Genomic DNA, 55,276 nt, shown 5'->3' with positions numbered 1-55,276 from the left:
AAACAAAAAAGGTACCACAAGGTTCCTTTGGTTTGATGGTCACTTTACAAGTACAAGTTCTTGTAGGTTTGAGGGCAAGGGCCAAGGTTCAAGTCTATGAGAGGAAATTTCACACACATAAAAACTTGGATTATTCCATAGTAAGATTTCTATCTCAAATTTAAAAAAAAAAAAATTAAAAAAAGGGTAAAGTTGCACCATGTAAAAAATAAATAAAAAGTAGTTCCAAAATTTATGACAATATAATAAAATCATAAATAAGCAATAGGTACAAAGTTGAAAATCAAGATACCAATACCAAGTGTTTTGTAACTTAACTGACACTTCTTGTTTATGTTGTTTCTAATGAGGATATCGAGGGTCTAAATTCTTGCCCCAACTTTTGAATTATCAAAAACACAAACAAATGGGGATGCCATCCTAAGTCTAATGCATGTATGTAAATTTAATATATTCAAAACAATAGATTAAATCAAATTCTTCCAACTACATCCATTAAGGAATTTACAATCAAATTATAAATGAAATTACCACTTTTGAAGTTAAATCACCAACTCCTTAATTTAATGAAGTTTCTGTTCTAACATAAGATTGAGCAAATTCAACATGTCAATGGTACATAAATAAATAAAAAATGCTGATGAGATGGCTGGAGAAAACATGCTGATACAGCAAAGTAAGTTTGGTAGCATGTTTCATAATATAAGAATGGCTCCCCATAAGTAAACAATCCTGAAAGCATTGATGTGTACTGTTAGTTTTTAGACCCCTTAAACAATTGATTTAACCTAGGTAATTAGCCAAGTTGTTATTTAATCCAATTAAACAAGTCTAGGTTATCACAATATCAAAGATCAAATCATGCAAAGCAGCGGAAAGATAAATAACACAACGATATGATAACTCAGGAAAACCAAACCGGTAAAAAACCTGGGGAGAATTTAACCTAGCTATCTTCAAGGTAAAAAGCAAATCCACTAGAAAGAATCGAAGTTCATACAATAAGACTTACAAGCCCCCACGCTCGACTTCTTATTGCTACCAACTAGTAGAACTTACTGACATGACCACGTGCAAGCTCCGAATCCACGGACTCCTTCTTTCTTTGGCCTTTGCAAAACACAAACACCCCCGTTTGTGACTTTAAGATCCCACTCAAAGGTTTAGCAACACAAACTCTCCTATTTGTGACTCCAAGACCACCCTTAAAGGTTTAGATCATCAGTACTTTTGATGACTAGAGAAGGTAGCAACTTTTACAATACCGGATCTTGAGATTCTTCAAGGAATAATATCGGTAGAAGACATAAGAGAGCTTTTTAGGAACAAAACCCTAAATACAAAAGAGGCACACTCTTTTCTCTCTGAAAAGCCACATAAAAACGTGCTTAAGGTTTCCTTTATATACTGGGAGAAGTAGATTAGAAACCCTAATCCTTAATGGGCATGAACTGCTGTTTGGGTTTAATTAAAATTCTGCAAATACGACTTTTGATCGATCGAGCCTGTCTTTCGATCGATCGAACCAGACAGATTGTGAAATCTTCTTCTGCAACTTGTATGTTCTTGAATCTTGACTTGAATCACCTTGAGCATTGTCTAATAATACCTATAGACTCTAAAATCTATATCTAGACAAGTTTGTGTTCACGATTTGCCAACTGTTCTAAACATTTAGAACCTAACATGTACTATTACCAAATCCCAATGGTACTGAAAGCCAATTGAAAACTATCTTGTAAATGGTACCAAATCCTGATCAATCATCGAAATAAAGTAGCCCCCACCACCTCAATTTTGCACATACCTAACTACCTTCCAAATGTCCATTTCTGTTACCAAATCCTGATCATTCCATTTATGTTACCTTTCAAATGGAAATTACCAAAACTCCTCTTAAAAACAATCAAACTATACTTGTTTGTTTGTTTAGATCCCTTAAAAATAGATTAGTTTAACCTAATGAATTAGCCAAGTATTTACTTAGTTTAATTATGAGGTCTAGGTTAAACACATGCAAACATATTACTTGGTGTGGAAAAATTAAAGAAAACAATAATATAATGACCTAGGAAAACCAATGAAACCAACTGTTTCAAGATAAAAACCTGTGGAGGATTTAACCTAACTATCATCAAAGTAAACAAATCCACTATGATGGAATGAAAGATTACAATAGATTTAAATCTTAAATCTAAAGCTACCTCAAGTAGAACTTACTAACACAACCACGTGCAGCTCCAACTCCACAGACTCTTCTATCTTGGATTTGTTAAACACAAACAGGGAGTTTGTGACTTTGAGATTCCACTCAAAGGTTTAGCAACACAAACTCTCCAGTTTGTGACTCCAAGACCACTCTTGAAGGTTTAAATCATCAACTATGTATGATCTTGTTGCTGCAACTTCATATCTAACAATTCTAATGATATAAGAATGATTTTCGGTAGTGACTTTGAAAGGAGAAGGCACAATACATTTTAGATCTCACAAGAGCACTTCCAAAGTCTTCACAAAACGTGCCTTAAGGTTTCCTTTAAATACTATGTGAAATAAATTTGAAACCCTAATCACTTAATTGGCTTGATGGACTGTTGGGCTTTAATTAAATTCTGCAGAACTCGTCGTTCGATTGGTTGAACTTGTTATCTCGATCAGTCAAACCTAGCATGTTTCGAATTCTTGAACCTGTAGCTTCCTTTTTCTTGTAGTCTGACTTGCAATACCTCGAGCATTGTCTAATCGAACTTATAGACTTAGGAATCTATATCTAGATAAGTTTGTGTTCACGATTTGTCAATTGTTCTAAACTTTTAGAACACTTGTAATTTGAAAAAATAAGAAAAAGTAAAGTTTTAAAAAGTTGTACATAAGCTAAAATGCAAAAAGCTAGCTTATATGTTTCCAAACACACACTAAAGCTAAAATTAGAAAACAAATCTTATTGAACCAACGACGAAAATCATTGAATAATATATCATCAGAATTCACAAAAAGAAAGAACTCGTATTGCATTGAAAGAATTATAGTTTTAAGGAAAAAGTTAACGAATGCCCTAAGAATATTAGTTAAGGAAATATTTTTAGAAATTTTTTATGGAAAAAGAAAAAAAATTAATTATTTTGATGGATTTCTATATTTTTTATGAAAGTAATGTCAAAAATTTCCTAAAATGGTTTATTAGTAATTGCCTTAAAGGCATCCATTAACATGATCCTTGTCTTAAAGCAAACATATAGATTATTATACAATCACGAATCACTATTAAACCAAAATTCTTCTCAAAAAAGAAAAAAACCATTAAACCAAAAATCAATATTTTATTTTCTTTCTAGTCATAACTCATAACCTCTTAAGTCTTAAGTCTTAACCTTGAAAATTATATCAACCTTAATTACTCAATTAAGTATTCAGTTACACAAGTTTTTCAACCACATGACCCAAAAGAAGCCCGGGTGGTTGTGGCGCGAAAAATGAATGAAATTTTATCTAACCAACTAAAAGGTTCATTTTTAGATCCTAATTTGAAGAGCAACAATTCATTTGGAGCCACAAACCAATTCGGTGGAAGGAAATTATTGGAATCTCAGGAAAAATTATATCACAAATCACTATCATATAATGAAAGTGAAGCCATTAATTTGTTGGAATTTAGGAACCTCAATGTGGAGGTCGTAAATGAACCAAATCATTTATAAAAAGCTTAAACTTGAGCCTTAGTTTTAGAATTGTTTAATAAATGAGCCAAGCCTAAACAAAAATAAATAAATGTTCATAAACAGGCTCGTGAACATTAGCACTAGATACAAAACAAGCTGAGACTAGGCTCATTTATGAGCTTGATAATAAGCTTAACAATAAAATAGGCTTGATAATAAGCTTGACATGGGCTTGTTAATGTATTTGATCAGTTGGATTTTAAGCTTAAAAGCTTGATATTGAACTTGAGTTCGACTTGACTAGCTAATGAAAAAGTCAAGCCAAACTCATACTTTTAGACTCTTTGACGAGCTCGACCTCGAACATCATTTATAGCTGAGCTTGAACATTTTATTTTACATTCATTGTTGAGCTGAACCTAAACACTCACTACTCAACAAAGCTCAATTCATTTACAGCCTATAAAGCAATAGGCTCGTGTGATCATGCAATAGGCATGAATTGCTAAGCAACAAGCTAAAGCTTCCAAGTTCATAAATTTCCCCATTCTCCTAAAGATACGACCTTAGTTGCACACGAACACTTATGTGCTCTCCGATGACTTGCATTTAAAGGTACCAAGTACTAACCACCCATTTGAGATAAATTCATGGCTTAAGAAGATGGAAAAGATTTTCACAACTATGGGAATTAGGAAGCATGAACACTTCATTTGGGGTGTTGTACCCATATCAGACACTTGACACTCCTCGAACACTTGTGCATGTGTGTCCTAACCATGTCCTTTTTTAAAATAAATAAAATGTAGGACACAACTAGGACAAGAGAACAAGAAAAATCTAATGCCCTTTCACCAAACAAACAGAGTATTCATGCTCTAAATAGTTTTAGTGCATTTGAAAATTTAATAAATATTTTTATTCTAATTTCCAAACATCCTTTAATAGTAAAGGATTTGCTTTATTATCCATTATTATTCTTAGTATGATATATATTTAACATTATATGGAAATAAATTATTAATAATTGTTAGGCTCTAAAAGTTTAGAACAATTGGCAAACCGTGAACTCAAACTTGTCTAGGTATAAATCTTAGGGTCTATAGAGTTTATTAGACAATGTTGAAGGTGTTACAAGTCAGAATACAAGAAAATACAAGCTGTAAAAAGAAGAGTTCAAATTCAGTGAAATCTGACAGATCGAAAATTAGATCTAACCGATTGAAAATCACAGACATGAAATTTCTGCAAAATTCTATTTCAGTCCAAACTCTACTTAAACATTTTGGGTTTCAAGTGAAACATTTCTAGTATATAAAGGAAAACCCTAACTACGTTTTAGAGCTTTTGAGAAAATTTAGAGGTGCTTTTATGAGATCTAAAAAGTATTGTGCCTTCCTCTTTCAAAGTCACTACTGAAAATCATTCTCATATCATTAGATCTGATAGATCCGAAGTTGCTGCATACAAGATCAACAATTGCTGATGATCTAAACCTTCAAGGTTGGTCTTGGAGTCACAAACTGGAGAGTTTGTGTTAATAAACCTTTGAGTGGGATTTCAAAGTCACAAACATGGGAGTTTGTGTTCTACAAATCCAAGAAGAGAAGGAGTCCGTGGTCATGTTAGTAAGTTACTACTTGAGGTAGCAATAGATTTAGGGTTAAATCTGATTGTAAAAACTTCAATTCTCTTATAGTGGATTTACTTTACCTTAAGGATAGTTAGGTCAAATCCTCCATAAGTTTTTACCTTGAAACGGTTTGTTTTATCGGTTTTTTTGGGTCATCATATCATGGTGTTGTTTATTTTTCGCTGCTTTGCATGATATGATTTATTTGTGTTTAACCTAAATTTGAATAATTAATCTAAGTAATCACTTGATTAATATATTAGGTTAAACAATCTGGTTTAAGGGGTCTAAATGAACAAACAATAATATATAGAAATATGAATAAAAATATATTTAATAATTATTTAATAGGCATATCATGCTGTATATCATGTCCAATTCTTTCAAAAATTCCCGCATTGCCATTTTGTACATGTACCCGTACTTGTATCCATATCTATATCTGTGCTTTTTAGCATGGGAGACACTAGTGAGTAGCATGTGAATTTTTTGCCATTTGGTGGGATGAGGGATAGAGATTGGTTGAATGAGACTGAGAAATAAGTCACATGGGAGGCATTCTTAGAGGCATTGTATGAGCTCTACTTAATTTATTGTTTTTTTTTTTTTTTTTTTTTTTGGATAGGAAGTAAATCAACTTTATTCATTAACTGAAAGAAAAGCTACATCATGAGATAATGCATGCTCTAAGAAACATGGTTCTTCTTCAATCCAGGTAACAAAATTGTCTACTTTGTTGTTAGCACCAAAGATTAGTTAGAATCAGAATTTTTAAGACTTATACAAGGGAATACTGTATGTCTTTCATTTTACTAAAGATTATGTAGGAGACGGTATCTTATGTGCATGTCGGATACAAGAATTTTGCATTATGTAGAGGCATCACAAACATCTAGCTGTCACATGAAAACCTTTCATTTTGATAGAGTTGAAGGGACATATTATGGCTAAAATCTCTTCCTTCAGCTGCACAGCATAAAGATAGTCCCATCCTGCAGTGGCAGTTCTGTCTAAATATTAAGAGAGATCCCAATCCCCAACTGCAATTTTTTCTTCTTTTACATAAATAATTAGGGTATTCTCAACACAGACAACACCCATCATCATAGACTACTACCATGACAACAACACAGACACACCCATCGACATGTAACTAGTAAAACTGGGAAATCCAGTGTGGCATTAATTTGATTAATCAAAAATAAATTTTTATTAGATTCGTTGTTACTGATGCAGTGCAACAAGCACATGTTATTTGATACCCCTCTAGTGTTATGCTCCTCATTGCAGAATGCCAGTTAGTGATGATTGTATTTCTTCCAATGTTCGCCCTTTAGTCTCCGGTACTAGTTTTGCAATGAAAAGAACACCCAAACCGCAAATGCTTGAATATATGAAAAATGTTCCTGAAATGGTATTCATGCACAACTAAATTACCACTGGGAATAAAAACTTTCAATGACACAGGAAGAAACAAGTGCGAGGCATCACCTGCTGAGCTCCACTCGAATAAGAAATTAAAGGTGTAGGAAACAAAAAAGGAGGCAAACCAATTGACCAAATTGCAAAGAGTTCCTGCTGAGCCCTTCACATTTATAGGGAATATCTGGAGAAAGAGGAACATTATTCAGTATGAGCTATACTCATTGTTAATTTAAATTTCCATTGAAGTGATGAAGATATCAACTTATCAAGCTAATAAATGTTAACCAACCTCTGAGACTATAATCCATGGTATGCTTACCATGCCAAATGAGTAAGATCCCATATATACCTGATTGCAGAATCAAACAGTTCATTTTTAAATACGAGTCAAATACAAGAATATGAAATTATCATTTTTAAATATGATTGCATTTCACCAAAGAAGTGATGATGGTTATGTGTAACAGTGCAAGGATGAAAGAGCTTTCCCTGTCTAAAGAGTAAAGACTAGAAAACACTAAAAGAAATTGAAAATGAAATAACAAAGAAAAAAGAATGCAATTAAACTTGTATAAATCCTTCCAAACTTGACATTAGAAGATGTATGTGGTTACTGATCTACTGTGTTGGCATCTGTACTACTATTGGGATATTTCCAGTGTTTGAGAATACAGTAGAAGTACTCTTAGGTGCACTAAGGTAATTGGGATCATATATATACCTATGATCTTTGTAACTCCTTCCGGAGTTTATAAAAACTCAATGATTGTAGTCCTAGTGTGGGAAAACCATGTAAACCTGGTGTTCTTGTGTATGTGCTTTGATCCTTTCTTCTGTTTTTATTGTTGTGGGGACATCAATTCAGAGCAAGGTTCTTGCCACTGATCAAATGAAGAGATTTAGGCAGTTTTGTTTCAATGTCTTGCCACATTGCTCAGTTTAACTATTTTATTAGCTTATGGATTAAACGAAAAGGAGAGAACAAAATGCTACATAACAAAATATACATATACAAAACAGATTGTGAAACCAAAAGTTACCAATGATAGTTAATAGTAAGAAGAAAGTATAAAAATGTTTGACAATTAAAATATCATTACCAATACTCCTACAAGGGCCAAAATGTGACTGATTCCTTTCCACCAGTTATGGTCCTGTTTATAGCATATTGAAAATTACGGAGGGTGATTGATCAACACAGAAATGTCAAATGTTCAAAATAATGTTAAGGAACCTGCAACAAGTATGCTAATCCTGTAAGGAAGCAACCTAAGCAATTCCCCATTGCAGAAACCTGCAAACATTGCAGATTATCCTATTAAATCTTTGATCAATTAAGCTCTAAACTTAGGAAACTTATTTTGTAGCCTAACCATCAAAATCATTCGTCTTCCAAGTTTATCTATCAGTGAGGCGCCCAGAAAAATTGAAGGAATCTGCAGAGGAAATATCCACTCTTCTGAGAAATTCACTGAAAAAAATTGCACAATATTTAAAAAAAAAAATATATATATATATATATATATTCAAGACCTACCAGGGTAACAGCCAGCACTATATACCCAACAGTACTAGAGATACCTGTCACCCCAAAAAAAAAATATATATATATATATATATACACACACACACATGTAAACATAAGTTTTGTGCTTTGTTTATTTTTGTATGAAGTTCTGTTAATAATCTCCATGATTTACCAGCAGAATTAAAAATTTCACTCATATAAAACAGAAACCCATAGAGCCCTCCAAGTACTTGCACTAACATCAGCCCGACTCCAACCTGTACATTAGTTTAGTCATATCCATGGATTAGACAAATTATATATCACAAAAGGGAGTAACACAGGATATGATTGATTTTTTCAACACACAATGAGTAGAGGAACAAATTTTCGTTGAAACAAGTTCTGAATTTTGTCATCTGAGTTTTGTTGAAGGTTATCAGTATAATCCTGTACATTGCATGATAGACAACTGGCTCAGTTCACTGTGTTGATGTCAATAATATGGTAATAATGAGTCCAAAAGAACTTTCAATGATATGTTACTTTGATATCAGAGGCCTCTTGAGAGGTATCAGCATCGACTCCCCTGAGGCGTTGGAGAGCAGCCTCAAATTCTCTTTGTTTGCCAATCTTTACCTGCAGATATATTTGCAGTGAACATTTGAGAATGTTGATGCATTCTTGTACTACCTTAAATGTGAACTACTGCAATTTGATTTAATTTTAACATGGTTTCAGCTTTGCTCATCCCTAAATAAAAACAATGAGAATTCTGTCCTCAACTAACAAATTTTAATTAAATTTCAATTGAACTCACCAACCATCTAGGGGACTCTGGAATGAGAAATAGACCAAGGAACATTAATATACATGGAATAGAGCCTGAGGATGAAAATATGTAGAAACCATTACATAAGAAAGAACCATTAGTTTGTAAATATAATGTGCAAACAAATCTACCTATTATGGCCAAGGTGCGCCAGCTGATAATTGAACCAATGAGATATGTGAGAGAAGAGCCATAACCTGTCATCGACTGTACAATGAAAAATATGATCCACCAAAAGAAAAAGTAAATTCCAATTGCAAAATGTTAATATCCCAAAAAGGACAAATTAAATAGGTTAAATTAGAAAATTTACATTAGAATTTGAAATATATTTCCTTATTTTTGGTGGGGTTTTTAGAAAATTCAGATTAATGACCTTCCAGCAACTTATTGGTTTATTAAATTGACTAACCTGAATTCAAAAAAAGCACCAGATAGAAGATTTATTAAGGATTCCAAAGAGAAGAAAATTGAGGGCTTAAATTCTTAATGCTTGGTCAATCTATTTATTCTTAAGACAAGAAGTCTAAAAATCTCTCCTTTATATTAATTTTAGTATTTCAAGACGAAAAGTTTCAAAAAAAAAAAAAAAAAAAGTACTTCAATACAAAACATACCTTATCCTTAGGCTTCATATAATTTGATTTAGGCGAAGTTTCCATTAATGTTCTAACTTCAAATTGTTATTTTTTTTTATTTTTTTTTTAACAAGATAAAAATTCTACTCTAGCCTAATCTAAGTTTATATATGTGTGAAGCTCCCTCTTAGAGACTTGAACCCTAACTCTTGCCTCCCACACCCCATAAGTACTTATACTTGTGAAGTGACCATCACACCAAGGGTGTGCAGTAGTTTAACTTCAAGTTGTTAATTGGCCATATGTGAGACTCGTTGTAATGTAAATTTCATGATATTGCTAGTCCCTAAATGGGTTTGGCTCTTTGTTGGAACACATGGATCATGAATGAATCTATACATACCTTGCTTTTGGTATTGAATCGATTAAAAAACCAAGGTTTTTAGTGACAGTTCTATTGAAGATAGATGAATTTTATTAGAAATCAAAGAGAAATCAAGGCTGATCATGGAGTGGTTGGATTTATGGGAATTAAACTAGGTCAGTTGGGGCCTTAATTAGTTAGGAACTTTATGATATCATTGAGCTTGTGGTTAAGGGCTAGATGTTGAAGCATAATGAATGGACCTTATTTGAAATTTATTAATGCCAAACACGGTATAAAGTTGGCATTTCGATGATGTGGATTGTTTTGAATTTGTTGAAGAAATGAGACATGGGCATGAACCATAGACTCTTAGCTGTGATTTTCTTGATGCTGGACAGATCTAGGCTTACCGAAGTTAGGAGAATTCCTAAACCTCATTAGTGAAAAATAAATCTAGAATTGAGGTTCACTTAGTGACCTTTATTTATAATGAGGAAAGTGATGTGGACCCATTAGATACCTCCCCGGATGACGCACCCACACTTCACGACTAGAACATCCGACTGACTCCTACAAGCTCTTGAAGATTTGAACTCTGCATCTATGGCTTCAGCTCTTGATCTCACTAGCGAGAAACAATAGGGAAAATGTCTCTTTTGAACTCACAAGTACACAAGATGAAGTCTAAAATTTTCTCTCTATATTGCTTACGTTATCAGTGTTTCCAACCTTAGGAAAGTTGTACTTAATAGGCCTTTTATATAGACTCTCTCATTAGGGTAGAAATTACCCACAATACCGCATTTAGTAATACACAACATAATTTTGAGTTCCCTATTTTCGCTCGATCAAGCCACGATCGAGGGATAGTCAAAATTTGATGAAGAGTAGTTGTATCTTTCTAAACTAATTCTCTTGAGCTGCTTATTGCAAAAATGGTCTTGAACATGATGTAACTTGTATGAACTTACTATAGACACATTTGACAATTACATTGTTATAGAATTTGCCAACTTTAAACCTAACACATACATAATCTAAATTCCACATTCTATTCAAAATCACATTAAAAAATATTGTTTCATCATCCAATCAAAGAATAAAACCTTCTTCATGAGTATATACACCCTATATTATGGTGCTATGGATTCCCGTATTATGTTAGGATGTTATTATACCTATTGAATTACTATTGGAAAATCTTTAAGTGTGCAATTGTTGTCACATACCTAACTTATTTAGTTGGATTCAAGGCATGATACAAAAGTATAGAATGATTGAATATACCTGAGTTATTGACATAAACCCTCCCCTTAGATTCTTTGGTGTTATTTCGGCAAGGTACACAGGTCCCTGTTTGCAGTGGGATGATAATTCATTATCGGTCGTATTCATGAGTGTATGAATTTGAAAAATCAATATTACTGCATTTATACCACATAACATGTAATTCCAAATCCAACTCCCAATAACAGTCTTCCGAAGTCAAGCAACCAAGCACCCTTTCAGCAGGCACAAAACATTTAGCATTATGATACAAATGCAAAAGAGTTATGTGAGATTAAAATTAGCAGATGTATCCGTATTGAAATTAGGTGCAATACCCTAGGTTAAGATTGAGAGTAAAAAAGTAATGAAGTAAAAAAAATTGTGAGAGGAATGATGAGTAATTGCACCCAATGCAATACCTTAAGTATTGCACAGAATCCTAATATCCACACTTATTAAGAGGGAGAAAAAGATAGAATCGTTGGAATGTAATAAAAAGGGAAAGATATGAAACCTTGGCGAAGATTATTGATAGCCATCCCATGATGTAGAATATATCCAAAATCCAAAATGTCTGCTTCACAATATTAATAAAAGTAGAAAGGAATTATAGAATCGCTTGGGATTTTTGAGTTGAAAAACTTAACACCATTAACATTTTGTAGAAATATGGCCTTGAAAAACATACATATCTTCGACCAATGACATCCGTCATCTTTCCACTTATTAGTGCCCCTATTATTGCTCCAATGGTCATCATTGATCCAAACAGTGAATACTGCACATTTAAGAGAAAGATGTAGAAGTCAAATATATCAGTAGAAGTATAAAGAAACATTAGCAATTTTCTTAATTATTTATGGAAAAGCTAAGGGATGTCTTAGAGGAGAAATTATTAGGTCCACTAGGAAGATTGTTAACAAGGTTCTTCTTGACCTCCCAATTAATAAAATGCTGTTATTTATGCAAATGTGACATCATCTGATAATTTTTATTTATTATTCCTTGTACTGATTAAGAAGCTCACACATACATTTACATAGATGATATCATCTCATTGGTCAGGGAAGATCACATCAGCAGTTCTCCCAATATAAATAAACATTTCTCATCTTAGAGGTATTAATTTATAAAATATTTTTAGAAACTTTTTATAAGAAAAGAAAAAAAAAAACTGATTTTTTTAACAGTTTTGTATATTTTTAGAAACATTTTGTATATTTTTCATAAAAGTGATGTCAAAACTTTCTTTAAATGATCCATTAACTAATGCTCTGAGCGCACTTGTTAACCAAACCCAATGAACTAGTCCAATATATATATATACACACTCTCACACACACATACACACACACACATATATATATATATATATATATATAACACTTTTGATTATTATGATGTTGGACTAGCGGAAGCTTTGAATCCATTCCTTCTGCAGTAAAGAAGTTTTCTCCTTTCTTGTCAAAACTGAACTGACATATACACCTATCTTTGACAGAGCAGCCAAGCAAAGAGAACTTAAATTTAGTTTCATTCTACATTCTGTGATTGGTGCTAGCTAAGTAGCAATGGCATGCACAATATTACTAGGATCTTTAAGACCATTGTTATGATTTAGATCGAGTATGAGACTACTGATTAATTACCCTAGTCATTTTATATAAGCATTAGTCAAACCATCCTTATTGCCATCTTATCCCCTCACTATTTCCAAATTTCTTTGCCCACATACATAGTAATATCCAAGAGAGAATATATATGACATGGAATAAGTACATATAATTATAAAAAATAAAAAAATAAAAAAATAGGTACATATATTATATCCTACGTATTTCATTTGGTTCAAAATTTTAAAAACTGTTTCAAAAACTTTGTAATATATATTTTTAGTATTTTTATTTGATATGATTTATAGGTATACAAATTTGTATGTACATGCAATATACAGTATCGTATGTGTGTTTTTACTAAGTATGCCCCATCCCATGTTTGCAATATTTGTATACCTAGCGGTTAGCAGTTGTGTAAAATGATGAACGATATTCGTAACTTGCATGTGAACCTAGCTAGCACTTGGCGATTGTAAATGAGATCTATTACTATATATGTACTATTTGCAGCCAATGTTTGTGAAGATAAATTTTAGAAACAATGTAATAATTTTAATTTCATTTAACTTTAGAGGTATGTGTATGTTTGTGTGCGCGGACGTCACATGAGTACTTCACCTCTGCCACAGTAAGGCCCAGATCAGCTATGATTCCATTCTCAGCAAGTGATGAATATACCGCCTGCAAAGAAGCCACAAACATTAATTTCTCAGACAAAAGAAAACTTCAATTTCAACCCGTATCAGTTCATCATGTAACCGATAGCCCCAAGCTCAAATAGTATCTCTAGCTGAATCCTAAAGCACTGATGTGAATTTATATAACTGGGTTAGAATTAATGTTTGATAGTAGGTAACAGTTTTTTACTTTTTGGCATTCTTTTTCTTCAATTAAAACTTTTTAAAATATATTTTTCTTTCCTTATTTTTTTATTATAACTTTTAGTTTTTTACTTTAAAAAAAAAAATTTGGAGCTCAACATTATATATAGATATATATATATATATATATATATAGACACACATACAGTCAATGCAAAGAAAAAATTCAATTAAATTCTAAATTGGAGTCTAATTTTGCACAGCATGTCTTATTTAATTCTAAAATTTTTGTGTTAAGTAAATTATTAAGTACAAAACTCAAAAAGCAATCTAAATTCAATTAAATTTTAATTAAAGTTTAATTTTGCCAAGTTACGTATACCTTGCAATATTCTTTTTTTTTTTTTTTTCATTTTTAATTAATTTTTTAAAGTTTATTTTCAATACCAATGCCCTCTTTCCATATTCTGCTTGCTGTTACAGTTCCCTAGGCACTTTGAACCAAGAGAACAATGAATCTATGTAAAAATAAATAAAAACAACGAATCAAAGTAATGGTTCTCTCGAAAACAACTCCAAATCTTATTATATTCTTCTAATTCTTTTCTTTGTAACTAAGGCGCTTTATTAACATTCTATCTCATTCTCGCAGCTGGTTTGATCACTTTGATTTCACTGTTTTTGTATTCTCTGAAGTTTAATTTGTATGTGTCTATCTCTGCTAATCACCTATTTTTCAAAGAAAAAAAAAAAAAAAGCTTGTGCTTTTTATTAAATGCACAAAAATTGTTTGACAAAAGACCTTAGTATTGGTAAATAATAACCAATAAATTAGATAAGTTTTCAATCTGACTTATTACCAGTATATATAATAAGTTTTGAAACAATTTCCTTTGTCTCTATGGTTATAGGCTTAGCCCAAATTCTATTTTATAAACAAAATTATGTTCTCATATCCTTTTTGTAACTTGTGAACAAAAGAAATAACACCCTTGTGAACAATTTTTTTTTTTTTTTTTAAAATAAGCCTAGGACCACAACTTGTGGTGAGTTGTGGTTGGGGAATGGATAATAATGGGTCCATATGAGAACACCCTCCACCAACCACAACTCGCCACATGGACGAGTTGTGGCACAAATTGTGACACTAGACTTATTCTTTAAAAAAATGATAAATTAGTGATAATGACAATGACAGGAATCAAACTTTGAGAAAACGTTAAAACCAAATAGTTTCAATCTGACTTTATCGAATCTACTTCGTATCATATATATTTTACTCACTAAATTAAAAACAACACCAAGAAAAAAAAATAAAGTTTTTTGAAACATCATATTTTTTCCATTCTTTAAGCTATAGAAGTATCCAAAGACAAAAACACCGTTAGTCTATTTTCTTTATTTTTATTGTTACAAAAAAAAAATAGTGAATCGACTAACAAAATAACTTAAGAAAAAGATTCTTAATATTTTATATATAAAAAAAAGAGAAAATAAAAATAAAAGAAATTTTCCAAATCCAAAAAAAGAGAGGATAGAAAATATTGTTAGTATAAATTTACTTTCATACCCCTATTAAATAAATAAATAATTAGCAAAAAAATTATTAAAAAAATTATTAAGAAAAAATAGATGAAAAAAAAGGGAATGAGAAGTATCAGAAAAAAGACAAAAAAAGAAGAAGAGAAAAATACAAAACCGATAACGTATATATGGTAACAGAAAAGGACAAAAACAGATGGTAAGAGAAAACTAATGAAAAAGAAAAGGACAAAAAATAATTGATCCCAGTTTTTTTTTTTTTTTTGAACGTCATTATGGTCCAAAAAGCAGCTCCTTTTTTTGTTTCTTTTTTCTCTCTAGTTTTCTTTCCAATTAGGAAAGAAAACATTTTGGTGCCAGAAAAAAACACCCGACTTCTACTAATTTTCCTTCTGCAATTTTACTGGACCAAACATCTCTATAAATTACTTTTTCTCTTATTTTTTGTCATTCTTTTTCCATCCACCTTAAAATCCATTTAACCAAACCGACCCACCACCTAATAATGTTACTATTATTTGTAATTTTGAGGTGAAAAACAAAAGAATTTTACTATTATAAATTTATAATATAAATTTATAATTGAATGAGTAATTATATATAAAAATGGGATTATACTTACAACACTGCCACCAGTGAAGGCACCGCAAGCTGCCACAATGGTGCTGATAACGAGAATAGCTGTGGCACTGGAATCACTTGGCCGAACAGCAGCACCACCATTAGTATTAGCACCATCACCAACATGGCCATTGCCATTATCTACTGTGTTACTACTCGCCTCTTGTTTTACAAGTAGAGACTTTCTCACCACTTCATCCTCCATATTTCTTTCTTGGAATACAAAAGTACTGAGGCAGAAAACCTATATATAGGGAAAGAAATTATGTTAGTGTATGAGAGAGAATAATCATAGAGAGACTACTGTATGTGGGCTCTCCCACGTTCCAAGACCAGCAATGATTGTACTTACTAGTAGATACTCTTCCCCCCTTTCCCTGGGGTGGTTTCTCAAAAAAAAAAAAAAACTAGTAGATACTCTCAAAGTAGGTTTACAGAGAACCACAAATTATTCTACAATATTTTTGTTACCAAAATTGTGACGTAGCTGTGAATAATTAATGAGTCCGGTTAATGTGTGCCTTAAGGGCACACATTAAACCATCTATTTTTGAAAACATTTTTTCGAAAATTAAAGAAGTTGTTAATACTTTTTTAATTTCTGAGAAATTTTTTCTAAAAATAATTTATTATTGTGTGCCCTTAGGACACATATTAACAAAATCCATAATTAATTATGACTTATACATGGACTCATTATTTTTTTTTTAACAATCACACTTTATCACGTTACAATTGTAATAAAAAGTTGTGAAAAATTACGTGTCCTAGACTTTTCCCCACTAATACTGCATTATTGCGTACTGCCACAAAGGTTTTGAATCTTCTGATGAAGATTGGCACTGGAATCACTAAGCCGAAACAGTAGTATCAGGACCAGCGTAATACCACTGTCACCGACACCGTGCAGCGCCACTGCTAAAGTTAATTTATGTTATCATATTATGGTCTTTTTTTAAAAGTAGAAGTAGAAACTTTATCATTGTGGTTCCCAGGCCTTTACCATTTAGGCCTTTACCATTTAGGCCCTGACCAAGTCCCTCTAACATAGAAAGGTACCTAATTAATATGGGGACAGTAAGTTTTTTTTTCCTTTTTTTTTTAAATTAAAAATAAAAAGTGACTTAGTTGCACTTTTCTTTTCTTTTTTTTTTATCTCATAGGTTTTATAAATTGATATGTCACCGATCATAATAAATAATTCAATTTTTTTTTTTATTGAAATGTCACATAAATTTATAAGTTTTTTATAATAAAATTTGTAGTAACTTTAGCATCTTTTTCACACACACAAAAAAGTGATGAATTAATAGAAATACAACACAATTACCAATTCACCATTAAGTGAATGAAAAATGCTAAAACTAATACAAATTTTATGACAAAAAATTAACAAACTGGTGTGGTAGGAATATGATTGGTGCCACTCAAACAATATAATAAATTGAATGTTTTGAATAACTTTTTTTTTTTTTTTATTAGTGACACATTAGTTTGTAAAACCTACATAATAAGTATCACTAGCTCACTCAGGGTGAATCAGTTTTATTAATTAGTAAGAATTAATAATAGATTTGAAATTAAAAATAAAGTAAATATTATTTAAGTGATATTTAGATATAAAAACGCCCCTTTAAAATTTTTCACCATTAAGTGAATGAAAAATGCTAAAACTAATACAAATTTTATGACAAAAATTAACAAACTGATGCGGTAAGAATATGATTGGTACCACTCAAATAATATAATAAATTGAATGTTTTGAATAACTTTTTTTTTATTATTAGTGACACATTAGTTTGTAAAACCTACATAGTAAGTATCACTAGCTCACTCAGGGTGAATTAGTTTTATTAATTAGTAAGAATTAATAATAGATTTGAAATTTAAAAAAAAAATTTATATTATAAAAAATAAAGTAAATATTATTTAAGTGAAATTTAGATATAAAAATGCCCCTTTAAAATTTTTCGCCTTAGGCCTTAAACTATTTTGGGCCGGCTCTAATGGTTCCTCCACCATATTTACTTTCTTGGAATGCATAAGGGAGACAAAATATATAATGGAGAAGAGATAGTGTTTGCTAATAATGTGTTTTTGAATTTGAGACTCGGTTTTCCAATTTTAGCTAACTACTTTTCAAAACATTCTTATTATCATATTAATTCATATTCTAAACCATATTTCATTTAAATATTAATTTTTCTTTTGTTGTTTTCTTTTTCTTTTCTTTTTTTCACTTTTCAAAGGAAAACTCTAAAGAGACACAAATCCACAACATCTTGTGACACACACAAATCCTCAACCAAACAGATAGCCAAAAATAAAGAACCTCCTGCTAATAATAGAATGGCAGGATTTTGCTTTCAATTCATGAGTAGAAACTAGAAAGGCTTACCTGAAATTCTCAATTTGCCTTGTAAAATTTTACTGTTAATTTTCACTCATCATTTCAGAAAATAAATTTTTTTTTTCTTCTAAAAATGAAGAAAAAAGAAATGGGTATAGAATGGGGCAACCAAAGTAACTTCTCTACCTAAACGTTACTCTAATCAAGGACCGGGGTTCAAGTCTCTAAGAGTGAGCTTCACACATATATACACTTAGATTAGGATAGAGTAGAAATTACATCTTGTATAAAATAAAAAATAAAATAAAAAAGGGCGGCGCCAAATACTAATAAGGGTGGTCACAAGACCACCCTGAATTTTTTCTTTTAATATACCTTAAAATTTTTGAGTTTTAAATTAATATGGGTCTTTTGACCACCTTAGAAAAAAAACTTGACCACCCTTTAAAAAAAAAAAAAAGTTGAACACCCTTAATAACACCTCTCCAAAAATTTTGTCCATTGAAAGTTAAACAAAAAAATTGCAAGAAATGCAATGTTCACAATATTTTCACAATATTTTTGTAACAAATCCTAAATAACAGGTTGTTACCAGTAAAAAAAAAAATTCAATTGTGAGTTCAAATTAGAAATAGTAAAAACTTACTATTTAAAATATACACTTTTTAAATAGCTAATCTGGTAGTACTTACTTAAGTCTTTAGTCGAATTTGTTGGATTTATATGATATATTTTTTTCAAAAAGATAATGCATTTTATTTGTATTAGTACTTATTTAGGCAATATGTTAGTAATTGAATGAGTGATTAGTAGCTTAATAATTACTTGGTTTTGTACATTGGAAAAGATATAACGGATAACATTAATAGTGAAATTATCATATCACACAATGATTTCAAAATATGAAAACTTATGAATGGAAATTATAAAACTTTATGTATTTGCATATATTTTTATTTTGTGATGTTAATATATTCAAGTTTTATTATTATTAAAAATTTTGAATTTAATTGTTTTTAATGACTATTCTGAAAAGAATTTTTAGAGCCGTCACGGACCCTAATAGCATCTTACCCTCTGAGTTTGGGTTTGCAAGCAGGGGAACGGTGAGTCATAGTTGTTATCCCAAGTTCCCAACCTCACGAGGATGCTAGTGATCATTGAGCTAGAGGTCTGGGGTTTTTTTCAAGCAGCACTTTCCATCAAGGTATTCGAACTTGAAACCTCACTCTCAAACCACTCTAGTAGAGTAGGACCAATGATCACCATACCACCACCATGATGGTTTTCACTTTACAGAAAATTAATTATGGCCCAGAAAATTCGTTCATATGTCTTTTAAATAAATAATTAATTTGCAATGGCCCTCCACTTTAAAGTTTCCTGCATTAGTACGTTTCACTGGAGTGACAGTCTGTGTTTGTACACTCCCCAGAGGCCAAACACATGCACAGTATTTCTTTATTATTTCTCTTCTTTTGTTTGGATTTGATCTGAAGGAGAGGGACAGATGCTGTATTCCAAAGTCATGACATGAATGAAGTTACATAGTCTGCATTATGCGGGAGTGATTTGGCTTGTGCGTGTATATATATATATATATTTACTATTTTGTCATAACTCTTAAATTTATTATGAAATTACCAAATATGGCTGAATTCGGCACTTAGATAGCCGACTTTGAAGTTGATTAACTAGGTAATTTTGCATTGCATGAGGTGGTAGGGTCTGGGGACATGATGAATTTGGTACTTTTAGTATTGAATTCACTTCTAAGAAAACCAATTGGACTGGTCTATATCCTCCTTCATTAGAGACAGTTTACAAATTAGAAAGAGATTTTTGAATTGCAATTTCTATTAGATTAGTAGAGTTTGTAATGCTGCAGACCTGCAGTTCATGCAACGGCTAAGCTGAAAAAATAAATTTTCCGTGACTAAGAAGCTGAAATCTCTCCCTCTCTCTCAACAAAACAGATCAAAACAATACATAAAAATCCAAAAAAAAAAACTCAAACCTTTATTTTTCTAATTTTATTTTGTTGTTGTTAATAATTGCTAGAAAATTTGCCTTTTAAAAAAAAAAAAAAAATATATATATATATATACACACATATATATTTGCCTTAGGCCCCAAAATACACAAAACCACCCCTGATTAGCTTCTCCTTGAGAGGCTTTTAACTCCATTGCAGCTGCTTCTTTCTCAGCAATGCACAGTGCTTCTGAGAGCTTGTTGAAGTCATAAGGGTGTCCCATTCCTCCATTAACTTGGTGAAGTTGTAAGAGGAATCACTTTTGTTTTGACTAACAGCTGCAACATGTGATGCAAAATTGTGAGATCTAATGAAAGGGTTTGAGATTAAAGTCATTCCCAATGTACAAAATTCTCACCTTTTTTTTTGGGGGGGGGGGGGGGGGGTTGAGAGTGATTTTGGTAGGCAGTGTTACACTCAATTTTCTTTCAAAAGACAACAGAAACATTTTGAGATTGCAATTAAAAAAAAAAAAAATTTTGGGGTACAACAAATTTAAATTTAATTAAATTGATTATTACTGTAGAAATGGTTTAAAGCAAAAGTGCTAAACTACATTTCTCTAAAGCCAAAGGCGTGCAGAATATCTTGTTGAAGAATTTAATCTCCTTAACTAATAAATTGGTTACAGAGTTAATCTAAAGCTCATCCTTCCCCAATAAGGCAAGAAGAAATGCCTTGTAGTCTCCTGATGTGTCCCTCTCTATGGCATTCTCCAAAGTAACATTGTTTCTCTTAAAATAGATTTTCATGATGTCCTTCAAATCCTTTTCTGCACGAGTGATGATCACACGGCTGAGAGCATCTTCATCAGTTCCTACCGTATTGATGGCAGTACGCAACACCTGAGTTCCAAAAAGGAGTCCAATATATATTATATATACATACTTTATGAACATTTTTCTCAACCAAATTATGTACTAATTATATCCTCCAAATTGTAAAGCTAATTTAAACAAGTCTCATAACTTAATGGTATGTTGCATATACCTTTGCATAGTACTTCTGAGGGTCTCTGATACATCGGATAGTTGTACGCAGTGCAGCGAGATAATGATCAGTTGGGTCGCCCAACAAACCCTAAAAATTAACATTTCAAACATTTTAATTATCGTTTAATTCCAAGGTCCATGAAAAATTGAGATACAATAATAATAATGGGTTCGCCTTCTATCCAGTGGTCAGTGGCCACTGGACCCATTAGGATACGAACACGTGTCCGCAATCCAACGTGTCTAGTGGCACTGGCCACTGGACAGAAGCCGGATCCAATAATAATAATCGTATTGAAGTTGATGATGCCACATTAATTTTAATTTATAAAAGTGAATTTAGACCATTAAATAAGTCAAGCATCTATTATATGTTAGACAATTGAGTGATTTTAATAAATTCAATGTTTAATTTATTATAGAGTAAAGCTTATTTTTTTAGCTTATATATGTATAAGACCATCACTGTAAAGATTTCAGTATAGATCTAAATCATTATATTTAAACTAAATAAATAAATAATTTACAAAAAAATTATTAAAAAAATTATTAAGAAAAAATAGATGAAAAAAAAGGGAATGAGAAGTATCAGAAAAAAGACAAAAAAAGAAGAAGAGAAAAATACATAACCGATAACATATATATGGTAACAGAAAAGGACAAAAACAGATGGTAAGAGAAAACTAATGAAAAAGAAAAGGACAACAAATAATTGATTCCAGTTTTTTTTTTTTTTTTTGAACGTCATTATGGTCCAAAAAGCAGCTCCTTTTTTTTGTTTCTTTTTTCCCTCTAGTTTTCTTTCCAATTAGGAAAGAAAACATTTTGGTGCCAGAAAAAAACACCCGACTTCTACTAATTTTCCTTCTGCAATTTTACTGGACCAAACATCTCTATAAATTACTTTTTCTCTTATTTTTTGTCATTCTTTTTCCATCCACCTTAAAATCCATTTAACCAAACCGACCCACCTCCTAATAATGTTACTATTATTTGTAATTTTGAGGTGAAAAACAAAAGAATTTTACTATTATAAATTTATAATTGAATGAGTAATTATATATAAAAATGGGATTATACTTACAACACTGCCACCAGTGAAGGCACCGCAAGCTGCCACAATGGTGCTGATAACGAGAATAGCTGTGGCACTGGAATCACTTGGCCGAACAGCAGCACCACCATTAGTATTAGCACCATCACCAGCATGGCCATTGCCATTATCTACTGTGTTACTACTCGCCTCTTGTTTTACAAGTAGAGACTTTCTCACCACTTCATCCTCCATATTTCTTTCTTGGAATACAAAAGTGCTGAGGCAGAAAACCTATAGGGAAAGAAATTATGTTAGTGTATGAGAGAGAATGATCATAGAGAGACTACTATATGTGGGCTCTCCCACGTTCCAAGACCAGCAATGATTGTACTTACTAGTAGATACTCTCAAAGTAGGTTTATAGAACCACAAATTATTCTACAATATTTTTGTTACCAAAATTGTGACGTAGATGTGAATAATTAATTATGACTTATACATGGACTTATTATTTTTCTTTAACAATCGCACTTCATCACGTTATAGTTGTAATAAAAAGTTGTGAAAAATTACGTGTCCCTAGACTTTTCCCCACTAATACTGCATTATTGCATACTGCCACAAAGGTTTTGAATCTTCTGATGAAGATTGGCACTGAAATCACTAAGCCGAAACAGTAGTATCAGGACCAGCGTAATACCACTGTCACCGACACCATGCAGCGCCACTGCTAAAGTTAATTTATGTTATCATATTATGGTCTTGTTTTAAAAGTAGAAGTAGAAACTTCTATCATTGTGGTTCCCAGGGCTGGCCCTAGGCCTTGACCATTTAGGCCATGACCAAGTCCCTCTAACATAGAAAGGTACCTAATTAATACGGGGACAGTAAGTTTTTTTTCCTTTTTTTTTAAATTAAAAATAAAAAGTGAGTTAATTGCATTTTTTTTATCTCATAGGTTTTATAAATTGATATGTCACCAATCATAATAAATAATTCAATTTTTTTTTATTGAAATGTCACATAAATTTATAAATTTTTTATAATAAAATTTGTAGTAACTTTAGCATCTTTTTCACACACACAAAAAAGTGACGAATTAATAGAAATACAACACAATCACCAATTCACCATTAAGTGAATGAAAAATGCTAAAACTAATACAAATTTTATGACAAAAAATTAACAAACTGATGTGGTAGGAATATGATTGGTGCCACTCAAACAATATAATAAATTGAATGTTTTGAATAAATTTTTTTTTTATTAGTGACACATTAGTTTGTAAAACCTACATAATAAGTATCACTAGCTCACTCAGGGTGAATCAGTTTTATTAATTAGTAAGAATTAATAATAGATTTGAAATTAAAAATAAAGTAAATATTATTTAAGTGATATTTAGATATAAAAGCGCCCCTTTAAAATTTTTCACCATTAAGTGAATGAAAAATGCTAAAACTAATACAAATTTTATGACAAAAATTAACAAACTGATGTGGTAGGAATATGATTGGTACCACTCAAACAATATAATAAATTGAATGTTTTGAATAATTTTTTTTTTTTTTGTTATTAGTGACACATTAGTTTGTAAAACCTACATAGTAAGTATCACTAGCTCACTCAGGGTGAATCAGTTTTATTAATTAGTAAGAATTAATAATAGATTTGAAATTAAAAAAAATTATATTATAAAAAATAAAGTAAATATTATTTAAGTGAAATTTAGATATAAAAATGCCCCTTTAAAATTTTTCGCCTTAGGCCTTAAACTATTTTGGGCCGGCCCTAATGGTTCCTCCACCATATTTACTTTCTTGGAATGCATAATTAAGGGAGACAAAATATATAATGGAGAAGAGATAGTGTTTGCTAATAATGTGTTTTTGAATTTGAGACTCGGTTTTCCAATTTTAGCTAACTACTTTTCAAAACATTCTTATTATCATATTAATTAATTCATATTCTAAACCATATTTCATTTAAATATTAATTTTTCTTTTCTTTTTTTTTTTGTTTTTTTTTTTTTGTTTTTTCACTTTTCAAAGGAAAACTCTAAAGACACACAAATCCACAACATCTTGTGACACACACAAATCCTCAACCAAACAAATAGCCTAAAATAAAGAACCTCCTGCTAATAATAGAATGGCAGGATTTTGCATTCAATTCATGAGTAGAAACTAGAAAGGCTTACCTGAAATTCTCAATTTGCCTTGTAAAATTTTACTGTTAATTTTCACTCATCATTTCAGAAAATAAATTTTTTTTTTTTCCTGAAAATGAAGAAAAAAGAAATGGGTATAGAATGGGGCAATCAGAGTAACTTCTCTACCTAAACGTTACTCTAATCAAGGACCGGGGTTCAAGTCTCTAAGAGTGAACTTTACACACATATACACTTAGATTAGGCTAGAGTAGAAATTCTATCTTGTATAAAAAAAAAAAAAAAAAAAAAAAAAAAAAAAAGGGCGGTGCCAAATACTAATAAGGGTGGTCACAAGACCACCCTGAATTTTTTCTTTTAATATACCTTAAAAATTTTGAGTTTTAAATTAATATGGGTCTTTTGACCACCTTAGAAAAAAAACTTGACCACCCAAAAAAAAAAAATGTTGAACACCCTTAATAACACCTCTTCAAAAATTTCGTCCATTGAAAGTTAAACAAAAAAATTGCAAGAAATGCAATGTTCACAATATTTTTGCAATATTTTTGTAACAAATCCTAAATAACAAATTGTTACTGGTAAAAAAAAAAAAAATTCAATGGTGAGTTCAAATTAGAAACAGTAAACACTTACTATTTAAAATATACACTTTTTAAATAGCTAATCTGTTAGTACTTACTTAAGTCTTTAGTCGAATTTGTTGGATTTATATGATATATTTTTTTCAAAAAGATAATGCATTTTATTTGTATTAGTACTTATTTAGGCAATATGTTAGTAATTGAATGAGTGATTAGTAACTTAATAATTACTTGGTTTTGTACATTGAAAAAGATGTAACGGATAACATTAATAATGAAATTATCATATCATGCAATGATTTCAAAATATGAAAACTTGTGAATGGAAATTTTAAAACTTTACATATTTGCATATGTTTTTATTTTGTGATGTTAATATATTCAAGTTTTATTATTATTAAAATTTTTGAATTTAATTGTTTTTAATGATTATTCTGAAAAGAATTTCTAGAGCCGCCACGGACCCTAATAGCATCTTACCCTCTGAGTTTGGGTTTGCAAGCAGGGGAACGGTGAGTCATAGTTGTTATCCCAAGTTCCCAACCTCACGAGGATGCTAGTGATCATTGAGCTAGAGGTCTGGGGTTTTTTTCAAGCAGCACTTTCCATCAAGGTATTCGAACTTGAAACCTCACTCTCAAACCACTCTAGTAGAGTAGGACCAATGATCACCATACCACCACCATGATGGTTTTCACTTTACAGAAAATTAATTATGGCCCAGAAAATTCGTTCATATGTCTTTTAAATAAATAATTAATTTGCAATGGCCCTCCACTTTAAAGTTTCCTGCATTAGTACGTTTCACTGGAGTGACAGTCTGTGTTTGTACACTCCCCAGAGGCCAAACACATGCACAGTATTTCTTTATTATTTCTCTTCTTTTGTTTGGATTTGATCTGAAGGAGAGGGACAGATGCTGTATTCCAAAGTCATGACATGAATGAAGTTACATAGTCTGCATTATGCGGGAGTGATTTGGCTTGTGCGTGTATATATATATATATATTTACTATTTTGTCATAACTCTTAAATTTATTATGAAATTACCAAATATGGCTGAATTCGGCACTTAGATAGCCGACTTTGAAGTTGATTAACTAGGTAATTTTGCATTGCATGAGGTGGTAGGGTCTGGGGACATGATGAATTTGGTACTTTTAGTATTGAATTCACTTCTAAGAAAACCAATTGGACTGGTCTATATCCTCCTTCATTAGAGACAGTTTACAAATTAGAAAGAGATTTTTGAATTGCAATTTCTATTAGATTAGTAGAGTTTGTAATGCTGCAGACCTGCAGTTCATGCAACGGCTAAGCTGAAAAAATAAATTTTCCGTGACTAAGAAGCTGAAATCTCTCCCTCTCTCTCAACAAAACAGATCAAAACAATACATAAAAATCCAAAAAAAAAAACTCAAACCTTTATTTTTCTAATTTTATTTTGTTGTTGTTAATAATTGCTAGAAAATTTGCCTTTTAAAAAAAAAAAAAAAATATATATATATATATACACACATATATATTTGCCTTAGGCCCCAAAATACACAAAACCACCCCTGATTAGCTTCTCCTTGAGAGGCTTTTAACTCCATTGCAGCTGCTTCTTTCTCAGCAATGCACAGTGCTTCTGAGAGCTTGTTGAAGTCATAAGGGGACTGTGTCCCATTCCTCCATTAACTTGGTGAAGTTGTAAGAGGAATCACTTTTGTTTTGACTAACAGCTGCAACATGTGATGCAAAATTGTGAGATCTAATGAAAGGGTTTGAGATTAAAGTCATTCCCAATGTACAAAATTCTCACCTTTTTTTTTTGGGAGGGGGGGGGGGGTTGAGAGTGATTTTGGTAGGCAGTGTTACACTCAATTTTCTTTAAAAAGACAACAGAAACATTTTGAGATTGCAATTAAAAATTAAAAATAAAAAATTTGGGGTACAACAAATTTAAATTTAATTAAATTGATTATTACTGTAGAAATGGTTTAAAGCAAAAGTGCTAAACTACATTTCTCTAAAGCCAAAGGCGTGCAGAATATCTTGTTGAAGAATTTAATCTCCTTAACTAATAAATTGGTTACAGAGTTAATCTAAAGCTCATCCTTCCCCAATAAGGCAAGAAGAAATGCCTTGTAGTCTCCTGATGTGTCCCTCTCTATGGCATTCTCCAAAGTAACATTGTTTCTCTTAAAATAGATTTTCATGATGTCCTTCAAATCCTTTTCTGCACGAGTGATGATCACACGGCTGAGAGCATCTTCATCAGTTCCTACCGTATTGATGGCAGTACGCAACACCTGAAGTCCAAAAAGGAGTCCAATATATATACATACTTTTATGAACATTTTTCTCAACCAAATTATGTACTAATTATATCCTCCAAATTGTAAAGCTAATTTAAATAAGTCTCATAACTTAATGATATGTTGCATATACCTTTGCATAGTACTTCAGAGGGTCTCTGATACATCGGATAGTTGTACGCAGTGCAGCGAGATAATGATCAGTTGGGTCGCCCAACAAACCCTAAAAATTAACATTTCAAACATTTTAATTATCGTTTAATTCCAAGGTCCATGAAAAATTGAGATACAATAATAATAATGGGTTCGCCTTCTGTATTAGGTTACGGACACGTGTCCGCAATCCAACGTGTCTAGTGGCACTAGCCACTGGACAGAAGCCGGATCCAATAATAATAATCGTATTGAAGTTGATGACGCCACATTAATTTTAATTTATAAAAGTGAATTTAGACCATTTAATAAGTCAAGCATCTATTATATGTTAGACAATTGAGTGATTTTAATAAATTCAATGTTTAATTTATTATAGAGTAAAGCTTATTTTTTTAGCTTATATATGTATAAGACCATCACTGTAAAGATTTCAGTATAGATCTAAATCATTATATTTAAACTTTGGTCAATTGTATTATATAGATTTATTTGAATGGTTTAGATTCTACTATAAAAATGAAATATTAATGGCTCCATTAATATTAATTTGTTAGGCCACCATCCTATCATAGTTTTCTCTAATGATAATTAGAATTATTAATAAGCAATTTGTAAAAACCCTGTACTTTCCCAACACCTCATGGATCCCCCTTAGGTGCTATTTCTTTCTTTTTTTATGAACAAACTTTCTATACCTTGGTAATGGATGTGCCATGAATATCTCTGTAGCGGTTGAAAGTTCCCTTGAGCTGTGCCTTGCTTCTTGTACTAAGAATTCTAATCAACTCTTCATGGTTATATGCCTTTTCTTGGATTTCCTCATGAAGAATAACGGCTTCTGAATCTGCCATTTGCGTATCAAACTCATACCCGTCATACCTGTAGGCGCTTACTACTGCCAAGAGAACCTGCATCAAAGTCCCATAAGCTACTCATAGACATAAAGTGGAACTATTCTTGATTATTTAATTTATTTTATTAAACTTTTTAAGCCAAGAGATTAGAAAAGCAATAATGTTGGATATATAATGTACTAATAATATATGCATGGTTTGAAATTTGATCATTTTGATATGATGCAACTCAATCTATCCAACCTATATGTATGAATGTATTAAAGAGTAAAATGTTAGTGTTACTAAATGGAAAAATGACTTATTTAACATTGGTTTTGATTAATTTGTGAATGCTATTAGTATCTTGACATTTGACACATACTTTCCTAATGTCACCAGTTGTGTAAGCAGCCACATCTTCTTCAATAGAGTGCTTGTAGCGATGACGATAAGCACGTCTTACTGCCAAGAGCTCTTCTGGAGATCCAATGCATGCTATTTCAATGATTAGCCGGTAATCGGGTACATCCTTCTTCAGTGCAGCATTGCTTAAGACAGCATCCCTATCAGCAGGGTCCAGTGTCCAGTGGCATATAGCTCTCTATGTCCATGTCATTTTTATTGTCAAAAATGTCAACATGAAAAAAGAAAATACCCAATTGTAATTCATTGAATCATAGGTACATACATGTAATAAATAAATCTAAGTCAAAGTATAATCTGAATATGTCATCTGTATGGATATATAGATAGATAATTTTTGTGGAATTATAAACCTCAAAGTCCCCGGAAAGTTCACATTTAAGTTGCTGGATGAGATCCTCTTGATAAACTTCCTCATACGCTAGTCCAATAAGCTTCCTCTGATTTGCATTTCTGTGTCCTAGTATGGAAATTAAAGCCCTTTCATCTGTTCCCCATCCTGCGAAGGATATCCAAATAACAAAGAAAAAGGATTAGTAGAGTCATTGGCTTTTGACAAATGTATAACTTTCTAAGAAGAATTAAATCAATTAATACATGAATGGTAAAAGTAATAACTTCATTTTTCTTACTATAGTATAAAAAAGGAGAAATCATACAAAACTTTAGATTTTTTTTTTAAGATGAACATATTTTTGAGGGTGAAGTTTTGATCTAGTGTTTTAATGCACTGAATGAGACACGAAAGTGACACGTGATCATTTTTGGACATGTGTAGTATCTGTTTCAGTATTACAATGTATTAGAACACTGGACCATGAAAGGAAAACCAAATCCTATTTTTGATTTCAAGAATATATATTTTAATAAATAAGTTTTGAGAATAAATATGGAGTGCTTTTGATATTTTATCTAACATAAATTTCCCCCTCTCAGTCCTAACTTGCAATGGAGCGCTACTAGTAAAGAAAAATGAAATATGTATAGAGCCTGCCTTGGCAAAGTGTCTTTTTTCTAGATACCCCTTTGTTTCCTTTTTATTTATTTATTTATTTATTTTCATATGCTTAAATAATGGAAAACATATAAATGAAAGGCTGTTTTCCATATAAATCAGTTTTGAATTAGTAGTTGAACAAGTTTCTTTTTTGATAAATATAATTGAACAAGTTTCTACATCAAACGAACATAAGAAACTGCTTATGTAACAAAATCTTTTAGCTGCCATGACAGATTGTTACCATTTCGTTAAAATGGAAAATCAATTGAATAAAATTGTTCAAGCAATAAAAAAATATTTTCATTTTCATAAATTTGATGAATAATCTCAATAAATATTTAATTAATTAAAGATTTAGAAACAACAAAAGGAAATTTAATAGAACTTTTTAACCATATTACCAACATATGAGATCGGTAGCATATTTGGCATTCACAAAAAAAGGATTAAAATAAGAATAACCTAGACAAGCCTTCTTGATATTCTCTGCATCTTCAATCGGGGAAAATTCCTTGGGAGCGATTATGGTGGCCATTGTTTGCTCTTCCTCTGTCAAGGCTCTGACTATTGTTTTTCTTTTTTTTCTTTTTCTTTTTTTTGTTCTTCTTCATTTATAGTGGCCAAACATTTACAGCATCCGTTTCAAAATTAATCTTAATATATGTTATTCACAGCAGTAATTAATAACATTTGCATGTAACTTATAAAGAAGTTGTACCGGTTCCCACAGTGACAATCTCACTTGTAACTACCATCGAAACAGCTTCAATAATACTAATTTACCTTACTTCCTTTTACACAGTATCTCATTACTGATAAAAAGATACGGATTATTAGTCCACAATAAGCTACCATTAAAATGCCCTATGTTACCCAGTGTTGACAACTTCTAGTAGAATTTCAAGTGCCTATGCTCTTCATGATCTAAAATTATTTGCCTCCTCTTTATTAGATTTAGCTGGACAAAATGCAGCAAAAGAATTCATATTTGAAGCAAACTGAGAATTTTCTTTTGCTTTAAAGTGCCAAATAATTCAATCTCAACTGTTTGATTATTTGATAATCCAATTCACATCATCATGAAAAACATTCTTTTTTTCTGTTTGGACAAGGTGGCCACCTTGATAGTATTTTGAACATGTTGAGCTAGGTTTGGGGCATGAAATAAACCCGAAGGTCCAAGGTTCAATTCACCACACTATTGGTCTATAGGGTTTTGGGGTGTCTCTTGGATAAGAAGTAGAATAGTTTGGTCAAAAGCTAAGCCACCACTTCTTTATATATATATATATATAGAGAGAGAGAGAGAGAGAGAGAGAGAGAGAGAGAGAGAGCCTCAAAGTAATACTAGCAAAATCCAAAATGAAAAATCTAAACTTATTGTCCATCTCATTTCTCATAACCATTTTCTGTACACAATGTATCATCTATATCTTCTAGAAACTACCTTCCATCTTTAGAAACCACATTTCTCCACACACAAACCCATTAAACTTGATATTGCAACTGCCAAACAATGAAACAATGACATTCCTTCGGTTCACCAAAACTCAAACCTCAAAAGCCCACAAAACATTACACTTCATTAGTAACAAAACCTTCTTCAACCTGTTTATGGTCAATCAGTCTGCCAAAAGTTCAGCCTGCTTTGTCACAAAAATGATCAACACTTTCCCTTCTGAAATATTCTTTTTTACTTAAAACCTTGAAATCCAGTACCTCTGATTCCAATGACTCACACAACCCCACAAAACCCATTCCTACAAAGAACAACTACAAAGACCAGTTAAAAGGAAACAAGTGTTCAATACTGATAGTGAAAATTTTGATAAACAATAGGGAAAAAAAAAGTATATTGTGTTTTTCAGAAGTGCCAAACATAGACTAAACTCTGAAAGCAAAAGAGGTAATTACAATACATGTAAATCATCAAAGAAAAATGAAGATTAATTTCAAGTCAATGCAAGCATATACACTACATCACCCATCATAATTTTTTTCGCAAAGATGGCTGTGCTTAAGATTTGAACTTGCACACCTTTGGTTAACCAATCATACAATTAGGAGTTCAAACACATCAAGTTAAGCCCAACTTCCTACTACTAAGACTCAGCTCTTGCAAAAAATTTATAGAACTCAATATTGGCTCGAGCTTCATTCCAGTCTCAATATTCTGGTTGGAGCTCAGCTCATGCAATACTCAACTCTCTTCCAAGCTGATTGCAAGCTCCAAAAAACTTCTAAATGCTAGCTGTTTTGAGCATTTAAACTTCGAAAGCTGATGAGCTCTACATCAAGGGTAAGGTAATTGCACATAAGTGATGGCTTTTTATTATAGGAATGGCTACTCTTTTCATCATTTGTTTGCAAAAGGAGAACCAGTGAGAGAAAAATTCATCTTATACATGAAAAGCTTACAGAGAGATGACAAAATAATGAAAATAATAAAATAAAAAATAAAAACAGAAAAGTTTAGAAGACTGTGCTGTCTATGCTTGATTCCTAAAATGAAAGCATCAGATCAGTTTGAGAAGAAGAATATTCCCTCAGATCTATGATGGAGAACCTCTATCAAGCCAGCACACCAGCTGAGCATAATGGTGTCTAAGCCCAAAAGTCAGAACATAGTTCAAGCACAGGTCATCTTGCTTAACAAACAAGCCAAGCAAACTTTGATCAAGCTGCTTGCAAGCAGCTTGGCTCTTTTTTAAACCCTACAGTACACTTGAGAACAGCTCTTCACATGTACCTACCACAAGCAAGAAAAGAGTTGGAAGAACAGGTTTTCTAGCATTATTTTAAATAAAATCAGAAATATCAAAGGTAAGAGACATTAAACACTTCAGAAAACTGAACCCCAACCACAAACTAAAAAAAATCCCAACATCAAATATGGACAAAAAATCCTTAAAACTGCAAAGGTGTAACTTCAGAGGCATTTAGTAAAGTTTCAATGAAGAAACAAAAAATAAACTAAACGTCAGCACTAAACTGCATTTAGGACTATTCACTCAAAATGTAACAAAATTTAATTAACAAAGATTTTTTTTAAAATGTCATAGATATAAATCTCCAGAAACACTTTCTAATGGCTCAACCAAAAATTGGAAACTCATGGGAAAGAAGCTTCAATGCTCAAAGGTTTTACCAGTCCCATTTCCCATTAAAACAAAAGAAGCTCAGGGAAAAGAACAAATGGTCCCCTTGGTTACAGTAGCCACAAAATTTTTCACCAGACATGCCAAAGAAAATCTTTTAGTCTGTGTGTGACTTACAAATAAAAAAACAAAAAGAGTGAAATGATTAATATAGTTTATCCATTGCAAAGACCTAAGGGTTTGTATGAATCAAACAACAAATTAAGGATCAAACAGCTGGTGTGGTGAGTATGACAGTCACAATGCTGTAGAATAAATTGAGCATGTCAACATGAGATACTTACATATACATAGAAGAAGGTAAGCAGGCACCGCAAAAACAGTTTAAGGAAAGACATGATTATCATATTGAAAGGATACTTAAGTAAGGCACAAGGACAGAATTTTCAGGGACAAAATGGTTTTGTAATCCTGTTCCATCATAATAGACCGAGCAATGAGATAAATCAAGTGCTCAGGGTTGGGAAAACAGAGGATGCCTTTCACAAAAACCTGGAGAAGTTACAAAATAACCATCCAAAATCCGGGAGAAGTATTGGATAATGACTACTTGAATATGTTTCTCTATAATGGTTTATAATAAACTTCACACAGGATTCATCACCACAAATGACCATGACATTAGTAGCTAAAAAAAAAAAATCAATAAAAATGCAAACAATTTACACATCACCTACCTGGCCTCATTTCAGAAAAGAAATACAGAAGAATTTCTTGAACAAGATTCAGATCAATAGCAGCTACCAGAACCAATACCAATTATGTAGAAAACTGCAGCAGAACATGCAACATTCAGTCCACATCCACAAATGCAGTGCAGTCAATGTCTTGCAGGGTGATATTCCCCATATATAAATCATTTAGGTGATGAGAACAGAGAGGGAGGCATTTCCGATTGAGACTTTCATGAATTACACCCATCCCTGGGACCCACTTGTCCTCAACAGATGGGTTCACAGTCAAATGGTTCTGCAGTAACCGTACCCGATAATAAAAAGTATCCATTCTGTCACAGAAATAACTGATACAGGAACATGAAGGCTCATCAGAAGCCAACCTGATCAAAGCCAAAGATAAAGCCCCATCAACAGGCCTTGGATCTGAAAGATTTTGATCTCCCATCATTTTAACCTCTCTTTCTGTGGGGAAGTACACTTCTTCATTTCCATTAAAATCAGAGACCTTCAAATCTTTAGTGTAATGCTTAATGGCTTCACGTTTGGTGATTCATGCTTCTCTGCTAGTGTCAAAATGCAAGAGAACCTCAAGTGATAAGTTTCTACAGTTTTAACCATCTTGAAGTTGTGACAGCAGCAGAAGAAATCAAGCCACCTTCTCCCTACACCTGCATACCACTTGATAATATCAGTATCTTCAAGAGCAATGAGTAACTTGATCGGCCTAGGGCAACCCATGTTATTTGTAAAACCAGCCATCTTAACTGCCTTCCTAACAAGTTCTATTGGTGCATCAACTTTCATACACAGCCTCATCATATCCTCAACCATGCACTTAGCATATTTCCATTCCTCTTCCTCCTCCACTCTCTTTTCTTCTTTCTCTAATGCTTTTCTAGCTTGGACCGGACTCAAATACTTGTCAACTTGCTCTTGAAACTTATCATAAGCATTAACCAGCTCTTGGGGTAATTGATCTCTAATGTGCCTTAAAGAGAGAAATCGCCTGCTGTAAGCATCCGATGCCATTCCCAACGCTCTTCCAAGGAACCCAAGAAATCTTGGACCACTTCATCAGTCCAAGTTCTGAAGATTTCTCATTTTTCAATTTGAAAGTCAAATTTAAACCCATCACTTTGCTTCAACTTCTTAAAAACATGCTGCAATATCTTCATCCCCAGTATCTTCCTATTCCTCTCTCTAGCATTTTTAAATTCTAAAGCTCTAACTTCCTCCTGCCTAAGGTACTTCTTCCATGCATGCCCTAATTGCTTTCTCCGTCATGGGAGGATGCAAAACTGAAGGTGGAACTGCCTGTAGTTCCATACCTAGAAAATTAAATTATTCTCAGATATCACACTATGAATTGCCGTCTTCATTTTATCAACCCTCAAATCCAACCTACCTTCTAAATATTTCAAAACCCAATTCTTAAAGTCCATGGTCAACATTTTCGATCCCGATGTTATCACTAATATTTCATCCAAATACCTGACCACATACAACTTCACTGGCTTATAAAACAGGCCAGACATCCAAACAAGCTGTTCCGATTTAAACTTTGGATTCTCCGGATTTTTCTGAAGACGCATATCTGGAATTTCTTTATCAAACCCATTAAAGTAAATATTAATCAAAATTGAACACAACCCGCTTTCTTGGGGAAAACCCCTTCCTAAAGTAACAACCACCCAATTCAATTCCCACCACCTCACACTCAGACAGCCTCTTTATTAAACCAATCAAAGAATCATCTTTTATTTTCTCTTCAAAAAACAAACACAACTTATTTACATGCCTATCATCAAACCTTTCTCTATCAAATGTGACACTAAACCACCAACTAGGATTCTCTACCGAGTTCTTAAGGTACCTAATGGCGGTGTGGCGTCCCATACAGACACGCCCACCATAAGAAAAAGGTTACAAAGCGTTCATCATACAGAATTTCCAACACCATCCTAATAGCTTCAATCAAAACCTTTAATTTCAAGTTGGACAAGACCAAGGACTCACCTTTCTTTCTTGAGGGCATCATCGTGACACAACAAGCTTCAATATCGAACCGATTCTCGCAGACCTGGCGGCCCATTTCTTCGATATCAAACCGCCTGGAGTCTGAGTTGAGAAGAGACTGTGAGTTGAGGGCATTGTTGGGTTGTGAGGAAGTGAGGTTTTGGCAGGCGGTGAGGAGGACATTGGGCAAGGCAGGACATTTGAGACAAGACTGGAGAATGTGCCGTGTGGGTATTGAGTGAGAACTAAGGCTTTGAGTTGGGGTTTTGTGAGGGTTTCTGTGTAGGGATGGCAATGGGGCGGGGCGGAGCCGAAGAATGAGATCTTCGCCTCCGTCCCGCATGGATTTTTCTTGCCCCATCTCCACCCCGCCCCGCCCCGCATAACGGGAAAAATTTCTTACCCCATCCCCGCCCCTTAAGGCCCCGCGAAGACCCGCGAAGCCCCGCCCTACACCGTAAAACTTTATTTCTTGTTAATTTTCCCTAAAACTATTACCATTTTTTCAAATAAAATGACATGTTTCAATAATAAAAATATACTTGAAATTATAAATAAATTTATCCTATCAAATCAAACTAATTTTTAGCAAAAACTAAATAATATTATCTAAATGTTTAACAAGACAATATCACAACAAAAATCTCATAACATGATAAAATAAAATTTTAACAAGCTTAAAGAAACAGTGTTGTTAAGCAGCCAAATGCCCACACAAAATTACAAAAACAATGACACAGACACATATTTAGAGCCACAGAGCCGTAACTCATTAAAAAAAATTATATTATGTTCATGATGAAAAGTAAGTTGAGAAAGACCGTATGAATCATGAATGAAATCATCAATTCAATAGTATATATTCTGGAATTGATTAAAATGAGAAAAAAAAAAATTGAAATGATTTTACACTGATGCTCTGCTTTTATACACGAGTTAACAGAGCTAAGAGGGAAAACCAATAATCTAACTAACTCTTAACAGACTAACTAACTCTAATAATCCAGCTGTACACTCCTTAATCCTCTCACGTGTTTGCTGTCCCACGTGCCAATCACTTAAGTTAAGTGATGTCGTTTTCCTTTCATCTTTCCTTTCTTCTTTTTCTTGTGCACTCTGTCGTTTAGATCATCACTGCAGCAATTGTGTCGTTCTTCTTTCTTTGTCTTCATGCCTTCTTTCTCAATCACATATTCAACACTCCCCCTCAAGTCATGATTTGCAGAATCATTGACTTGGCTAGTTGAAGTCTTCAGATTTGGGGAGTAAATATCAAACAATCCCAGACAGTTGATCAACTTGCTAAAAGCTGGAAATCCTAAAGCTTTGGTGAAGATATCTGCTGTTTGAAATTGACTTGAGACATGAAAAGTTTTAATTACACCTTCTGTTATCTTGTCCCTGACCAAGTGACAGTCAACCTCTATGTGTTTTGTTCGCTCGTGGAAGACAGGATTTGCTGCTATATGCAATGCAGCTTGGTTATCACAGAAAAGCTGAGCACTGCATGGATGATCAACTTTTAAGTCTCTTAGTAATTGAAGAACCCACACAATTTCACAGGTTGTTGTAGCCATTGACCTGTACTCTGCCTCTGCTGAAGACCTAGAGACTGTACTCTGCTTCTTGGACCTCCATGAGATTAAAGAATCTCCCAAAAACACACTGTAACCTGTGATTGATCTTCTGGTGTCAGGGCAGCCAGCCCAATCAGCATCACAGAAAGCCTTTACTTGCATTGTGGAGTTGCTGGAGAAAAACAAACCTCTGCCTGGAGTGCCTTTCAAGTACTGCAACACCCTATTGACTGCCAGCATATGAGGCTCTCTTGGTTCAGCTAGAAATTGACTCAACCTATGCACTGCATAAGTGATGTCAGGTCTGGTTAAGGTGAGATAGAGCAGTCTTCCTATTAGTTTTCTGTACTGACTTGCATCTGGAATCAGCTTGCCTGCATCTTTTGAAAGATGTAAATTTTGTTCCATTGGAGTCCTAAGTGGTTTAGACCCCAAGAAGCCTGTATCATGCAGAATTTCCAAACAATACTTCCTCTGGTTCAAACTTATACCCTTTTCACTTCTAGCAACTTCTAAACCCAAAAAATACTTCAATAAGCCTAAGTCTTTTAAGCCAAACTTATTATCAAGTAACTGCTTCAAGTCAGCAATGCAGCTAGGATCATTTCCTGTGAGCAAAATGTCATCTACATATACTAGTAAAGCAGTGAAAGAAGTTCCTTTAGTGTATGTGAAGAGAGAGTAATCTGCCTTGGATTGGATAAAACCAAAATTCAACAAGGTGGAAGAGAACTTAGCAAACCATTGCCTAGAGGCCTGCTTTAAGCCATACAGACTTTTGTTGAGTTTGCAAACCAAAGGACCAGAATTAGAACCAGAAAGACACTCCCCCTTGCTGTGAAAACCAGGTGGAAGGCTCATGTAAACTTCTTCATCCAAGTCACCATGAAGAAAAGCATTGTTTACATCCATTTGGTGAAGAGCCCAACCATTCACAGCAGCCAAAGACAATACCATCCTGACAGAAACAGATTTGGCTACAGGGGAGAAGGTATCAGTGTAGTCAAGACCCTCCCTTTGTGTATATCCTTTGGCAACCAAACGAGCTTTATGTCTTTCAATAGAACCATCAGATTTATACTTAGTCCTAAAGACCCATTTACAGCCAATAGGAATCTTGCCAGGAGGAAGGGAAGTTAAGGACCAAGTGTTGGTAAGTTCAAGGGCTGCAATCTCCTTATCCATAGCAGCTCTCCAATCAGGGGATTGAACAGCCTCTTGGAAGGAAGAAGGGTCAGGGGAGGTGGAATCAATGGCCATGACAAACTTCTTGTAATGTTTATTAAGGTTGGAATAGGTGAGACAAGCAAATATGTCATAAGGGAGGCCAGGTGAAGGTGAAAGTGGGCTGGAGGTGACAGATTTGCAAGAATAATCCTTTAGGTAAGATGGAGGGTTATGTGATCTAATGGATTTCCTGAGAGGCCTAGAAACAGGTATAGAAACAAGATCATGCTCAGAATCAAAAACAAGTGGAGTGACATGTGGAATTGGGGAAGGTAATGGAGAAATTGAAATCTGATCTGCAGAAACATTATCTGCAGAATCAGTGAGTGTAGCTGGACTTTCATTTAAGAAGGTGGAATCTGAAACACAAGAATCGGGAACAGAAAGAGGCAAAACAAAAAAAGCTGAATCAACAGAGGAAGAATCATTAAGGTTCTCAATTGAAGAAGAAGATCCAGATGCAAAAGGAAAGATGTGTTCATAGAAAATCACATCTCTAGAGACAAAAATGGAATTTGTTGCCAAATCCATGACCTTGTACCCTTTAATACCATTGGGATATCCTAAAAAAATACATTTTCTTGCTCTTGAGGCAAATTTGTGTCGGTTTTGACAAAGTGTGGAAGTAAAGCATAGACAACCAAAGGTTCTCATATGGACATATGAAGGAGATGTGTGAAAGAGCATTTCAAAAGGAGTTTTGTTTTGTAAGTGTTTGGAGGGTAATCTGTTGATGAGATAGACTGCAGTGAGGATGCAGTCACCCCACATTTTTAAAGGCAAGGAAGAATGAAACCTCAAGGCCCTTGCAACATTTAAAATGTGTTGATGTTTCCTCTCAACAATTGCATTTTGTTGAGGGGTCTCAACACAAGTTAATTGATGCAAAATACCCTTTGATTTGAAAAAATCTTTCATAAAGAATTCTGTCCCATTATCACTTCTAAGACATTTGATTTTTGTACTAAATTGTGTTTCAACCATGTTGGAAAAATGTTCAACAAGACCCTGTGTTTCTGATTTGGATTTAAGTAAATAGACCCAAGTACATCTAGAGTGATCATCCACAATGGTAAGAAAGTATTTGTAACCTTCAATAGTTGGAACTGAAAAAGGTCCCCAAAGGTCACAATGCACAAGATCAAAGATACAATTAGAGACATGATTGCTATTAGGAAAAGATAATCTCTTTTGTTTTGCAAAATGGCAAATGTCACAACAGGCTGCTTTATTAGGATTTAAACCAGATACAAACTTATTTAGTAATGACAATTTTGCATAAGAAGGATGCCCTAAACGAAAATGCCACAAATCAGCATTATTGACAGTGTTATTACTAACAGAAGGAATAGAAATAGGCATCTGTGATGAAGCAGCAAGGACAGATGAAGGTGGAGGACTTTGTTGCAGAAGATAAAGGCCCTTTGATGCTTTACCCAGTCCAATCATGTTCCAATTGGCCAGGTCCTGGATAAAGCAAAAAGAACCAAAGAATACAAGGCAACAAAAACATGTTTTAGTGAGTTGGCTGACTGATATGAGATTAAAAGTAAAAGAAGGGACACAAAGAACCCCATAGAGAGTGAGTTGATCTGAGACATGAACTGTGCCTATGTGAGTAACTAAAGCTCTCTCTCCATTAGGTAAGTAAACGTGAGTGTTAATGGTAGAAGTAATGGAGGTTAAGCAAGCTACTGAATGAACCATATGATCTGAGGCACCAGTATCAATGATCCATTCATTGGTTTTATGAGCATGCCTATCAACTATATGTGCAGAAAAAATGGAATGGGAAAAGTTTGGAGGCAACTAGAAGGGATTACCTGAAAAGTTTGCAAGATAAGGCATGGAAGAACTGGGGCCAGTAGCAGCATTAGCACCATTCAGTGGAGACTGAACTGAAGCAGCTTGGTGATGAGGGGCCTGAGAGCCATTTGACTGAGAAGAAAGGTAAGAAAGTAACTGCTCACATTGGCTCTGAGTGATAGGACACTGAGGTGCATTGAATTGAGATTGGACTGCCCTGAATTGAGGCTGTGGCATGGTCAATTGTGGTGCATAATGCATCTGATCAGGTTGGTTATGAAAATTTGACATAGACTGAGAAACAACATTCCCAAAACCACCATTGTTGCAAAAGAGATTTCCAAATGAAAGAAGAAAGGAAAGATGAAAGGAAAACGACATCACTTAACTTAAGTGATTGGCACGTGGGACAACAAACACGTGAGAGGATTAAGGAGTGTACAGCTGGATTATTAGAGTTAGTTAGTCTGTTAAGAGTTAGTTAGATTATTGGTTTTCCCTCTTAGCTCTGTTAACTCGTGTATAAAAGCAGAGCATCAGTGTAAAATCATTTCAATTTTTTTTTTTCTCATTTTAATCAATTCCAGAATAGATTTCTCTCTCAAATAGTTTCCAGAAGCTTTCTTTAATATGGTATCAGAGCTTCAATAGTTCATCAATGGCTTCCGTCTCTAACGCTGCTTCAGATTCTGAAACTCTTCCAAGCGCTTCTGGTACTGAGAATCGTAGATCATCCAATCAAGCTCCTTCAATGGATGATATGAATACCAATCCTTCGAGCCCTTATTTCATTCCACCATCTGATGTTGTTCTGGTTTCTCAACCGTTGATCGGTCCAGAAAATTATCTCAGTTGGTCGAGGGCTGTGTTTCTATCTCTCAGTGGTAGGAACAAATTTGGCTTTCTTGATGGTTCAATTTCTACACCTGATCTCTCTCATCCTTTGTATAATGCATGGCACAGAGCAAACACTACAATCCTTTCATGGATGGTGAATTCCTTGAGCAAGGATCTAGCTACCAGTGTTATGTATATTCACACTGCAAGGGAATTATGGATTGACATGCGTGATAGGTTTTCTCAGCCAAATGTTCCAAGATTCTTCGAAATTCAGAAAGAAATTTCGAAACTTTCACAAGGTTCCTTATCGGTGAGTTCCTATTTCACTAAATTCAAGATTTTGTGGGATGAACTTGTGCATTTTCAGTCCTTTTCTGCCTGTACTTGTATTTGCACTTGTGGTTCTCAAAGAAATCAATTGTGTGCTCAGCAAAAGGATCAAGTCTTTCGATTCCTTATGGGACTAAATGACAGTTACTCCACTGTTACTAGTCATATTTTAATTACTGAGCCATTACCTGCTTTGAACAAAGCATATTCCTTGATTTTACAAGAAGAAAAGCGTAGGCAAGTTGGTCAAGCTGATTTGGTCATTGAACCAACAGCTTTATATGCTAATAACCCTAATTCAAAGGGGTATCAAGGTCATCAAGGATGGAATCAAGTTAATCAAGGCTGGAATCAGGGTGTACCTCAGGGTAATCAAGGGGGAAAGAATGGCAATGCCAAGAAGGAAAGGCCTGTGTGCACTCATTGTGGATTTGTTGGTCATGTAGCAGACAAGTGCTACAAATTGCACGGGTATCCACCAGGATATAAGCACAAAGGGAAGGCAGTGGCTAATCAGGTTTCCAGCAGTGGCAATGGATCATTTGGAAATCTCTTTTGCAACAATGGTGGTTTTGGGAATGTTGTTTCTCAGTCTATGTCAAATTTTCATAACCAACCTGATCAGATGCATTATGCACCACAATTGACCATGCCACAGCCTCAATTCAGGGCAGTCCAATCTCAATTCAATGCACCTCAGTGTCCTATCACTCAGAGCCAATGTGAGCAGTTACTTTCTTACCTTTCTTCTCAGTCAAATGCACTCTGTCGTTTAGATCATCACTGCAGCAATTGTGTCGTTCTTCTTTCTTTGTCTTCATGCCTTCTTTCTCAATCACATATTCAACATGTTCACACGTGTATAGGTTTGTTAAGTTAGTTACAACTATGTTTTAGGTCTTTTGGTGTATATATATGTATAGATTGATTCAATCAATATATACGATTCTCATTTCAATCACAACTCAGTTTTCTTATAGTATATCCAAGGGAAGGAGGTAAGTAGAGAAGGTTGCCACCACACAACCAACATCCAAAACCTGAACTACCGCTGCAGCACACAGATCACTCTGGTCTCACTTGTAGTCATATTCCCCAACCTGAATATACAATAAAATTCAGTATGTTAAAAGTATGTATATATGTACATAGGTAGTAGTAGGAAGTTAATAAGTTAGCATAACAACAAGCTTTCTAGCTAGTCCTTTACTATAATGTTGACAAATCTTTAGCAACAGGTTATGTGGAATCTTGTAGTGGTGGAAGGGAATGTCTCTCTAGGTCTTCTCTTCTAGAAACTTCCAAAAACAGCAAATTCTTTTACATAAGAAAAATCACGGCATGGAAGTAACTCGTTGAATGTCAATGGGCACACAGTCATCCCAATTCCAAGGATCAAAAGTGGCGTTTCAATAAGAGCAACCTTGTTTGTAAATGCAGAAATACCTGCAAGCTTAAATTACAACAATATCAACCAGAAGAACACGAAGTTGCATAGCTCAGAAATATACCAAGGCATCTACAGCAGCATGCTCTCTAAGGATCATGATCCTGACGATTCAGCCTCAGAAGGTAGCAGAAATAAGCGAAGGTATGATGAGGATGATGGGGTTGGACCTGGTGGAGAAGGCTACTCTGATGATGAACCACAGCCAAAGTGAATTTATAAAGTCGGGGAATTTATGACTGATTCTGAGGATTTTAGTCAAAGGGAAATTTTCAACTTTGTTGCCAGTAAGTGATCATCTTTTTTCTTATACTTTACAAGTCATCATCAATTTTTTTTTTCAAGGACATATGCTATCTTTTTTTCTTTTTCTTTTTTTAATTGTTTACTTCAAAGTATTGTGCTAGTTGTACTTTAGAATTACCTGTTGACACTCACTTCAAAATCAACCAAAACTCAAAAATTAAAATCATACTATATTATTTTTCTTTTTTAGTTTTTTTTTTTTTAAATCTGGTTGGAGTAATACAAATTTTTCTTGATGTCTTGTTGGTGAACTTTTATATAGTGCAAGGATAGTATCAAATTCCAAGACACTTGAATCCATTCACTGAGGGAAGAGGGATAGTTACCAAGAATTTGAAGAACAGGACACCATGAGGATCTGGGTGATCTCCGCCATGATCTTTATGATTCAACCATAGAAGGTAGCAGAAATAAGCAAAGTCGTATGAGGATGGCGGGGCTGGACCAAGTGGAGTAGGCTACTCTAGTGAGGAAACCCCATCCAAAGACTTGTAGGATGTATGGCTGATTCTAAAGAATTTAGTTCGAGGAATGTTTCGACTTCTTTACCTGTAAGTCATCATCTTTCTTCTTGCTATTACAATTTACAAGTCTTGATGTTCTATTTTATTTTTTGGGCAGGGGAATCCAATGAAATGAAAGTGTGGGTTTGATTATCGGATTTAAATTGGCATGATAAAAAATTTAAATTTATCATATGTATAAATTGGAGTTCTTCTTTTTAGACTTCTACCCGTTTTTGTACATATACTAGCATTGAGAGAGGGAAAAAAAGAAAGTTCAAGTATTGTGCTTGTTCACATTACCCTTTTGGCACTCACATCCCAATCACCACAAACTCAAAAATTAAATTCATTCCATATCACTTTTTTTTTTTTTAAGTTTTTTCATCAGGTTTGAATAATACAAAATTTTCTTCTTGACTTGTTGGGGCACTTTTATATATTAGAAGGAGGGGATCCAAGAAACTTGAAGCCAATAGCAGTGGTAAGAGGGAAAGTGACAAGAGCGACATTGAAGAATTAGCCTAGGAGGGTCCCTCCTTGGCACTCGCCAAACTGGTCAGGAATTAACCAAGGGTTCCTTTTTGCTGTGTCACTGTGTATGTATATGTGTGGCTTTGTTTAATTGGTTTTTATAGAGTTTAAGCCGTGGCATCAGTGTAGAGAAGTTAAAGATTCTCTTGTCCCAAGCATTTGTGCTATTTTGTAATCTCCTATTTCCTTAGTGAAATTTTCTGTTAGACACTATCCGTGGATATAGAGTTAAAGCTGAACCACGTAAATCTTTGTGTTCCATGTGTAAATATCTTTTCTATTTATATTTCGCATAACATACTGTTATTTTGTAACATAAAATAACCTACTATTAGAATAAGCCACAAACGGTATGTGCCTGATATCATTAGGTTATATGCAGATATGGGCAGAAAACATGCTGAATTCAAGTGTGACAACCTAACTTATGACCAAGCCTTTATGCAAAGTTCATAGGCTTGGCCATGAGCAAGTGTCTCACCGATTGAGTGAAGTTCGATTTTTATGATTACTCGAGCAAATATCACACAAAGTTCGATCAATCTTTCTGTTTGAGGCATTTTAAGTTTCGCGTAATGGTCTAGTTGAGTGAAGCTTGAGCAAGGTAATTTCCATGAGCGAAGCATCTAATAGCGCAATGATGATAAATGTTTTGGTTTTCATTAATAAATCTATGGAACCAAACAATTTAAAATTTTCACCTTATATTATGCTTCGCATTATGGACACATACCAATTCATAATGCACCCAAATTGAAACATGTTTTTAAGGTTTGGAAAATTAATAATAAATTAGAAAAAGGTCAAACCTAGTTAACAGTGGTTTGACCATTAACGAGGGATGACCTTGACCTCTAAAGTTGGCTTTTTTACTACGTTCTTTCAAGCTAATTTTTGCGTTGTGAACTCATTCTTGCATTTGTGCTTTTCTTATGACACCATTCTCCATACCTCTTTCACTGGGATGTTTTCGTGCATTGGCTTCCAAACTCAAGCTGGTCTCCATTCTCTCAACATAAGTTTGAGGGGGCTATTAGAATATAAGAGCAGTTGGGCCATTGCTCTAAGCCTCTAAGTTTCTTGTATATTTATATATTCAAACCTTGAAAATGACAAGAAGTGGTAGTTGTCCTAAAAGGCTATTGTCCTTATGTGATTGCATTTTCAAACTTATCAAATTGTGATATACATTGATGATTGATGACATATAACACCAAAAAAAAAAAAAAATTATTGCTGGATATGAGTAAATGATGCTTGTATTTCTTCTAGTGTACGCCCCTTAGTCTCTGGAACTATTTTACCGATAAATAAAATTCCCACACCACATATAACTGCAAATATGAAGAATGTCCCTGAAATGATTTGCCCAAAACCATCATTAAATTCATTTTAAAAAATTAGTGTATACAATATAATCTAGATGAAGTTTGATTATAAGAGGCATCACCTGCTGAGCTCCACTCAAATAAATAGTTGAAAGTGTAAGAAACAACCCAAGAACCAGTCCAGCTGACCAATGTGACAAGGCTCCCAGCTAAACCCTTTATATTTATTGGAAATATCTGGGGGGGGGAACAAAAACATTAATTAATTTCAAGCTAATGTCTTGTTGTAATGTCACACTCTTGCTTAAATTTGTAATAGTTATGGAGCAGAAAAATGAAGCTTAACAAAAGTGGTCATACCTCAGACATAATAATCCATGGTATTCCTCCCATGCCTAGCTCAAAAGAGCCCAAGTATACCTAATTGCATAATTATATGATCAATACACAACTGGACAAGTAACACATGAAAACTTTATGCTCAATTGCTCAATAACTCAAGTTCCCATTGTGACTTACTCGAGCCAAAACTTTGTGTTCCCTAGCAAATGTTGTATGTTTAAGGCATGGGAGAGATAAAGCAAACAAAAATGGATCTTGGTTGTTAATCAGATGTGTATTGCACAGCAGTTGACGTTTTAAGATATAGGCAAGCATTGCTGCCAAGGCCTGACCAGTGACTCTTTGTTTTGGGAGCAATAAGGTCAACTTGCTAGGACTTTGGCTTTAATTACTTTGATTTATTTGAAATTGCTTACAACTTGCTTAATGTAGTAGAAAAAACTACTGCAGAAATTCCCATCTTAGATTTTTCTTTTTTATTCTTTTTTTTTTGAAAAACAAAATAGGAGGAAAGTAAAACCTTTCTTCTGGTATTTAAATTTAAAAAAATGAAAAAAAAAATTCCTTATAGTTAGTTTGCATTACCAACACACCAATAAGCACCAAAATGGGAATGAGCTCCTTCCCTCTTTGCAGATCCTGCTTATGAAATTTTCAACTTTTTAGGATGAAGTAATAATTTAAAAATAATTAAACACATTATAGATATTTATAAAGTCTGCTTAATATTTAACCTGCAAGAAGAATGAGAATCCAGTGAGGACACAACCTAAGCAAGCTCCAGTCGCAGATATCTGCAGGCATTGGCAGAATTCAGTATTGGATTGTCAATTAACTACAAACATATATTGAATTTTGCACAGCTCTGACCATTAGAAGTGGTCGTCTTCCACACTTATCTATCAAGAGTACTCCTAAAGTTGTCATTAGAATCTGCAGAGGAATGATTGCTGAATTTCAGAAAAGAAGAAAGTTATAAACCATATATAAAAAGAATTACAAACCTGAACAACTGCTGCTAATATAGTCCCAATCTTACTTGAAAAACCTGTCACACAACAACTATTATGTCTTCATTTCTCTATGATTTGTTTCTTTCAACTAACCATAAGAAATTACAATAGTCACATTATTTACCTGCTGACTCAAATATAGAACTTGTATAAAATGCAAACCCATTAAGTCCTCCAAATTCTTGAAATGCCATCAGCCCAACTGCAACCTAAAACAGTTTCAAATTTTCTTGACACCACAAAAGATATTGAAGGAAATAGGCAACACGTAAGAATAATTGATAGTGCTTACTATGATTGAACAAGCATATTTTCCCTGGAATAGGTGCAGAACTCCATCTTCAGATATCCATCGAAAGTTTTCGGTATATTCCTGAAAGACGAGGAAAGCCAATTGCATTACTTGTTTTCAATGTTAGCTGCTCCTTCATGAAGTTTGAACAAAAAAAAATTACAATGATATCAGCTGCTTCTTGAGAAATATCAGCATTTTCTCCCCTAAGGAATTGCAGCCTAACTTCAAACTCTTCTAAACGTCCGCATTTGGCCTGCATGTAATGAGACTCATTACTCATCATATGAATATGCATAGTGATGAAACTCTATTGCTTCATTAATTCCTAAACTAGAATTACATTGTTAAATTTGGTTTTCACTTGTTTTCAGCTTTGACAAGTACCAGGAAAAAGAAGAATAAGCAAAATTTGCTCCCTTCTTGGTTAATGCACCATGTAAAAGCCAACCTGAAAAAGAAATCAAGAATACATTGAACTGGACTCACCAACCATCTAGGAGACTCAGGAATGAAAAATAGGCCAAGCAGATGTGCTAGACACGGAATGATTCCTGAAAAATGAAAATGATGTCACATACAAGCCAAGTTCATGGAGCTTTGTTTTGATTGATTAACAACTATACAAGACCAACCTATTAGAGCCAAGGTGCGCCAATTGACAAGAGAACCAATAAGAAATGTGAGAGCCTTGCCACAACCTATCATCAACTGAAAAGTGGATAATACACAGGCACATAAACGATGAAGCTAACTTCTAATTCAAATCAATGATCAGACCATCTACCTGACTAAGTGATGTAAATGATCCCCTAACATTCTTAGGTGTAATTTCAGCAATATAAACAGGAACCTGTAAAAGAATTTTTAAAAATCATTCTTCATCACTTGGATAAATGATCAAATTTGATGTTCAAACTTTGTAATCATAATTACCACATAAGAAAGAATCCCAATTCCACATCCCACCAAAAATCTTCCAAGGTCAAGCCACCAAGCATCCTGTTAAATCACAAATTTTATGTTATGACCTTTTTTCTACTTTTTAATATCATTCCCTTTTGTTTGATTCCACCTAAACAATTAATTATCCACCATGGTTCCTGACCCAGCCTTCACTTTTTATCTTTAATTATGTCTTTTTATTATTTGATCCTTATATAATCATTACAATCAGATAGCCTGTAAACTGTGAAATTATACCCAAAGGAACAACAAGTATTGCAAATATCCTACTTGGTGACATGTTTTGAAGTATATCTAGAATTTGAGCTTGAAATTCAAACAAACACAATGAATTAAATATGACTTCTTCTAATGTTAAACCCAAAGCTATTCTTCAAAATTGGGGAAAGAATGTAGGCTGCAAATAATCAAACATAAGTGAAAAGAAAAGGTGTTAGAATTGATGTTGGGATTATGAGAGAAAGAGAGAGAGAGTACAAAAATTAACATCCTTTAACTTGGTGGCTGATATCCACAGCAAAAAGCCTTGAGATTCTACGCCTTTACTATATTAAACTATATATTATAATGAGCCCATTGAGATTAACCCTAGGCTAAACATAAAATGACCTAGAGTATAGTACAAGTTAGGCTTGCAATATAAGCATCATAATATAAGTAGTAAGTACAATAATCTGGACAGATATCTCTAGCAACTTCCTTTAAACTCAATGTGAAAGCTTGAAGATATCTTGAATTTGAAATGTGGGATCATGAAGGAAAGTGTGACCATATAGGACCATATTGGACATTGAATGAACCAGGCACGATGTACAATGGAACATGTGAGGTAGTTAATGTTAGTAATGACGGGATGTTGGAGAAAAACTGCATTGGTGGACAAAGGAAAATGGTAGAGGAACAATCACCAGAAGATGGCATATGCAAGAAAAATGACAATGGTATGACAGTCAGTGACAAATAGTGGTTAGAGGACGTCGACACAAATAGCCTGAGGAGAGGAGCACGGCTAGTCAGAAGACACCAACAAAGGAAAGCATCATGGGATTTGAAAGATAATAGCGTACTCATAAGAGTCAAAAGACATTGGTAGGGAACAATGGAATATTTCAAGAATCAAAATATTCTATTAGGATTTAATAGATAATTTAATAATTGGGGGTATTTTCTCGTTTTCAACACTTAAATGGGAAAAATTGTTCAGTTTTTAATTGTGAACTGCCCCAAAAATAAAGAGAAAAAAGGCTTTTTCTCCTAGATATATGAACCCTAAATTAATCATAGAATAAATTTGGTTAATTTAGGCATGTAATACAAAAATTGTAATACTAACACAATAAATTTGGACAGGCGTTTCTAACAAAAATAAAATTTAAATAGAGGAATAGGTCCTAAAAGAAGTGTTAAAATGGAAAAAAGAAAAGCAGATTACACCTTTGCAAATACTATTGCAAGCCACCCGAGGATGCAGAATGTTTCTGAAACTCCCATTGCCTGTTTTACAAGATAAACTAATATTAATTAGTTGAAAATGTTGGTAGATTGTGAAACTGAAAATTTAGAGGTTTCAGAATTATTTAGTGTATGAAATAACTTACACCTTTCCTACCAATGAAATCCGCAATTTTCCCACTAAATACTGCACCTAACATTGCTCCAATTGTCAATATTGAACCAAAAATTGAATACTGCACCATATGTGAAAACAGAAATGAGGAAAAATGAATCTAAATCAAGGAATGAATCAGGCAGAAAAACAAATAACAAAATTGTGCACCTAAACCACTTTTATTAATGAAAAAATCCTTTGTACTAATCAACACATGACTTGCCTTACAATTATGCAAATCGATACAATCTTGTATTAAAAAATAAAGATAAACTATAAATTACCTCCTTATAGATTTCCTTATAACTTCAGTGGATTTAGTACTCATTTGACATCCCATTTTGAAATAGTAAATATAGTTTTTTAACCTCACTTCTTCTTCTTCTTCTTCTTTTTTCTATTAAAAATTTAAAACAGCCTCATTATTTTCATACCACAACTTTTTCAAACAATCCATCTTCAAAAGTTTTAAATAAAATTTTTTTTTTTTTTTAAAGTTGTATGAAATGGTCACCAAGTGTCCTTTTGAGTCAACTAATAGTTCTGAAAGCATGGTTTTAAAAAAAACACAATTGATGAAAATTCATGAGAAGTGTTATTGATGTGAAAAGTTGTAGTGCAAAAACATAATTTTGCTTTAAAAACAACACTTTTTAAAAAAGTATCTCATAACTTCATGGTGTTGACCTAATCAGCTTTTAAGGCCTCATAATCTTGGGTTTGAAACCCTTAGCCTCAAAAGATTTCTTAGCTTGGAAAAAACTTCACTTTACATTTTTTTTTCTTTTTGATAATTCGATAGTTGGGGAAATGAGGATTTAAAAGCTAAACTTTTCTATTAGAAATAGGATAAACTTTCAATTGAGTTACAAGTTTCTTGACAAGAAAAACCATACAGTTGTAATGGGTGTAGGTCTTAAACATACTTGAAGAGCATACCCAAGTTTTAGCTTGGGCTAGCTACTGGCAAATTAAGCCCAACCCATAAAAGAGTTCATGCTCATGACTCATACGACACACCCTACACTATTCAGGTTGATTGCGGCTATTAAGACACTATGGTTTGTTCATCTTCCACACCCACCTCCCCCCCCCCAAAAAAAAAACCAAAATGAAGATTTTAATTTAATTTTTTTATTAGAATTACTAACTAATGACTCATCTATTCTTACCTTTCTCTCAAAAAAAAAAAAAAAAAAAACTAATCTCAGGCCTTTTTGATCGATCCTCCAAGGCTCATTACCCTCTTAAGATATCAATCTCCAAGTGGTTGACAACATCTATCATGATGCTTTTTTGAACCCCAACTCGTATTTTTCTAATACTATGTTAAAAAAGATACAACATAGCCATGATACCATGTGAAAATCGAGAAAAATAAATAAAATAAATGGAGAGAGAGAGAGAGAGAGAGAGAGAGAGAGAGAGATTGTGTGATTTAGAATAACAACCTGCCTACATCAACAACAAGAAAAAACTTTGATAACTACATATTTATGGTTAAAGATATCAAGGCCAAGTTCTTTGGAATTGAAAGAAGCTCTATTTCTCTTGATTACACACCAAATGGAATTGGACGGATCTTGAGTCTTGACAAGAAATTGAGCATTGATATCTTTAATATGTACAAAATTTTCTAACAATTTCTTATATATATATATATATATATATATAAACAATCACTCAAAAACTGTTTTTTTTTGGCTAAGTGAATCTATCAGTGTGAAATCCAAACATTGAACCACCACAAGATAAATGTGTATAAAGACTAAAGGCATTGTCTATTTAAATACTATTTAGATAATGTAATAAACTGTTTAAATACTACTTTAGTTAAACTTAACCTCCGCTGAAGTAAGGCCAAGGTCATCCTCAATTCCAGATTCGGATGGTGAAGAATATCCCACCTACAAAACAATCAAAAATGATAAATCATTAGCTTGAGTAGGAAAGAACTTCTATAGTAGTATAATACCATGATAAACTATGACTTTTTTCAAATACTAACGTGGTTAGGAAACAATAAATTTATTCGTTTAACCATTATTCTAACACCAAAAACCAAAAACTATTGATTGGAAAATGAATTTCCTTTACCAAATAATGGGTTCATCTTTATAGTACCCATTAAACTAAAATTACAACTTTAATGGGCCAAGAAAGCCTTTTTTTATAATCAGGCCCAGAAAGCCTTTGTAATACTGATAATTTGGATCCTTTGTTGTTAGCTCCACGTTTTGTTAGGGAACTTTGCCAATCTCGTTAGAGCCATTAGTGGGCATGGGTGTGTTGTGGGCCTCGATTGTAGGAGGGAGACAGAGAGAAGAGAGAGGACAGAAAAAGAGAGAGTTAAATTACTAATTTGGTCCTCCAATTATTAGGGGAAGCTCAATCTGGTCCATTAATTATTTTTTTTAGTAATTTAATCCATTAACTTTCAAAATCATTTCAATTTGATCCTTAAATATTCTCTTTGTTTAATTTTTAACAAGAATGAAGCATACAATAAAAGGTTATTGTGGGAAGTGTAAAAGTTACAAAATTAAATCATTTTTAACTATTACTTCTCTTCTTCCTCAAAAAAAAAAAAAAAAAAAAAAAAAAAACACTATTACTTCTCTCCTTTTTTGAAAAACGACTATTACTTCTCTTAAAAGTTAAATAGAGATGAGAATTATGGATGATTTTGACTTGATTTTAAATATTGAAACTCTAAATTGACTTAATTAATAGTTAAGAGTCTAAATTGAACTTTTTTTTTTTTGAGTAAACAAAAAAAAAAAGTTCAATGTATGAAGATTAAATTAGTAATTTAATCAAATAAGGGGAGAGAGAGAGAGAGAGAGAAAAAGAGAGAGAGAGATCACTAATGGCACAACAATGTATTATTTATTATTTAAAATGCTATATATTTGGCCATATACATACACAAAAAATAAATTTTGATTTGAAAAGTAATAAAGATATTAAATTGTCAGGTTTATAATTTAATGATCAAATTCAAAATTTTGAATTGAAGGGATCAAAGCCAAACTTACCTCAAGTGTTTGGAATTGGAAGTATAATTTTCCCATAACAATATTTAAATTTTTTATTCCTGGAAAATATATATAGAATTTCTTAACCCACATAAATATATAGAAACTAAGCATTAATTTGGGCCGGACACACCAAAAAAAAAAAAATACATAACAAAATCTAAATACTCAATACCCAAGCTTAAGTATATGTTTAAAAACAGCTTATTTAACTTTTTACTGAAAATATCATAAATAAAAGGTAAAAGTTAAATAAAAAAAGAAAGTGACTTACATGAGACTCGCAAATAGTAGAAAAAATAAATAAAAGTTAATAAGATAAGTAAATAATTCACATGAGATCTACAGATAGTAGAAAAATAGTAAGCAATAAGGTGGCTTATAAGTGCATTTCAAACAAGCACTCCGTGTTAAAAAAGCTCAATTAACATATTATGATATTTCTAATGAAGACGTTCAAGGTCCAAATATTTTACCCAACTATCAAATTATATATATATACCCAAACTTCAACAATGATGGCGATCCCATACCACCAAGGAAGAAGGAACGTTTCCTGGTTCCTGCAATTAACTAGTATAGAGAAACCAAACATACCTAAAGGTACTAAACCAAAAGAAAAGAGACCCCAAACCCAAACTCGAATCGTCCATCAATATGCTTCCCCCATTATCACCATATGTATGCAATACATTTTACCACTCAACTTATTAATTCAACAAAACCTTTAACTAAAAAAGGATAGTAATAGGTTCATCAAAAAAAGGATAGTAATAGTACTTACTGCACTTCCAAAAGTAAATGATCCACATACGGCCGCTAATGTGCTAAGCACAACAATAGGTGTGGTGGTTGATAAGGATTCACTTAGCTGCATACCACCATGATCACTACTGCTCCATTGATCATTATTATCAAGCTTTTGTTTGAGAAGTAGTGACCCTCTTGTTGTTGCTGCTTCTTCTTCCATGCTTTCTACTAAAATCACTTTCTTATGTGAGATGAAAAGTAAGGGATATTTCAATGGGATAAATTTGATGAGAGACTGACTGAATCAGCCGGAAGAAGTTGAAAAAAGATTGAGGAAAAGGAAAAAAAATGTATCAAATAGCACCTTATTTCAAAGTGATGAGCAATTCAGCACCACTATAGAGACTTGTGAGATGAAAAGACTTTTTATGTAAAGAGCATTCCGACATATATGATATAGAAATATCAGCATCAAAGTTTTATAATCTAACACTTACATGAATAGACAGTTGTCAATGAATTTATCAATAAATGGCCTATTTTTCTGGGGGGGTTTGTATTTGGGGTAGATTCCCTTGTCTTCACCGCTAAGAGCCAAAAAAATAAATAAATTAATAAATCTCTACCAAAGTTGTAAAAGTTTGACCCAATAAGAATGATATTAAAAAGAAAAAGGATCAATATACAGGTAATGAGAGAATGGGACCCTAACCCATCATTTTATAAAGTTAATTTCACTGCTTCTCTTGACAATATGCCTCTAGATTAGAAGCTGGAGAGCTCATTGTTAATAACTCTAATTAATTTTGGATCATTGAATCTAATCCAACTTAAATTTAAATAATTTAATCAAAATGCTACTTTAGTTGTTGTCAAGTATTATAACTGTGATTCATTTATTATTAATCTAGGATTTAGTCTGCTATAACTTTTTTATAATAAAAATCAAAGGATGTAGTCAAGTGCTCTAATTAATTAATACTCTTCAATAAGTTCGTTGTAATACATAAAATATATATAATACATAAAATATTAGATACGATAAAATTTCAACATATGATATATGCTATATAATGATTGTTCTTTATCATTAAGTCAAGACTAATTGATTTTATATGTAGGCGGAATTTAGACTCTAAATCTCTTATTTAATAACAAGAGAATATATGATATCCTAAAGTTTTAAAAAGTCATTAAGGACTCTATTATGGGTATTTGCCTTTAAATCCAAAATATATTAATTTTCTTTGTTTTCTCTTTGCTCTTTATTTTCTACTTCATACTTTCTAACATGGTATGTTATACTCCTTATTTGCTTTGATATATTTATATATATATATATATATATATATATATATATTTTTAATATGGGATATGCTAAGATCAAAATATTAATGCACAAGTGAGCTTGATGTGGTTTAGAATTGTAAAAAGTGATTGAAAATTCAGATTTATAAACTTTTAAGTAATTGAAATTTTAAGGTTGTACTCATATTAGTACAATACTAATTGTACTTAACATTGACCACTAGTTGGAACATAATGGAATTTTTTTGAATATCTATCAAACATGTTACAATATATTAGGATATTATATATTAGGCATTATAAAAAGATATTATATATTATTTGGATCTTACAATAAATATGTAGGCTATTATTTTGTAAAATGACAAAATTTAACAACAAACTTTGTCGTAGTCTAAGGTTACAATCCCTACTAAAGAATTTAACAATATTATATATTTTAAAAATCTAATTGCTG

General features: G+C 33.0%; 4 protein-coding genes across 6 annotated transcripts; all 4 read right to left on the bottom strand.

Annotated features, from left to right (window-relative positions):
* Nucleotides 1-6,446: 6,446 nt before the first annotated feature.
* Nucleotides 6,447-16,108, bottom strand: LOC115981820 (sugar transporter ERD6-like 5). Of its 3 annotated transcripts, XM_031104189.1 has the most exons (18): nt 15,872-16,108; nt 13,505-13,567; nt 11,959-12,048; nt 11,785-11,844; nt 11,438-11,503; nt 11,289-11,354; nt 9,188-9,263; nt 9,045-9,109; nt 8,771-8,863; nt 8,594-8,674; nt 8,418-8,502; nt 8,255-8,298; nt 8,091-8,153; nt 7,952-8,011; nt 7,818-7,871; nt 7,007-7,066; nt 6,784-6,898; nt 6,447-6,698 (listed from the first exon to the last, which is right to left on the bottom strand). In XM_031104189.1, exons 1-18 carry the CDS (start codon nt 16,073-16,075, stop codon nt 6,574-6,576), a joined length of 1,470 nt encoding a protein of 489 aa, XP_030960049.1. In that variant the 5' UTR covers nt 16,076-16,108; the 3' UTR covers nt 6,447-6,573. The 3 variants fall into 3 exon arrangements, with proteins under 3 accessions (XP_030960049.1, XP_030960050.1, XP_030960051.1); XM_031104190.1 differs by lacking the exon at nt 8,255-8,298 and having other exon boundaries at nt 8,091-8,188; XM_031104191.1 differs by lacking the exons at nt 8,255-8,298; nt 8,418-8,502; nt 8,594-8,674.
* A 4,785-nt stretch (nt 16,109-20,893) lies between these two features.
* LOC115980129 (annexin D8-like) lies at nt 20,894-22,535 on the bottom strand. Its single transcript, XM_031102412.1, has 3 exons — nt 22,332-22,535; nt 21,246-21,335; nt 20,894-21,100 (listed from the first exon to the last, which is right to left on the bottom strand). Exons 1-3 carry the CDS (start codon nt 22,533-22,535, stop codon nt 20,894-20,896), a joined length of 501 nt encoding a protein of 166 aa, XP_030958272.1.
* A 4,516-nt stretch (nt 22,536-27,051) lies between these two features.
* Nucleotides 27,052-30,965, bottom strand: LOC115981816 (annexin D8-like). The gene is made up of 6 exons (XM_031104180.1): nt 30,215-30,965; nt 29,106-29,251; nt 28,712-28,930; nt 28,189-28,401; nt 27,471-27,560; nt 27,052-27,331 (listed from the first exon to the last, which is right to left on the bottom strand). The coding sequence occupies exons 1-6, from the start codon at nt 30,285-30,287 to the stop codon at nt 27,125-27,127; spliced, it is 948 nt and encodes a 315-aa protein (XP_030960040.1). The 5' UTR covers nt 30,288-30,965; the 3' UTR covers nt 27,052-27,124.
* A 1,169-nt stretch (nt 30,966-32,134) lies between these two features.
* On the bottom strand, nt 32,135-53,740 carry LOC115981815 (sugar transporter ERD6-like 5). Its single transcript, XM_031104179.1, has 20 exons — nt 53,546-53,740; nt 51,568-51,630; nt 49,713-49,802; nt 49,549-49,608; nt 48,085-48,150; nt 47,936-48,001; nt 47,784-47,859; nt 47,638-47,702; nt 47,312-47,404; nt 47,149-47,229; nt 46,981-47,065; nt 46,848-46,891; nt 46,714-46,776; nt 46,578-46,637; nt 46,429-46,482; nt 45,862-45,921; nt 45,624-45,738; nt 45,431-45,528; nt 33,588-35,721; nt 32,135-32,501 (listed from the first exon to the last, which is right to left on the bottom strand). The coding sequence occupies exons 1-19, from the start codon at nt 53,729-53,731 to the stop codon at nt 35,461-35,463; spliced, it is 1,686 nt and encodes a 561-aa protein (XP_030960039.1). The 5' UTR covers nt 53,732-53,740; the 3' UTR covers nt 32,135-32,501; nt 33,588-35,460.
* Nucleotides 53,741-55,276: the final 1,536 nt, after the last annotated feature.

Source organism: Quercus lobata, chromosome 3 (genome assembly GCF_001633185.2).
Source record: "Quercus lobata isolate SW786 chromosome 3, ValleyOak3.0 Primary Assembly, whole genome shotgun sequence".
Taxonomy (NCBI): domain Eukaryota; kingdom Viridiplantae; phylum Streptophyta; class Magnoliopsida; order Fagales; family Fagaceae; genus Quercus; species Quercus lobata.
This window is presented reverse-complemented; position numbering and strand designations above follow the sequence as displayed.

What these genes read in the sequence shown, in the direction of transcription:
- LOC115981820 (XM_031104189.1), bottom strand. Translation starts at nt 16,075, where the DNA reads ATGGAGGATGAAGTGGTGAGAAAGTCTCTACTTGTAAAACAAGAGGCG. An exon ending in AAGAGGCCTCTGATATCAAA is followed by an intron (nt 8,675 to 8,770) that starts GTAACATATCAT and finishes TGCAATGTACAG; the next exon opens with GATTATACTGATAACCTTCA. An exon ending in TGGCCCTTGTAGGAGTATTG is followed by an intron (nt 7,067 to 7,817) that starts GTAATGATATTT and finishes TTCTGCAATCAG; the next exon opens with GTATATATGGGATCTTACTC.
- LOC115980129 (XM_031102412.1), bottom strand. Translation starts at nt 22,535, where the DNA reads ATGGAGGATGAAGTGGTGAGAAAGTCTCTACTTGTAAAACAAGAGGCG. An exon ending in CCTTCACTGGTGGCAGTGTT is followed by an intron (nt 21,336 to 22,331) that starts GTAAGTATAATC and finishes GTTAATTTTTAG; the next exon opens with GGTTTGTTGGGCGACCCAAC. An exon ending in CTCAGAAGTACTATGCAAAG is followed by an intron (nt 21,101 to 21,245) that starts GTATATGCAACA and finishes TTTGGAACTCAG; the next exon opens with GTGTTGCGTACTGCCATCAA.
- LOC115981816 (XM_031104180.1), bottom strand. Translation starts at nt 30,287, where the DNA reads ATGGCCACCATAATCGCTCCCAAGGAATTTTCCCCGATTGAAGATGCA. An exon ending in AACTTTCCGGGGACTTTGAG is followed by an intron (nt 28,931 to 29,105) that starts GTTTATAATTCC and finishes ACATGGACATAG; the next exon opens with AGAGCTATATGCCACTGGAC. An exon ending in CTCTGAAGTACTATGCAAAG is followed by an intron (nt 27,332 to 27,470) that starts GTATATGCAACA and finishes TTTGGACTTCAG; the next exon opens with GTGTTGCGTACTGCCATCAA.
- LOC115981815 (XM_031104179.1), bottom strand. Translation starts at nt 53,731, where the DNA reads ATGGAAGAAGAAGCAGCAACAACAAGAGGGTCACTACTTCTCAAACAA. An exon ending in TATTAGCAGCAGTTGTTCAG is followed by an intron (nt 46,777 to 46,847) that starts GTTTGTAATTCT and finishes ATTCCTCTGCAG; the next exon opens with ATTCTAATGACAACTTTAGG. An exon ending in TGGTGCTTATTGGTGTGTTG is followed by an intron (nt 45,922 to 46,428) that starts GTAATGCAAACT and finishes TTATGCAATTAG; the next exon opens with GTATACTTGGGCTCTTTTGA.